Source organism: Herpailurus yagouaroundi, unplaced genomic scaffold, assembly GCF_014898765.1.
Source record: "Herpailurus yagouaroundi ecotype Mexico unplaced genomic scaffold, PumYag 485, whole genome shotgun sequence".
In the NCBI taxonomy this organism is placed as follows: Eukaryota; Metazoa; Chordata; class Mammalia; order Carnivora; family Felidae; genus Herpailurus; species Herpailurus yagouaroundi.
In genome coordinates this window covers 67,667-135,897 of record NW_024412702.1, presented here as the reverse complement: position 1 = coordinate 135,897, position 68,231 = coordinate 67,667, and the positions used below count along the sequence as shown (strand labels likewise).

Genomic DNA, 68,231 nt, shown 5'->3' with positions numbered 1-68,231 from the left:
ATTGCAATCAACTTTGTTGTGACTGTCACTGGTGCCCATAGCATTCTGTTTCAGGGGTCGTGTGGATGCAACAATCCCATCTGAGCAGGCCCTAGGTTCCCATTAATGGGCTGAAATTTCCTGAGGGGCACAGTAGGAAGACAGTGGCCTCCACCTGGGCCACGATCCACACTTGAAAGTATTCACTGCCTGATTCCCCGGGAGGCTGTCACTCTCTTGATGAGTCCTGACATCCTCACACCCTAAGTTTGGAAGGATGGCTGGGGGTTCTGAGTGCCTTCCCTTTGGACCCTGAACTAGACTACCAAGGCTCCAAAACCAAAATCCAGAGGTTTGAGTGCATAGAACCAAAGCTAAGACTTGCTGAAGGCTGGAATGAGATAACAATCTCACCCCCAAACCTTCCTGGCTGAAGAGAAAACAGCCCCCCCACCCCCCGTGTCCACCTCTGATTGGTGTGTCCTGCCCCTTAGGCCTGTGCTTCCTGCCCCTCCCCCACCTGCATCCTCCATCCTGGGATAACTCCTGTTGAGCCCATCAGAGACTTTCCTGGTTATTGGATACTGAAAGTTTTGCAGAACACTCCTTGCTAACATTTTCATTTCGATTTTTAAACCCAGTGAACCTGGCCCTGCCATGATTCCACCCTAGAACCCTAAAATGATGATGCTTATAGGGTTTAAAGGCTGAAGAGAAAGGAGACTAGTCCGGGGAATGACAGGAGAATGTTGGCACAGCAGAGGCAGGCAAGATCTCTGCTTCCCAATCCTGGGATTTGAGTCTGAGGAATTATGGAGCCAACGGTTTTCCTATCTGAAAAATAGGGGATGTGTTGAATGTTTCCCATGATCCCCTTGAACTCTAAATACTACAGGGAGGTATTCTGTGGTATTAGAGTCATGAGATCCTAGAACTTTTTCAAGCTAAGGTGCTATGGGCAAGGAATTGGAAAATTGAGATGGGTGGCCTCTTGATTCCACTGAGCCTGAGATGAATAAGTCATGGAGCACCTGGGTGGCTCAGTTAGTTAAGCTTCCCACTTCAGGTCACGATCTTGTTGTTTGTGAGTTTGAGCCCTGTTTCAGGCTCTGTGCTGATAGCTCAGAGCCTGGAGCCTGCTTTGGATTCTGTCTCCCTCTCTCTCTGTCCCTCCCCCTGCTCATGCTCTCTCTCTCACAAAAATAAATATTTAAAACAATTTTTTAAATGAATAAATTGTCTTCCAACAATGTGTCTTTCAACAAGAATGACCACAGGACCACATTTCTGGAGAGCTTTTTCTTTACTTTTCTTTTTTTTTTTTTTTTGACGACCCTTTCCCCCTGCAACTTTTTCTTTAGTCTCTGCCTGCCTGGCCTTTCTTCAGGCTATTTTAGTACTACCCAGTGGTTACTTAAGGCTACTATCCTCTGCTCTAAGGAATTAAGTATCCAGGATCATATCTAGAAAGCAGAGCTAAAGGAAAAGGAACCAACTGCTTACACAAATCAGGGACGGACAACTGAAAAAGAACAGAATAGCCAGGAAGACCAGCAAACCAACTTAGTCTTTATTAAAGTGTCAGGGTAGGGTAACACCATGAAATGCCAGAGCCTGAGCACTTGAAGAACACAGAGGAAGGATTTAAGGGCTTCTTATGGATGTAGGCCTGGGTTTCCAGGCTAGAGAGAAGGCAGTGGGTGATTCAGATGTTCACAAGGACTTCAGGAAGGCCCTATATTTGGCCAGGAAAGGGGCAGACAGAGTATTTAGCTCTTGCCAAAGTTCCTGTAGAGCCCTTTCCTGCTCTTGCTGCTCCCCCACCACCTGTGTCCTGTAATAGTTGATGTAGAAGTTCACCCAGTCATCCACTATAGTCACCATGGCTTCTTCAGGGATAGAAGGATTAGGAAAGACCTGCAGGATGAGGGGGTGGCAAGGGAGAATGTGTTCAGCAGTGCAATTCAGGAATAACTCACAAACTCTGACATCTTCCTGTCTCTGAATTGCATCCCCTGTTTCTAACTGTTCCCATTAACTGCACCATTACTCTCCCAGCTCCAAATTATCCTCCTTTGTCTGCCCACACCCACCCACAAAGAGTCAGGCCTGTTCTTTTGAAACAGTACCTGGGCTTACCTGCTGATCCAACAGAATATTAAATTCCTTCATTCCTTTGGAAATGAGATCCTTATTGGCTTGAAGAAGGGCCATCTGCCTGGGTTAGAGAAAGAGACTGAATTTAAGTATGCTTTTTCCTCATTCCTGGGTATTTCCCCGAATTCTCTCATCCCCCTTAAAGATATCTGGTGCCTTGCAGGACCACTTCTCCAACACTTTTCAAGTCTGCCCTGCTCTGAGATCACATTTGTCCCAGGTTGGCTCACCTTCAGGTCCAACAGTGCTATGTACGTCTCACCCACACTTTCCAGGATATGTATGTCCCTCTCTGAGCTAAATGTAGACAAGGAGTCAAGTGTCAGCCTAAGAGGGAAACGCCCTGCATCTAGGTTCTGAAGGAGGGTGATAGGTCAATCAGGAGATGGGAAGGTGGGGAGAGGTTTCCCTGAAGTTAAAAGATAGCAAGGCCAAGAACAGCAGATAAGTGAGGAGACCTAGAAAACCAAACGAGGACAGGTCCTTGTCATCTGCCCCACATCTTGGTATCCATGCTCCAAAATTAAAATTTAGGCCAACAAAACTAATATTAATTGACTCCCTGTTAACATGACAGACACCTTTTTTTCATTTTATTTTAATTCCAGTATAGTTAACATACAGTGTTATTTTGGTTTCAGACCTATGATACAGTGATTCAACAATTCCATACATCACCCTGTGCTCATCATGACAAATGCATTCCTTAATCCCTATCATCCATTTTACCCATGTCCCCATCCACTTCCCCTCTGGTAACTTTTCTCTCTGCCCCCCCCTCTCTCTCTGTCTCTCTCTCTCTTCCTTGCTTGTTTGTTTTGTTTCTTAAATTCCTCTTATAAGCAAAATCATGCAGTGTTTGTCTTTCTCTGCCTGACTTACTTTGCTTAGTTCCACTTATATTCTCAAGCTCCATCCATGTTGTCACAAATGGGAAGATTGTATTCTTTTCTATAGCTGAATAAGATTCTAATATTTATATACTATATATACATAGGTATATACATATATATACATAGGTATATACATATATGTGTGTGTGTGTATATATATATATATATATATATATATATATGCCACATCCATCTATTGATGGACACTTGGGCTGCTTCCATAATTTGGCAATTATAAATAATGCTGCTATAAAAATAGGGGTGCATGTATCCCTTTGAATTAGTGTTTTTCTATTTTGGGGATAATGAGATACTTTTAAATCATCACAACAATGTGATGGTAATTATTCTCCAATTCATTGATGATATATTAATAGCAGCTACATTAATCATTTGTGTCAGAAATGGTTTCAAGCATGTATTGAGGTATTTCTCCTTATAAAACATCCTATTAGACAGGGACTAATAGTAGTCACATTTTGCAGATGAACCACCTATAAGATGTGGGGAATTGTACTCTACAGGGCCGTGCTCCATAAGAATGGAGACACATCTGTCTTGTTCTCAACCATATCATTAAGTATTCAACAAAGCAGAAATGCTTTTCTTCTTTTTAAATATTTTCCTAATGTTTTCCATTTTCAGTAGATGTTTTTCAAATTTCAAAATCAGCACATGCTAATTGAAGTATTTTGAAACAATACAAAAATGTACACTGAAAAAGTTGGTAGTTTTGTTTCCTCCCCCCAACAAAGTAACCAGCATTAAAGATGTATTTATTTCCTGTCACATCTTTCTTCATTCAAAAACCAACATTTATAGGTACATATATATTCATAAAGGCTTTGCTGATTTACTTTTTTGTTTATAGTATGTTCTTAATTAACAGACAGCAAAATTGATTTCCCTTTGGTGTACAATTTATGACTTTTATTACATAGATTCATACTCTCACAATCAGGACACAGAACATTTCCATCACCACATAAAGCTCCTTCATGCTACCCCTTTGTAGTCACCCCCACTCCCCTCCCTAAACCTTGCCAACCACCGATCTGTTCTCCATCCCAACAATTTGGTGTTTGTGAGGATGACTTATAATGGAATTCCACAGTATGTAACCTTTGAGTGTGGCTTCTTTCACCCAGAATAATGCCTTTAGCATTCAGGCAAATTGTTGCAAGTAGCAATAAGTTGTTCCTTCTCATTGCTGGGTATGCATCACATGGATGCACTATAGTTTGTTTATTCATTTACCCACTGAAGGACATATGGATTATTTGCATTTGGGGCAAGTATGAATAGAGCTGCTATAAATATTTTTATACGGATTTTTGTGTGAACATGTTTTCATTTATCTAGGGTAAAAAAATATTTGTTACCACTGAGGGAAATGATTGCAATACAACCTGGCTAGGAACACGTTTACAGAATTTATGACAAACTCTTATAGTTTGATAATGAAACAGTCTGGTTTTTTAAGTTGCCAAAAGACTAGAACAGATATTTCACAAAGAAGATACACAAATAGCCAATAAGCATATGAAAGGACATTCAACATTATTACTCAGCAGGGAAATACAAATTAGTGCTACAAAGTGATACCACTGCATGCCCACTACAATGACTAAAAATTTAAAAGCCAGATTAAGTGTTGGTGAGGATATGGGATGACTAGAATTGTCATACATTGCTAGTGGGAGTATAAATGTTACAACCACTTTGGAAAACAATTTGGCAATTTCTTATAAAGTTCAACATACACTTACCACATGACCCAGCAATTTCACTCCTAGGTGGAGTTCATGAGAAATGAACATACATGTCTATAAAAACACTTACATGCAAATGCAAATGTTCACAGCAGCTTTATTCATGAAAAAAAAAAAAAAAGGAAACAACCCAAAAGTCCAATAACCACTGAATAGATATACAAATTGTGGTATATTCACACAATTAAATACTACTCAGCAATGAAAAGTAACAAATTAATGGTACTCATGACAAATGGATGAATCTGAGAATAATTCTGCTGAGCTAAAGAAGCCAGACATAAAAGATTATATACAGTATAATTCCATATCTATGAAATTCTCGAAAGGGTAAAAATGATCTATAGTGAAAAAAGCAGATCAGAACACAAGAGTAGAGGGGCACCTGGGTGGCTCAATTGCTTAAGTGTCCAACTTCATTCAGCTCAGGTCATGGTCTTGTCTTGCGGTTTGTGAGTTTGAACCCCACATTGGACTCTCTGCTGTGAGCACAGAGCCTGCTTCAGAGCCTCTGTTCCCCTCTCTTTTCCCCTTTCCTGCTCACTCTCTCTCTCTCTCTGTCTCTCTCTCTCAAAATAAATAAATAAACTTAAATATATTTTTTTAATTAAAAAAAGAACACAAGAGTGGAGATTAAAATGCAAAGCTGCCCAAGGGAAATTTTTTGGACAATAGAAATATATATAAATTGATTATGACAAGCATTTTCATGCACTGTTAGTAGGAATATAAATTGGTAAAGCTTTTTAAAGGGATGACTTGACAAAACTTGTTTCAGTTAAAATACACATACGATTCAACCCAATGATTCTGCCTTGAACTCTATTTTAAAGAAAAGAATGAAATTATTTGCAATAATGAAAAGGTAGACAAACCCAAATGCCCATTACTATGAGGAATTATTAAAGAAATTATGGCACATTCATAGTATGGAATGACATGCAGCTATTAAAATAAATGAAGTCGATATATATGTGCTGATATGAAAAGATCTCTATTATAATGTTAAATGAATCATAATTAGAGCAGGCTACCCCAGGCTGCAAGTATGGGAGTATGGGAGTAAGGATTAAATGTAAAACTATATATTTCTGTGTGTGTGTGTGTGTGTGTGTGTGTGGTAAACATTGTGTACTATTCTACACAAACGCGCGCATTCGCGCGTTGTTTGTGTAGAATAGTACACAATGTTTACTTCTGGGGATTGACTAATATTTGTTGGGAAATGGGAAAAGAGATAAATGTCGAGGGAGAACTTGATCTTATCTATTTATATTATTGTTTGAATTATTTCACAGAAAGAATGCATCCTTCTATTATTTTTTTAATTCTTACAAAAAATACAAAATTAAAAAGATGGTGTATTTCTAAAATCATTAGCCTCAAATATGAGTCCTGCCTCAGTGCCTAGAAGAGTAGCAGCTGCTCACTAAATATTTGTTAAATGAATAAATGAATGATTTTGTCACTTTTCAGCTCTGTAACCTCAGTGAAGTCACTCCACATATATCTTAGTTTCCTTGTTTGTGAAGAAGGAATAAAATAATAACTACTTTACAAGGGCTACTGAGAGAATAAATTTATTCATTCTACTATTTGGTATTTGGCACCCACCCACCTTGTGCCAGGCACTGGATATATATTCAGTGCCAAAGACAAAGTTCCTGTCCTCCTGGAGTTTATGTTCTAGTGGCATGAATAGAGGATGAATTAATTATAAGGAAAACATTTGAGAAATAGGGCAGGACCCAATCTACGGAGCTTTGTGGGTCAAGACAAGAAGTTTGTGTTTTTATTTCCAAGTGTGAAGAAAAACCACTGAAAGATTTGAAGGAGAGTGTTTCTTCCATAAAAGTAATTGGAAGTCACTAAGAGGTTTTAAGCAGAGGAACTTTAAACTTCGTGGACAGTGGACTGTAAGGAGGCAGCAGTGGAAGTGTGGGGATCAATGAGGGTAAAGTCAAGGAGATAAGCAGTTTGTAATATTCTGCTCAGTGTTTGGTATACTGTTGAATGCAGGCTGCCAAGAGGTTTCATGGGGTAGGAAAAGGGGAACAATCACTCATCTCTTTGTTAAGTCACTGATCTGGACACTTCTCAAAGAAGTGTATGATGAGTCCTTGTCTTCAGACACTTACAGTCCATTTGGAAAGACAAGACATAGATACCTAACAAATGCAAACACAAACTGGCTCCAAAAAGCACATGCTGAGAGTTAAATAAGTGCTACAGTTAAATAAGGGCTGCCATGGTATCTGAGCAGGGGGAGGTTAATGTGGACAATAGTGGTCAGTAAAGCTGAGGGGCCCATAATTACTGTGATACTATATAGCAATTTGCCCAGAACAACTCCAGTCTGTTTTCCCAATTAATAAATGCAATTATTAATAGTGCCTCCTTTAATGACACTCTCAAAAATTCTGATTTGGATAATGAATTATATGGTGATGCTAATCATGAGGGCCATTTGAACTGCCTCATATGGAGGAAAAAGCCCTACATTTGAATACTTGACATTAACTCCAAATAATGGTCAACACGTAAATAGCATATTCTGTGTGCCAAACGTAGTTTGAAAAGCTGTACATATATAACGCATTTGATATTCATCCCAACCCTATTGTCTTATTAGTAGTATTCCCATTTTACAGATGAAGAAACTGAAAAACAGTGAGTTAAGAAACTTGCCCAAGATCTCATAGATACTAAGTTACAGAACCTAGACTCAAACTAAGGCCCTCTGAGGGAATTCACTCATAGCAGTTGGCTTCAGAGTTCAGTGCACTCACAGAGGCTAACACTTAAAATATTACACATTTGTCAGTGTGGAGGTTCCTCAAAAAGTTAAAAATAGAACTACCCTATGATCCAGCAATTGCACTACTAGGTATTTACCCAAAGAATACAAAAATACTAATTCAAAGGGATGCGTGCACCCCAATGTTTATAGCAGCAATATATATAGTAGTTTATAACAGCCACACTGTGGAAACAGCCCAAGTGTCCATTGACTGATGAATGGATAAAGAAGATATTACACACACACACACACACACACACACACACACACACACACACTGGAATATTACTCAACCATTAAAAAGAATGAAATTTTGCCATCTGCAATGACACGAATGGAGCTAGAGAGGATTAGGCTAAGCAAAATAAATCAGTCAGAGAAAGACAAATACCATACGATGTCACTCGTGGAATTTCAGAAACAAAACAAATGAGCATAGAGGAAAAAAGAGAGAGAAAGGCAAACCAACAAAATGGACCCAACTATAGAGAACAAACTGATGGTTACCAGAGTGGAGGTGGGTGGAGAGATGGGTTAAATAGGTGATGGGCATTAAGCAGAACACTTGTGATGAGCACTGGGTATTGTATGGAAGTGTTGAATCACCGAATTGTACACCTGAAACCAATATGACACTTTGTTAACTAACTGGAATTAAAATAAAAACATAAATACATACATACATACATACATACATACATATGTAAAATATTATATGTTTGTAACCCTTCAATTTTTCACTCTACCAAGAAACTAAAATTAAAAAAAATAATAATGATAATAATGAAGTGCCCCAGGTCTATCTTAGCAGCAAGGAGACTCTGTGTAGGTCTCAGATAAGGTGAAGCGGGGTAGAAGGGCTTCCAGGTTGAGGTCCAAGAGGATAGTCTGATGTGGTTTTGGAGTGGTGGTGGGTCCAAACTAATGGCCAAGAAAGAATTCTTGAGACATCTTTGGTGCAAAAAGGTGATTTTATTAAAGCACAGGGACAGGACCTGTGAGCAGAAAGAGCTGCACTAGGGCTGTGATGAGTGACCAATTATATACTATGGATTTGGGGGAGGTAAAGGCAAAAGGGAGACCTCCAAAAGACTTTCATATGCTAAAGAGGACTCCTATCATACTGGAGGCATTGCTATTGTCAAGTTAAAGTTGTTTTCCCTCTAGTAAGATATTAACATTTTGACAAGACAGTTGGGAGTTTATTGGAGGAATGTTTTACTCTGCCTATCTCAAATATTTGTCAATGGGCTGCAGGTTATAAATTTAATTTTATTTGTATTTTCATCTTGCCTTTATTCTCCACATCACCATGGAGGGGAGGGTAGTGTTAGGGCTCCAGGAAATTGAGTCTATGGGTTTCTGGAGGTTAGGCTATTGATAAGATGGCCTTTTTCTTATAATTTACTAAGACATTTATAAACTTACGGAGACTCATGTCCTGAATGACTGTGCTCTGTATCAATTATCCATTGGTTTTCCCCTTTCCTTTGTTCTTGGGCAACTGTGAGTGCCTGAGGAAGGTCACATATATCCCACCTGGGGTGGGTGTAGGGGGTTGCTGGCTTGTGCTTTGCCCTCACTTGCCTTATGCTTCCTTATCAGTTCGGAAAAATCAGAAGTTTCAACCAGGGAGTCAGACTATGGGAGTCCAAGAATGCCAGACTAAGAAACCCAGATGTTTTATTTTCTGCTTTCAAAAAAAAAAAAAAAAAAAAAAGAGAGAGGGGGGCACTTTTAGCAAATTTCAACTTTGGAATCAGTACATTGCACTAGATGGAAGGAGAAAGGGAGAGAGGGAAAGAGAAAAAGGGGTGAGTCGGGAGACAGAAACACTGTCTTTAGACTCTCCCCTCAATTTCATGGATAAGAACAATAAACACACAATAAACACCCCAGTAAACACACAAGAACTTCTTGCCTATTTCTCATTTTCTGAGACTATTAATCAGAACCCCTTGATTTTCTCATTCCTCGGGTGTCCTAAAGATCCTTTCAGAAATAATACTCTTCCAGTCATGAGTAAGGCCCAGGATCTCAGGGATCATTTGCTCCAACTTCTCATGCATTAGTTCATTCTTTCATCCATGCATGCATTCATAGTATCTTTTAAGCACCTACTGTGTGTTAGGTTCTGGGAATAAAATAAGGAGTAATATATAGTCCCTGCCTTCACAACAACAACAACAACAACAACAACAACAAAAGTACCTGAGGCCCAGAGAGGGACACTGACTTTCCCAAAATCACACAGCTAAAAATTCTGTGGCCGCACTGGTTCTCAAACACAACGGTTCCCCAGGGATGCCTCTTTCCTTCTCCCCAAAACTGAGAGTTGCGGGTTACAGGAAAGCAGGTATCTCCAGGACTTGGCAGGTTAAACCGTTCCCACTGTTCGGGCGGCCCAGCTACAAAAGGGCGGTGACCAGCCCTGGGGTGTCCTCAGAGAAGCCAGCAGGTAAGAGAGGAAATGTGGGTTCCCAGGCTGCACAAAGCAGGACGCGAATGCCCGCGACCTTTTGGCGAGGAAAGATTGCACCTCTACAGCCGCCGTAGCCAAGCCGGAAATGTAGTCCCGCCACGTTTCCTGTCTAGCGGGCCTGAAGGAAGAGCTGCGAGATGGCTGACGCCACGAATCTTAATCGCCCACTGTGCTGTGAACAGTTCGGTTCCGGGGCGGCGCGGGGCTGTTTCGCCGCCGCCGACGGGAGTCTGCAGTGGGAAGCTTGGGGGTGGCGCTGGTGGGATTTCTCCGGGGCGTTTACAGTGAAACCCCAAAGACTGGCTGGCGGCGCAGGGGGTGCTCTCGGCACTGCTTCACCACCTCTCTCCAGCCTCATAGCCGTTTTCCTGCCGCAGGGCTTCCCCGATAGCGTCAGCCCGGACTATCTGCCCTACCAGTTATGGGATTCCGTGCAGGTCAGCCCGGCCGACTGGGGTCGGGGGGAGCCTATATCCACGGGTGAGGGAGGCAATGCGGCCCACCTCTGTTTCCCCATTTAGAGATTGGAGACTGAGGCCGAGAGCGGGACTGTGACAAGTTCCAGTTCACACATCTGGAAGAGATGATAAATAGAATTTAGGCCATCGTGCTCCTGCGCACACTCCTCACCGCACCTTTTTTTCTTCTCCAGGCCTTTGCTTCCAGCCTCTCAGGCTCCCTCGCCACCCACGCAGTCTTGCTGGGCATAGGGGTGGGGAACGCAAAAGCTTCTGTTTCAGCTGCCACTGCCACCTGGTTGGTGAAAGGTGAGCTGGGCCCCTGGGGCCTCGCCTGTCACTGCTGTCAGCCTTGCCACCTCTCTGGCCTCTTTTTGCCCTGACTGGGAAGCCCAGCCCCTCCCTTCCCCCATCCCAGTGGTCTGGCCTCTAGTACTGGGCTGTGATGTGTATATTTCCGGACTCGTGCCTGATTGGATCTGGGAGCCAACTCTCCCCAGTTCCTAGAACAGTGCCTTGTGCCCTGTTAAAAAACAAAATTCAGCTGGGTTAATTATAAATATTTTTATTGCTTTATTCAACGATAATTAGTCGCCCACCACCAGAATGCTCTCATCCTGAGCACCAGCTTTGCAGCCACACTCAGTTCCCTATACATATTGTTCAGAGTCCGTAAATCACCTGGAGCTTGAATCGCTAAATTAATCTTTCCCCTCCTTTACCCCTAGTCTTTGTGTAGAGCTGCATAAGACTATGGTTATTGAATAAAACCAACAGCTTCCAGAAGTGTGGGAAATTTGTTCTAGAAAAAAAACAATTTTGTAATAGTCCTGAGTAGGAAAGAGGAGGTTATGGGAAGAATGAAAGGCATTTTGGAAACTCTTGGAATACTAGATGATGGTATAATTATTATAACTATCTGTTGGATGTATACAGCATTTTTAAAAACCATTAATGAAAAGTAAAGCATATGGTTTGGTACCATGCCACCTAGAGAGTGAAGTAGAGAAGAAAAGGATTTGTGGCTGTCTCCACTGTCCCTTGTCTTTTATTACTATTCCCAGTGGGAACTTAAATCAGACCCAAGGGAAGGCCCTTTTTCAGCATGAGCCTGGCCACATCTCTGGTGAGCCTCCATGGATCTTTTAGAGGATCAGGAAGCCCATGCTTGCATCCTTACCATTAAGACTGAGCAAACTGGCCAAATGTGAGTCACCTCTTGAAAGAAGCCCTTTCTCTGATAGTGGAGAAGTGGTGATCTGTGGCTTGTTGTAGCTACCTCTTCTTTTAATAATAATAGTTGACACAGTGTTTATTATTTGCCAGTCATTAAGTGTACTGACTTTGCAGTAGCTCTGAGATAGGTATTGTCATTATCCCCATTTTACAGATAAACTAAGGCACGAAAAAAGTAACTTGGCTAGGTTCACAGCCAGTAACTTATAGGATGTGGATTTGAACCAGAGTGTGTCCTTATTTTGGACCTTTTCTGTTGCTCTGCTATAGGCTGGGTGTTTGGAATTCAGTAGTTGATGTTTTCATGTCATTTCTAAGTACCCTACTCTTTTCGCCAACATGTTGCCTATGTATGTCTTAAAGTTACTAAAAAAAAAAAAAAAAAAAAAAAAGAGATCACTTTAAGATATGCAGAAATATCCACTTTTTAAAGCCTGCTGTTGGTATCAAAACAAGCTTTCATTAAACTGAAGCACAGAGAGGTTTAGCCACTTGGCCTAAGTTAATGTAGGGCCAGGATTTGGACCCACACCAATGGACTCCTGTGTCCCACTCTTAACTACCACTGACTTTTGCCAGTGGGATTGAGAGTGGAGCCTTGTACAATTTGTAGACAGCTGATCCCTTACTGCTGCTCAAAAATTTCTAGATCATACAGCTCAACTAATTGTAACTGAGGCAAGTAGGAATTAAGTTTCCTAGTCTAGTGGACAGTGTTGACTTTGAGATAATAGGAAGGTATGTGTCATTATTACATCCTAGTGCCAACTTCCAGATTCTGACAAGGGCCCTGCAGACTGTTGATGAAAGGTAGAATACGCCCCCTTTCTACCTAGTGGCCCTTGTATGCAGGACATACACCTTATTGGGATGTGAGTGTGCAGTCAGAAGGAAGAAAAAGAGAGTCTGGCCCAGTGAGCTCCCTCAACAAGTAAAAATAATCTGAGCATGTTCAAAGTCACTAAGTTGATCCAATACAAGAATCTTAAGTAGAACAATAAAAATTTTGTGGAGAATAAAATATACTTGAAAGGAAGAGGGTAAGATAAGTGATAGAGGGAGGAAGCCTGTAAAGCCACCTGGTGGGTATTATTTCCAGGGACACACAGGGGACAGAAATGTAGGAGCAGAGCAGGCCTGATGAGAAATGTGTTGTACACATGCCTCCTCTGAGGTAGCCACTGCTTAGCCCCAGCCAGTTGCAGTAGTAAGGGAAGGCAGGCTCAGTATTGCCATGTCTTCAGGTTCTTCCAAAAAAAGCAGGAAATGCAGATTTTCTTATAAAATGTCCCGTTTTTATTGACTATCTTCCTGGAGCTTCAGTTGCTTCATCTGTGAAAGGGAGTGCTCTCTTGGAAGTTCATAGGATTGTTGTGAAGGTTGAAAGCAGTAGGGATTTCAGGTGCCCACCAGAGTGTTTAGTGGTGTTCCTCAAGCCCAGGGTTGGATAAAGATGTCTAGATAGAAGGCCTCACTGCCAAAGGATAGAGGTTGTGGCAAGAGGTGAGTATGTCTTTTCCAGTGGAGAATGGGGAAGGCCATCTTATGGTCCCCACCTTTATATGTTGTAGGAGACTTCCAACCCTCCTCACAGCTTAGTTTCTCTTCTCCTTGCATTTGCCACTTAAGGGTCCATGCCTTCAATTTCAAACAAGGTAAGAGTCCTCTGTCCACTGTATGAGGCCTTCCCAATTGTTTGGTTCTAAAACAGTCCTTTGTGATCCCCCTCCTGAACTTACTGAGTGCTACTCTCAGTATAAAGGGTGTAAATCAGGGGTCGGCAAACGCTGTAAAGGATGTGATGATAAATATTTTACACATTGTAAGTTCTATAGTTTCAGTCACAGCAAATAATTCTGCTACATGTCACAAAAACAGCCATAGACGGTCTGTAAATGAGTGGTCACAGCTATGTTCCAATAAAATTTTATTTATAAAACAGGGAGTAGAAGACTACAGACCACAGTTAACTGATCCTTGGTCTAAATCAATGTTTTTCATACTGATTGTTTTCCTTTTACACTGGATTTTGAGTCCAGAACCATGACACCTTCTGAGTCACTGGTATTCCCCTTACCTCACATAGTGTCTGGCAGCAAGTAAGTAGCTAGTAAGCATTTATTGTTCAAATGAAGGTCTGGCTGATTCTAGAGACTTCTCTGACTCTCTTTAGCCTGAGGAAGCCTCTCCCTCTACCCCATGCCCCCAGCTCTTTGTCATCAACCTGCAGTTCAAGTCCCTTTTTTAAAATTTATACTCTAATGAGTATCAATTAAAATTTAAATTAAAACTCACCTGTGAACCTATTGTCCAACCTAAGAACTAGAATATCAACAATAACCTCTCAACTTTCCACACAGGATTTCTTGCTTTTCCTTTTTTTTTATTTTAATAGGTGTTCCATATAGATATATATATCAAAATACTGTATTGCTCAGTTTTAAAGCCTTATGAAAAGTGTATTTTGTTCTATGTAGTTTTCATGGCTTACTTTTTCATTCAAGATTATATTACTGGGATTCCTCCATTTTGATATGAGTAGTTGTGCATTAGATTTTCCCTGCTGTCTACTGTGCCACTGAGGGAATGTACTAGAATCTGTGTATTCTGCTGTCAGTGAGCATTTGTGTTATTCCCAGTTTTTTGCCGTTTATGCAAAGAATGTTTCTGGTCCGTGTCTTGGCATGCATGGGTGCATAGTTCTCTTGGGTACATACTCAGGAACTACTAAGTCTAGACACTTCTGACCCCATCATACAGCTCTTGTCTATCCAATATTTATTGTACCAAACTGAGCTCCTAGAGCAGTGACCCAAGGTGAATCATCTGTTTCAGTGCCAGGGTCTGCCAGGCTCAACAGCCCCCAAGGCTCTCCCTTGCTCCTTACCAGTGCTTCTCTCCCCCAGATTCAACTGGCATGTTGGGCCGCATCATCTTTGCCTGGTGGAAAGGGTGAGTTTGTCTTCCTGGTCTGGCCACTCTCCCCAGGCAGGGGTCATGTCTGTCTCATCCCTGGCTGTATTTTCAGCTCCGCCTTTCTCCTGCCAGTCTCAAGGGGAGGGGAGATTTAGGAATTACTTTATCAGAGCAAAGGAGTCCTTCATGAGTATCCAGTCCAGGGGAATCACCCTAGCAGTGAAGCCACAGAGCCATTGCTATGATCAGATCTGCCTTCAAGAGCACTGGTATGCCACTCTGCTGCCCATCATGGAAAAATACAGCCACAAGGCTCTAAATGTCCTCTGCTTGTTGAAAGAGAAGCCTGAACAGGATAGTGCTTAATTCAAAAGGAATGATTTTACTCCAGAAGCTACTTTGGTGGCTCAGATACCTGATTGGACTTTGTTGAGCCTGGTAGGGAGTGGACTTGGGCAAGTAATCAAGATCCTTGTCCCACATCGAGTCAGACTTCCCATTTATCTAGAAGAGTTTAAGGATCTTATGCTGCCTGCTTCCTCCTCAAGCCAGTATTGGGCAACCTTAGTTAGGAGTGATTTATTATCTGCCAATAATCATAGGCAGACAATACCTACAATTTGTTCAGTGAGATAACTTATGCAAAGTGCATACCATATTGTGGCACATAGTAAGTGCTCAGAAAACACTAGCTGCTGTTAACAGCTCCATGCCTCACAAGCTCTGTATATATCATCTCTAATCCTTAGAACAGCTTTGTAGAGAGGATTGAATATGTACATTTTACAGATGCAAAGCAGACCTAAAAAGGGAAGTCACTTGCCCAAGTCGCACAGCTTATAACTAATAGCATCAAGCTGCTTTATTGGGCAGAGCCATAGACCAGGCCCACGGTTTTAGTCCTGCCTTTGCCATTTATTCCCTCAGGAGTTCCTCTTGTGTGTCCCATACCCCACCTAGGAGTGTTCCCTTTCCTTCCAGATTTCAAAGTAAGAACAGGGCTAAATTCTGAGCTGGTCTGAGGGCTGCAACATCCCCTGCCACTGGACTCTTGGAGAAGAGTGTTTGTGCACGGGCCAGGAGTCCCTCTGCCTGGCAGAAGAGGTATCCATCCTCTCATGTGATAGAAATGTCCTAGGCCTGGATGTCAGAGCCTGCCTCTTTCTCTTGGCCTTTTTCTTTTTCTTTTTTCTCTTGGATCCCGCTTTCCATGTGATCTGAGGGAAGTCATGTCCCTTCTCTGAGCAGGAGTTACACTAAATGTAGTTGTTTACCAGTCCAAACTATGTGGACTTCTTGCTGGGTACCCTTGACCATGTGGGAAGAAGATGGGGTGGGGTGGAGGGGGGGGGCGGGGAGATGGCAGAGGGACCCAGGGATGACCTCTTACAGGAGGGACAGAGGGTGAGGAGCAACCACAAGACAAATCAGTTTTTTTTCCTAGATGTATCATGTGTTAGTAAAGGGGCAACACTAAGTGACCACTGAAGGTCCTCCCAGCTAATGGTATTTCAAGCAGCAGTGATAGGGTGTTGGGATAGATGTCTGCCTGGGGTGTGGATTTTGCTGAGCCTTCAGACCTTACCTCAGACTAAGGATGGCCTGCATTGCCCACAGGATGTGTTTTCTCCTTATATCCAAATTGCAAACCAACCTCTCCTCCCCAACAGGAGTAAACTGGACTGCAATGCCAAGCAATGGAGGTAAGGAGGGGCTGAGACCGAAGGGAGGGAAGTCTTCTATTGTGAAGGTCTCTTACCTCTGATCTCTAACCTCTGATCCCTTCCCCCCAGGCTTTTTGCTGATATCCTCAACGATGTAGCTATGTTCCTCGAGATTATGGCTCCCATTTATCCAATCTTTTTCACCGTTACCATCTGTACCAGCAACCTGGCCAAGGTACCCACCTCTGGGGCACCCGTATACCTCCCTTGGTGGTGATGTGTGGGCTTACTGTGGGCCCACAGGTGAGCCCAGCCTGGGCCCTGTGTTCAAAACACTTGTGGAAAAGTGGGAAAGTTCAGAGTTTTCTACTCGGACTCAACCACATTTTCTGATACTCCAGCCAGGTAGCTTCTAGTGCCTCACATATTCTAAGACAGTGTCTGAAGTCACAGGATTGGTGAGGGAGCTCTGAGCTGAAAGATAGAAAGTGTGGTCCAGTGTCAACATCTTTATTGAGTATGTACTGCATGTTTGGCATGGAATATAGGACCTCCCCCCCTTTTTTTTTTTAATTTTTATTTATTTTTGAGAGAGACAGCCCGAACAGGGGAGGGGAAGCAGACTCCAGGCTCCGCGCTGTCAGCACAGAGCCCAACCTGGGGCTTGAACTCACAAACTGCAAGATCATGACCTGAGCCGAAGTCAGACGCTTAACTGACTGAGCCACCCTGGCGCCCCAGGGCCCTCCCATATCTTCTTTGAAGAAAGCTGCACAGAATTAAACAACTGTTTATAGAATTATAGCTACAGGTATTCCAGATGAGAAGTGTAGGGGGCTGCAAGAGGGTTGAGCAGAAGTTCTGGCCTAGTCAAGAGATGCAGGAAGACCTTTCCTGGGCCTGGGTCCTGAAGAATGGGTTTAAGGTAAACAGTGGATGTTTTTGAGCAGAAGGAATAGTGTGGGTCATGGTTCAGTGGCAAGACAAAACACAAAGTGAATGGTAAGGCTGGAGGGTGACATGGGGTGAATGTGAGCTCTTCCTCTGCCAAGCTGCTCACCCTTACAATTCCTTCAGGTTGGCTGCATCCAAATGAGAAAACTGGAGCATAGCAAAATTCAGTAAGAGCTTAGCCTGTCTTCACCAAAGGTTAAGTACCTGGCACAGAGCAGTGACTCAAGAAGACATGTTAAGATCCATCTCAAAAGCGTACCTATCTGTTCACAATCACTTTAGAGCAGTGCTTCTCCATGGTGACATTTCAGATACAACAGTTCTTTGTGTGGAGTACATTTAGCCCAGGTACCAGTAACTGGCCCAGGCATGCTGCCCTGAGCACCCCCTCCAACCCCAGAACAGGAAACACCAGAGAAAACCATTGCTTGCAGCTGTGAACCAACGATTGCAAGCTCTGCCATCTGTTTCAAGTTAGGTATTATATTCTGCCCTTAGGGCCTCAGTCTCTTCATCTGTCAAATAAAGGAGTAGAATAGGGCCATGAACTTTCCCTGACCACCCCCACCCTTTCTAGAGTTCTGGTCTCCGTGACTAATACCTCTGTCCCTCAGGTACACCATCCAGAAGGCTGGTTGTCATCCATGCCTGTCTTCCTGGCCCACTGTCCCCCTCAGCTAAACCTCTATTTAGTTCTGTTATTTTTCCTTCCTAAATCTCTCTAACCCATTCACTCCACCTGTGCATCACCTGGTGGTTCCTTATTGCTGGAAAAGCATGGTTGCTTCCTAGGTAGTCTCCCTGCTTCCATTCTGCGTCTCTTCAGTTACTTCTCAGAGCAGCCCATAATCCTTTTAAGAATGGAAATCCAATAAGTTCACTTCCCTGACTGGTGGGTCCTAGGATAAAGACTTTAACAAGGTTTGCAAGATTCCACGTGATCAGGTCACTCCAGCCTCAATTTGTACCACATTCCTCTTACCTTTGAACATTTCTTCTGCCTGCACGACAACTTATTTATTGTCTATTGATTTGTAGATTTCATGAGAACAAGGGTTATATCTAAGTTATGTCACAGCACTAAATCTGTGTCTCGCATCTAAAAGAGATTTGATAAATAATGAGATGGATGACAGTGATCAGTGACCCTCATTGATGAGTTCTACCATCTTAGATCTCAGGGATTGAGGTCCAGGTACACTGGGAGGTCAAGACCATCACTGTGGGTTTTGAACTGGCCTGGAAGACTTGACTAGTCCTCCTCTGGGACAGGAGGAGAGGAATTTGGTATAGGCAGAATGTAAGCACAAAGTTGGAAACCAGACTGGGCCTGGGAGCTTAGCAGAGGGGTAGGTGCAGCCAAAGTAGGAGTTGCAGGCTGGGGAAGTTCTGAGCTAAGAACAGTCTGTGGGCCTCCACCTTGGGGAACGAAATGGAGTTCCTTGGGACTGGGTCACAGGGAGATATGGCAGGCAGAGCTTTAGTTTTCTCCAGGAATAAGAGGGGAGGGGGACCTAGTGGAAGTATGGGGATGAGAACAAGACACTAAGGACAGCATTCAGAATTTTGCTGTTTGGTCACCTGGTGCCTGGTTTTCTCAAACTGGTTTGGGTCATTTACTCAGCTCAGCCATAGAGGTGCCTATGTTGCCATAACACATGTCCATTCTGACCTTCACTCTCCCTTTTCCCACCTAGTGCATTGTGAGTGTGGCTGGTGGGGCCACTCGGGCTGCCCTGACCATGCACCAGGCCCGGAGAAACAACATGGCTGATGTGTCAGCCAAGGATAGCAGTCAGGTGAGCAGCTGGAATTGGGGTTGGGGGGAGTTGGAGCGGGGAGGCAGGTTAGGCCATTATTTGGGAATATGGAGAGATGTACCTAAGTGCTCCTGAGGGTAGATAGGGGAGACACAGGAAGAAGTCCCTGCTCTTGACTCAAATTGATGGCATGAGTTCTAGTGGCAAAAAGCCCAAGCTGATCATCTCAGCCTCTCCTTTCTCCCTGTGTGGCCAAGAGTGGGCCCTTGCCCTGACCTTCACCCTCTCTAGGCCATAGTCCCAAACTGAGAGGAAGATGTCTGGTCATGTGTCCCATATGTTAAAGCACTTGGCAAGTGAAAAAGTGCTCAGCATATGAGATGGCTGGGGTCATTGGCCAGGGGTCTCCACTTGACAGTATTGTAGGCCTTTCTGATCCGGTCCCTCATCAGACAAGAGCACCCTCAAGTAGAGGTGGGGACACCCCTAAGGCTGAATTCAACAGGTATTGGATCCCCCCAAACCCCTGTGCTAAGTGCTTATGTGCATTGCACTGTTTAATTCTCACACAACCCCATGAGGCAGATACTATTATTATCTCTGTTTTACAGAAGAGGAAAGTGAGGCCCAGGTTAGAAGTGTGACACAGTGTTCTTTGACAGTGAAGCAATTTAGAAATCTCTGTTCTGTCCAGTACTACTTTCTGTCCTTCTCTTAAATTGTTTTGCTCAGTTTCTAAATAGAAAATTTTTAAATTTAAAACTAACTCCTTTCAATAATATTAACACAACTAAAAATATTAACACAAGCTAATATTTATTGAGCACTAACCATGTGCCAAGTATGTCATTTATATGAACTCATTAAATACTTACGGTGGCCTCATACAGGAGGTACTCATTGGCTTCTAAAGAGGAAATAAGTCAGAGGTTCAGTGACCCTGGGTACCTTTGGGCACATCCCTTCTCTCAGGAAATGGTTGAACCAATTCTTCCCTGCTGTCTCTTCCATAGGTTGTTAGGAAGAGAGAAATAAGTATAACCCGTGTCCTGCACTTTAGGATCTCCCAGCTTCATGTCTGCTCTCACCTGCTCTCTTTCTAACCCCCAGCTCTCCCCATGTCCCCAAGCTGTATTTTCCAAGTCCCAGGGCTTCCTCAGTATGCAGAGGCAGGAACACATCTCAGGGGCAACTCAGGACATGTGCTCAGCCCTGTAGCAGGCCCCTGCTTTCTGCTGATGTTGCTTTATTGCCACCTGATGTGGCCACTGGAAATGACTGTTCCCACCTGATGGAGAAGAGGTCTTCCTGCTCCTGTGCAACCAAGGTCTCATCTCTTATTTACCATGACAACCACTGCCTTATTTCCACAGCCTGCCCCCTTGCCAGGAGACCTGGGTAAGAAGAGCTCTCCCAGCTTCAAGACCAACTCTCCCTTGGACCCCACTAGTCAGGGCCACCAAACCAGACTCTTCCTCCCTCATGATGACTTAAGGGTAGATGTTTGTCACCCTTGGGTGAGCTCAGTCAGACTATCTCAAGCCAGCAGAGGGTTCTAGTAACATTGATTCTCAAGAGAAGAGGTTTGGATCTTGAGCCTTCCTGGATGGTTCCTTGACCCTTTTGCAGATGTGCCTCCCGGTTTTTGCATACCAAGGGTCTAAGGGGGATCAATCTTTTTAAGCCACCAAATAAAAGTACTTCCCTATTCTATGGACATTCAGTTGCCTAAGCGTAGGACTACTCTGGTGACTCTTGCAAAACAAAGAAGACATGTTCCAAGGATATTGTATGTACCTGGACAGAGAAGCATCTCGTATCTTAAATGACAACCCACTCAACAAAACATTAAAAACTTACTAAGGCACCCTCATCAGTGTAGGGAGCCCTGGGATGTTCTGGAGCAGGGAGGAATGTGATGAAAGGCACTCAAGGATATGCAGCCTGGCCTGGAAGGAAGACATCTAATTTCCAACCCCTCTGCCTTTTTCTAGGAGACACTGGTAAACCTGGCAGGGCTCCTGGTCAGTCTCTTGATGCTTCCCCTCGTGTCAGATTGCCCTGGGTAAGCCGGGATCAAGGGCAGGGAAGAGGTGCCCAGCTGGGTCTCTGCCCCTGTTGACCACCTCTCTCTCACCCCAGCTTCAGCCTTGGTTGTTTCTTCTTCCTCACTGCCCTTCACATCTACGCCAATTACCGGGCAGTCCGAGCCCTTGTCATAGAGACCTTGAATGAAGGCCGACTCCGGCTGGTCCTGAAGCACTTCCTTCAGAGGGGAGAGGTACTTGGCCCCACTTCAGCTAATCAGATGGAGCCACTGTGGACAGGTGATCCACCCCCTTAGTCTCAAGTACTGTCTCCCAGTCTCTCCCCCTGTCTGGGCCTCCTGACTCCTGACATCCAGCTTCCCACAGGTTTTTGGCCATCTCAGTCTCTATCCCTGGGGGTCCCCCTACACCGCTTGACCTCCAGGTAAGTGGCTCAGTGTCTCCCACCCATCAGTACTGCCCTCCCACCCTCCCCGCACATGCTCTTTATTACAGTTACGCTCTGGCCTCCCCTGATTGGGCCTCACCTCTCTATTCTAGTTTCTTTATTTCTACTGAGCAGACTTGGGGTCAGCATGGATGCTTGAGGGGAGCAGGGTTGTAACAGCAAATACAAGGGATATATTTGTTAGATGCAGGAAGAAAAAGATAGATATGGGGTACGTGGGTAACGGCTGAGAGATGGGAAGTAGGTGAAGGACAGATGAGGTAAGGACAGTTCAGTTGACTGGATGGTTACTCCTGCTTTTCTTTCTCCTCCTCCCACCCTTCACTCTCTTCTTTCCCTCAGTGTTTTTGACCTGCAACAGCTGGTTGAGGGACACCAAGAGCCCTACCTCCTTCGCTGGGACCTGTCACAAAGTAAGTGTGCCGTGCTCTTCCAGAATTAGATTCACCCTTCTGAGGTCAACTTCTCATTCCACCAGCTCCAGAGCCTCAAGCCCTGAACAGTTTAGAGGCTGCCTGGTATCCTGGAGGGAGCTCTAGACTAAAACTTAGTGAATTCAAACTATAGCTGCAAGCCTCAATGAAATGCACTTTGTCCCTGTGTACTTGCCTTACTTGCCTGTGTGTTTTTATGAGAAAGGCAATTAAGTAAAGCACTTTGTAGATTGCAACATACTCAAATAAGATTATGACCTTTGGTTACCCCTGGAGAACTATTCTCTCCCATCCGGAGTCACCTGTTGAGGAAACAAGTATTGGAGTTTACTGGTCAGCTGGTTGTGTGCTAAAAGATGCTTCTTGTTGGACATGCAAAATAAACCCACCTCGTGAGCTGCTATAAAGTTGTATTTGGAAATTGGGCATTTCAGTTTGGCCAGACATTGGGAACAACAGGAGAGAAGTTGGAAGAGAAAAGGGTGAAAGATAGCCTCCATCCATGCAGGCCAAGGCCTCAGGGCAGACAAGGATGAAGCAAGGTGGTTAGTTTGAGAATGTTTTGGGAGGTGGCCCTTCCCTAGCACCAGTCTGTCTTGGGTTTCTCCAGACCAGGTGCAAGTCGTTTTGAGCCAGATGGCAGGCCCTGAAACCATCCTAAGGGCTGCTACACACGGGCTGGTGCTTGAAGCCCTGCAGGGAGATGGGCCCCTCCCAAGAGGGCTGGAGGAACTGAGGAACCAATTACGGGCAGGTAAGCACCTCACAGTGTAGACTGTTGATGGCTCAAAGAGGCATAGAGAGAGGAAGGACTCTTCCACTTGGGGACCTGAGAACTTCTGGGTCTGCACCCCCCTCCAGGTCCTGAGAAAGACAACTGGGTCATCGTCAGGGACACACACCAAGTGTTGGACAAGCTATTCCCAAAGTTCTTGAAAGGTAACATTTTTAAGCCCCATGGCTCCTTGGCTTCTGAGGCCTCCTCCCCAGAGGCTCTGCCTAACGCTATCCCCACACCTCTAGCTTTGAGGTGGAGGACCTGGATTCTCTCTGTGATCTTAAGTCTGGACCTCATTTCCCCGTCAATAGGATAGGGAGGTAGAATGGTCCCAGAGGCTGTGTCATGTTAGCAATTTGTGTAATCCCAATTGGCATTGAAGAACTGGGGGGAGGCTCACAAATGATGATGATCTTTCATTTAGCACCTACTCCATTCCAGCATTTTTCCATATACTAACTCAGTGACTTCATGCTGCAGCCAGATGAGGTTTTAGCCCCGTTTTGTGCCAGAAACTACCCCACAGAGGCTGGTAGAGCCTGGGCAGTGCACAGAGCATGTACCTGGCTTGTGCCACTCCTTACCACTCTCCCCCGGGTCAGCCTGGAGTTTTCTCTCCAGCAGTCCCAGCAGCACCCTTATGACCTCTCCCCAGGACTGCAGGATGCAGGCTGGAAGACTGAGAAGCACCAGCTAGAGGTGGATGAGTGGAGAGCCACATGGCTTCTGTCTCCAGAAAAGAAGGTCTTGTGAGGTGGAGGCCCACCCAGGTCTCAGGACAGGAGCCTGAAGCAAGCACACTTTGGCCACAGCACAATGTGGGAACAGCAGCTTTATTTTTGCTTAGGGGAACTGCTGTGGCAGTTTGGCCAAGGCCTCATGGGCTATGACTGCCAGTCAGGTAGACTGGGCCCCTGGCAGTGGAGAGAAAGGGAACCAGGGCCTTCCCCCTCCCTCTCCCTGCCCTACTCCCTTCTCACCACTGCAGGCTTCCCACTCCCATTCATTGTGAAGCTGAGCCCTGCCCTGGCAGTGGCTCATGGTGTCCAACACGGTTGGCCTCAGGCATAAAAGCCCCAGAGGAACGTGGCCACGGCCATCATTAGCAGGGCATTGAAGTTGACCACACGGGCCCAACTCGAGTCCTCACTGATGTCCTCCAGCCGCCTGGCTGCTGCAGCCACTTCCTCCTGGGTAGGGGCTGGGGGACTACCTGCCCCACTCCTGCTCATTCCACAGAACCAGAGCAGGCACCGGCGGAACATGCCCGGTGTTGGGGACTGGGGCTCTAGGGAAAATTGACACCCTACAGTTAGTTTGAGGAAAGCTGGCTCCCCTAGTCCTTAGCCCCACCTCCTGAAGCAGTGCCTTACCCTCCATCTCCACTGCATGTTCAGGACATCCATTCTGTACAGGGGGTGAAGTTGAACCTTCTAGCTCATCGGCATCCAGGTCCTCCCGCTGCTCCTTGCTGTGCCGTAGACTGAAAACCAGGCGGTGGAGCTGGGGAAGGGAGTGGGGACCAAGTGAAAGTGCTGTTCCCCCACCCCAGACCCTGAAGTCTCTTGTCCACCTGGTACCCCCTTAGCACCCTCGGTCCAGCCTGTATACTTAATCCAGACTCCGTTCACTCAAACCCAACTTTCCATGGCTGCCTTTTGCCCTCATACTAAACCTAGGCCTTTCAGCTGTGTGTTTAAAGTTCTTGGCCCTGCTCACCCCCTGCTTCATCAACCCAGGTCCCTCTACATTCAAATTGTAGTACTTTAGACCCTGGTCTTCTAGTCCTGCTAACAGTGTACCTTCCTGTGGATATTTGTCCACATAGTTTCCTCCTGCTGCCTTTCCCCCCTTCTCTACCGGCCTATCCTTCTGCCCAGCTCTTTTGTCCTGGCCCCCAATCAACCCTACCCTGGGGCATCTGCCCTGCAACAGCATAAGACCAAACTCTTTGTGGGCCTTCAAAATGGTACTCTGCCCCTCTCAGCCACCAGTCAGATCCTGTGTTTTGAGTTCCACAGGCCATGCCAGGGACTTTGTCAGACAGTCTTCAAGCCACCTCCCCCCAGACCACCTCAAATAAATGTCATTTAAATAAAACATTGTTCTTGCTTTACAAATGCAACTTCCAACTGGACTCCCAGCCTACCCTTAATGAACCCTCAGCATAGAAATTCAGGTCTTCCCCACTGGGCATTCCTGGAAGTGGACTGGCAGACTAGGGGTAGAGAGGGCTACACTCACACACAGGGTGCATGTTTGGTACCCATCCAGAAGCTGGTACTTACATGCTTGTGTGGGATAGGTGCTGTGCACAGTGATACTACAAGGATGAGGAGGCCAGAGCAGACGAAGAGCACAATGGCAAAGTAGAGGTAGTGCACACGGCAGAAGAGTGCTGGGCATGTGGAGGGTCGTACACAGCTGCCCGAGCCAAAGGAGAACTCGGGGATAAGGCGTGCCAGACCCATAAACAGGCCCCCAATCAGTCCCCAGAAGGCACCCTGCCAGGGGAGAGAATGTCAGCCTCTTCCAGGTGTCCCCAGTTCTGACCCAAGCTAACAACCTACACATAGGCTTACCTTCTCATTGACACGGGGCACAAAGAGCGCCAGCACAAAGACAGCAGACACAGGTGGCGCCAGGTAGCTGGACACTGCCTGGATGTAATCAAAGAGCTGCCCTCCCTGCGCTGCCTGCACCACGGGTAGCCAGGCCACTGACACAGCCACAATAAACACCACCCAGAGCCTGCAGTGGGTGGCCATCAGCAGATTACACCCAGGACCCCCATCTCCCCCAATCCTCCGAGTGTTCTCTGCCCCCACCCCAAGGCTGATTTGTGGGGCAGGACCTGGGGGAAACCCAGGCCGCACCGTCCTACTAGCAGCAGCTCACGGTCCCCTGCGTGGGGCCGCAGGCGCATGTAGATATCCATGGTGAAAAGCGTGCTGCTGCTGTTAAAGATGGAGGCCAGTGAGGACATGAGCGCAGCCAGCATGACCGCCAGCATGAGTCCACGCAAACCTGCAGGCCGATTGTAACTGTGAGTCCAGGGCCACCAACGTGTCCCCAGGAGGGTGCGGGCTTGGCAAGGGGTCACTCCTCCCAGTGGCAATCGCCGCAGTGCGCTTGCCCTCACCATTGGGCATGAGTTTCACGACCAGCCGCGGGTAGGCAATGTTGGAGCAGCCCACCTCAGTACCGCACACACGCTTACACACCTCGGGCACCACGCACGCCACCTCATCTGCAGGCAAGAGAGCATGACATGGCTAGAACGGGACCTTGTCTGGGAACTCGGATCCCTGAAGTGGGGATGGGAGATCCTAGTGGAAGAGAGATGGGACCCCTCGTGGGAGGTGGGACTGGGTGACTGGATTCCCAAATCAAAGGACAGTAACAGAAATGGAAAACAGGCACTTGAATGCATGCAACAAGAAAGGGGCTTGATGGGGCACAGGACACTTGATGGGGGTGGGGTTGCAGACGTTACCCGGATAAAGAATGCGGCTGATCATGCCTGGCATGACCATGAGGAACATGGGCATCAGCTTCAAGTAGCCGCACAGTATGCAGCCCGCCTTGATGTGAGTCAGGTTCTTCCCGGCCAGACAGCGCTGCACAATGACCTGGGGCAAGGTCAGTTCAACAATCTGTGACCAGTCCTGGATTCCCTGCCCCTCAGGCTTTGCCTTAACTGGTTGCCCTAATTCAGGCCTGCCTCTGGCTCAGCAATTCACTTGCTGGCAATTCGCTTTCACTTACAGACCCAAATTCTTTGGATCCCAGTGGCACTGGTTTAACTCCACCCTGGCCAAGTTCCCGACCCCTCAGACCATGCAGTGGGGCTCCCACAGATGTGTTCTGGCTCCACCCATCTCAGCCCTGCTCATAGCGGTTCTGGTTCTGCCCCGGCCTAGCTCCCGGCTAAAGCCCTGACCCCGCACCTGGTCACTGCACCAGTACCAGCCTGAGACGATGGTAAGACCCAGGAGCAGTGCAGGCCACGGCAAGTCCCCTGTCACAGCGTCCCGGAGCAGGTGGTAGGAGTCGGGCCGGGGTCGATAGCAGGAACTCGAGATGTTGCCCACAGCCGGATCCTCAGAAACCGTCAGCGACGTCATTGCCCCCAAGTATTTGTCGAAAAGCCCCGAATACCCGCCCACCTCGTGGAAGGCTGTGAGGGCAAGGCTGTCAGGGGACCTGGGGCCCACGCCAAGGCCCTCCCTAGGACCCACATGCGCTGCCTCTGCTCCCAGGTGGAGAACTCTGCAACTTGCAACCTCCGTGCCCCTCCCCCACTGGTTGAGCTCCGTACCGTAACCCATGAGGACGAAGGCCCCGCCAAGAATGACGAAAGTCTGCAGAGTATCCGTGTACATCAGCGCTGCCAGCCCTCCTGCAAAGGGTCTGGGTTAGTGGAGACAGCCCAAATAGGCTGCCCCGCGTACATATGGTGTCTTTGTGCAAATTTGAAAACTGTGCCCCTTCCTGGAGAGCAAATTTCAAAGAAATAGCCCATTCTTCAGGCTCATGTACCCGGGCATCAGGAGGCAGGGCTTAGTGAGCCGAATGTGCTTCAGTGACGCTCCCAGCACATCTCCCCAGCCCATTCCTTCCCTAAGCCCCTGCCACAGCAACCTGTCACAGTGTAGATCATGGTGATGCCCAGAAGGGCAATGACGGAGGCATAGATGTTCCAGCCCAGAGCCTGTTGAATGAATACTGCCCCGGAGAACATGTCCACCTTGGGGGAAGGAGTGATTGCACAGGTCAGGACCGGGAACCAGGGCAAGGGACCCAGGTCTATCTCCTTTCCAGACCATGACCCTATGTGGCCACGCTTCAGAGGTTCTCTCATTTTTCGAAGGTCTGGCCTCCCAGGTCCCACCTATTGTGGCCCCAGCCCCAAAGCCTACTCCTTCCAGACCCTACCTCCATCATGGTTCTTACAGTGATTTTTCCTTGGTCCCGCCCCTTCCAGGGCTTTCTAGAGACCTCCACTCCGTGAATCCCGCCCTTCCAGGGCCCCTCCATGAGTGCGCACCGAAATCTTGGTGAAGATGTACAGAAAAAGCGAGAGCACTGACAGGTAGAGGCGAATACGATGGCCTCCGAAGCGCTTGCGCAGGTACTGTGGCATGGTAATAACACCCGCAGTCAGGTACACGGGCGCGAAGAGCCAGCCGAGCAATAGCACCACGAACAGCGCCTGCGGGCACAGCATGACAGCTGAGAATGACTGAGATCCTTCCTTGAGTTAGCCCTCCCCTTAGAGTCTAAGAGACCTCTTCCTGAATGTGCTACATCAAGGAAAGGTCCAAATCGGGGCTCAGAGGATACAACTGCAGAGGATGGCCCTGGGCCCTGGGCCCTGGACATTAAGGGACAGGGTCTTGACACCTTCTTGGGCCTTTAACTAGAGCCCTGCCAATCCTCCCAGGCCAGTTCTTCCTAAGATGGGTCCTATCCCCCCACCCCCCAGCACATGAATACAACCATAGACTCCTCAGCCTGATCTCAGCCTCTGCCAGGAAGGGCGACTTCTCCTCTTCTCTTCACCCACCCAAACTTTCTGTCCCTCAAGACTCTGCTTAGAGGCCTCCTCCTCCAGGAAGCCCTGGTCTCCCCAACCCTCAAAGACAAGCCTCAGTCCCAGAGCTTTGTCTCCTTCCCACTTCTGCAGGGGGCTTTAATTTGGTCCAGAGATCCTCACAGGCCACAGATTCAAGAGAGCATCAGAGTAAGGACTTCACTATCTTTAAGGCTCTTCACCCCACTTCAGAGAGGAGTAACTCAAGGCCACAGAGGGTAGTAGCTGGTTGAGGCTTAGACAGCAAGTCAGGAGCAAGACCTACCCCTGCCCTGAAAGTGGTCATCTCCAACGTTCCCCTGCCTCCAAGCAAGATGTGCGACCCTCACTCAAAGCCCAACCACACCCCACTACTGGGAAGTCCCACATCCAGTCTTATATGCCCCCTGCTTGGAGCAGATGTGACAGTTCCAGGGGCTCCCACTGGGGTGGGGGTTATTGGCAAAAAAAAGGGGGGGGGGTCTCACATTCCACTCAAATCCAGCCACAGCCAAGCCGCTTGCAGCACCGGTCCCTGCGAGGCCCACAAAGTGGCCACTGCCGATGTTGCTGGCAAAGAGAGAGGCCCCGACCTAGATGGCCAGAGGTGGGGGTGAACTAGGCTGCTTCTCTAGGCCTCCTCCCACTCCATGGCACAGCCTCTCTCACCGGCCACCACACCATGCTTCGTCCCGCGAGGAAGTAGCCGCCAACGGTGCCTCTGTTGGTTCTGCACATGGACTGAGGGACAGGAGTGGGAGGAGACTTGGGTTCAGGGCACATCTTTGGACCTCATTAGCCTTCTCAACACATTCCTCAGCCTTGTTTCAGGCTGAAGATTAACCAGTCCTGGGCTCTTTTGATGGTTCCCACCCAACCCCCTGCCCCAACCTCCTCCAAGGCACCCAGAGTAACCCAGGCCCCAACCTAGTGCCCAAACACCCACATTTAAGTGTGGCTGGATTTGACCTGACTTTTCCTGAGACCTTGAGTCATGAATAGGCTTCTGGTCAGATATGTAGACAGGGGAACAGAGACCTCATTTAGAATGCTGTCCCTGATGGAAATCCACTGACCCCTTCAAATAGCCCAATCCAAAGGTGGGAAGACAAGGAATGAGTGTTGGCTGCGCCTTCCTGAGGCTATCAAAAGACTTGCTTGCCCCTCAGCCCCAGGTGTCTCCCTCAAAGATCCAGGCATCCTGCCCCTGCTGAACATAGGGTCTGCCTGAGACTTTTCCCCCAGGCCCAGAATCCTGACCCCCAGAAGCACCCTAATTTCTCACCCACAAGCCGACACCAATGACCAGCAGGAAATAAGCAGCAATGACCAGGATGTCAGCAAGGTTGTTAATTAGGACCCTCTGGTTTCCCAGTCCTGGTGCGGAGCCTGCCTCCATGTGTTCCTCCATTCTGCCTAGGATCTGTCCCTCTAGGGACCAGCCCCTGGATTTCCCCAGGAGAGGGATTAATGGTTACCTCAGGAGCAGTGAGCCGACAACTCCCCCAGGTCTTTTCTCCCCTCCCCAGCTTCATTTAGCTGAGTCAGGTCACATCAAGGCCGAAAGCTCATCTAGTGGAGTTGGTCACTTTCAAGTTCAGGAGCACTCTTTCCTGGGCCTTAGCTCCCATCCCTGCCCCAGTGCCCCAAACGCAAAATCTCTCCTTTCATCCCCTAAAATTGCTCACCCTTCAGCCTTGATCTAGGGAGTAGGGCTGAGCCAATCTCCTGATTCTGACTAATCCAGAGGGATCACTTTCAAACCCAAATCTGACAGTGTCACTCCCCTGCTTAGAAACCCTTCCCAGTTCCCCATCATACTAGGAAGGAAGTAGGAACTCTTTAGCCTGATGTTCAAGGCCTGTCACACCCTGACTCCTGCCCACCCCTCCCCTTGGTCCTCTATACCAAACATAGAGTGAAATCATATTTCCCTCCACCTCTCTTGCCCTGCCCAGCCCATGTATTTTCACACACCCAAACTTTTGCCTAAGCTGTGCTTTCTGCTTACAGTGCCTTCTTGCCTCCCAAAGGGCTCACTCCTAACTCTCAAGTGGTAGCCTTCAGTATCCAGCCCATGTCAACTCTTCAGGAAAGAATTCTCTGACTTTTCTGATACAGTTCTGAGCACATTGTGTTGTCCTCATATGGGTCCAGGTCTGTCTTCCCAGCAGACTAGAGACTACTCACAAGCAGGAAATGATCAGATTCATCCCTAGAGTCCCATTGCTCAGCACAAGGCTGACTATAAGAAGGGAGGATGTTGATAAATATCAGTATCTCTACCTTTCTAGAAGAATTGACCAGATTTGGATGTCTGATTATGACAGTTGGGTTCATGCCTGAGATAGAGAACAGAAAACAATATTTTAGGGGGATATGAGTTATATTTAAGGAATGCTTTAGTTTAGGTGCCTTCAAAAGCAGACCCTAAGATGAGAATTTAGGGCAAGGGTTTTCCTGAGGAGGTGACCCCAGGAAGGACTATGAAGGAGTAGGGAAGTGAGACAAAGAAAAAGAAAAACCAATAAAGGGAATGATGACTAAAAGGCTACCACTGTGAACAATCCCAGTGAGGACTCTTTGAGATACACACCTCAGAACTGACCCCTCAGAGCCAGGGAGCTAGAGTATTTATCAATTCCTGTCTCTAAGTTTACAGAACCTCCCCCTCCTACTTCAGGCCTGCTGGGTGCAGGAGCACACTTGTTATCCCAGAGAGCACCCTCAGAGAGAAACTCAGGGAGCAGCTGGGGAGACTAGGTGTCTGGGAACTGTGTACATAGTGGTCCAAGTGGATATGGGCAGGGCATCCACAGTGTCTGCCTCAAGGGGTGATGAATTTGAAGTGCCTGAGAGAAATCCAGGTGCAAGTGTTGGGCATATTGGGATTATAGGCAGTTAAAATCTATCTGCTGTCCTGTGGCCCACAAGACCCTTCATGATATGGTTCCTATTTCCTATTTGATCTCACCTTCTACTACTCTCCCCCTTCCTCTCTCTAATCCAGCCATATGGCCTTCTTTCCTTTCTTTCAATATGCCAAACTCTTTCCTACCTCCTGGTCCTACTGTTTCCTCTGCCCTAAATGCTCTCCTTAAGCTCTTTGCCTGACCGTTTTCTTTTGTCAACCTTCCAAGTCTCAACTTACACATTACATATTCACAGGGACTGACTATCTGGTTAAAGTAATCCCTTCCCCAACTTAGTTCTGTTTTTTTCCCCTTTTCACCTTCCCTCCTTTCCTTTCTTACTCATTCTTTCCTTCATTAACAAACATTTATTAAGCACCTACCACATGCTAGATAGCATTCTAGAAACTGGAGAGATAATGGTAAGCAAAACAAATGTGTAATCTGACAGATAGCTCTCAGGAGCTTGTATTCAAGTTTCAGAAACAGACATAAACAAGCAACAAATAAACACCTATTTGCATTAGATAAGCACTATGAGGGACTAGGGAGGTGCTGCGGATGGAAACAAGGGGGAAGAGTGAACTTCACTTAAACCATCAGGAAAGTCTCCATTAGTTCATTACACATGTCACTTGTGTACTTGTTTGTCATCTGTCTCCTCTACTAGACTTCAGCTCCAAGAGGTCAAGAAGCATGTTTGCTTGGTTCCCTATGGTCTCCTTGCACTTGGTATAGAACCTGCCACAGTACGTACTCAAAGAACACTTGATGAATGAATGAATTGAGACAAGAGCTGGCCAATTTGAGCATTCTCAAGACAGAGAGGTAGTTAGCATCCAGGAAATAGACAGCATTCCCCAGGGAGAATATATGGAAGGAGAAGAGCAGGAGGCCTGGGAAGACCTAGGAAAGGATATGGGGGTGGTGAGCTCGAAGCAAGGACAGAGAACATCTCACCTTTGTCTCTTACCCACACATGCTCTCCTTGGCTACCAGGTCTTCCTTAAGTAGGAAGGACCTCTGAGAATCAATCCATCATTTTCAGCCTCAAAGGCTATTGTTTAGATCTAGATTTATAGTTTAGATCCAGGAATCCAGGCCCCCTCACTAGGGAATTGCAGAGTTCAAAGTGAAGGTTCAGGGGCTCAGAAAGGGATTTGGGGAATCAGAGCCTAAACTCCACACCTAAAAATCCCTGGCCCCACCCCTTTCTGCTGTGGCTTAGCTCCTTGACCCCTGATCTGAGTTAAAAGCCTTCTTCTGGCTCCTACAGCCCCTAGTGCTTCCTTCAGTCACTGTCCTGACCATCCCACATGTCATTCTCTGCCTAGGGGAGATGTAATGAGTCAATATAAATAAGAGGGAAGCTGTGCCTTAGTGCCCAGATCCAAAGGGTGGGCATAAACTGGCACTTCTGGATGGAACCCCTCTCTGAGGGTCTTAAAAATCTGGAAATTAGACAAGGTGGTGAGGGTGGAGACAGATTAATTGCTTATTTCAAGAATACATGGAGCTAAAGAAGTGGGGAATGAGGGTGGGAAGGTTCCACGGGGCCCAGCTTGAGCTCCTGTCCTGGCTGGCCACTATCTGTACAATCCTGCGCAGGCTCATTTGATATGTGAAGGACAGCATGCAACGGCTGAGGCTGTAGGTCCACTGCGGCCACAGGGTGATGACCTAGAACCTGCTGCAGCCAGAGACACCAGAGGCAGGGCTTCACCATGCAAGGCTTCCCCACTTCGCGCCCCCACCCCAGGGCAGTCAGAGACACAGCACCAGTGTGATGTGGAACATGTTTTTATGCAGGTAGAAAAAAAAGTGCTCAGAATAGTGAGGGAGCAGGGAGCAGGGATGTCTTGTCCTGTCCTCTGATTATTAGGAATTGCCCCATAAGGGGGCTCCCTCAAGGTTGGGGATAAAGTGAAGAGTTCACGCAGGGTGGCTCTACTTGTGAGACCCACTTTGGGGCAGTGTGGCTTTGAAACTGGCCAGATCTTCTCTGACCACAGAGAACTTAAGAGTACAGCACCTTGGGGGTGGGGGGTCTCTCTAGCGGGTGGGGCCTCACAGGATGGGGTGGGGAGAGCCCCAAGCTCAAAGAGCAAGGCCTTTGGGTCAGGAGAGCACGTCTTTTGGGGAAGAGTGGGGGTCTCTGGGGCCTTGGTCTCCTGGGTGGGGGCATCAGGGGTGGGTGGAGAGCCCCACAAGCCATTAGCCGAAGAGCTTGATGAAGCAGGGCTGGCAGTAGGGCTTGCCTGCACGCTCTTGAAAGGAGCCCTTGGTGAGAGGGCGCAGGCAGAAGGTGCAGGTGAAGTGGTCTGGGTGGAAGCGGCGGCCCAGGGCTGACACACAGCGGCCGGTCACCGGGAGGCCACACGTAGCGCACAATGAACCACGCCGCGCGTGGAAGTGGTTCTCACACAGAGGGCGTCCCTCGTGCTCGAAAAAGCTGCCTCCCGAGAAGGGCGCGAAGCATTCCTGGGGGAGGGTGGCCGTGAAAGGATGGGTCAGCCAACAATCCCCTGACCAGATAACTCACTTTAGGAGCTTAATAACCCACTGTGACAACCCCACCCTCCACAGCCCCACCCCAGATGTGACACACCCTGTCTTGGGCCTAGGCTCCTAGTTGGGCTCCCCTTTTGGCCCAGCTCCCCATCCACCGCTCCCCGCCACCCCCCCAACACCTCCCCCCATAGGAGCGCACCCTGCAGACGAAACAGTCCGGGTGCCAGAGGGCGCTGAGCGCGGATATGTAGTTATCCAGAATGGGGCCTTGACAGCCCTGGCAGCGCGGGGCGAACAGCTGCAGGAAGTCCCGGCGACAGTAGGGGCGGCCCTCACGCTCATGAAAACCTAGAGGCAGGAGCAGGGCCGAAAGAAAAGGGTGCAGGCTGCACCCAAGACTTGCAAGATCTGAGACTGGAAGGCCAGATGAGGGGTGGTCAGATTGAGCAGCAGAGAGGGAGGGATGGGGTCTAGAGTGGGGGCCTAGGGGGAGGAGATAGGATGGGGACTCGCAAGTGGGAGAGGGTGGGGCCAGAAGACTTGGAAGGTCTTAGCAGGCTGGACCAAAGTGGGTTAGGCGGGATGTTGAGCAGACCGGTGGCTTTCAAGACTGGAGCCAAGCTCTCACCCTCATCTCCGAAGGGCTCCCCACAACTGACGCAGCAGAAATGCTCTGGGTGCCAATGGGTGCCCAAGGCAGTGACCATCTTCTGTGGGGCATGAACGAGGACACTCAGTATGGCCTTCCATCCCTTCTTCCCTTCCTCTCCCACCCTGAACCTATGCAATTGGGTTTAAGTAGGAGTTTGAGGCACAAGAGACCTAACAAGGAACTTGGAAGTCAAAGAGAGTGGGTGGAGTCCAAAGGGCCTTGGACACGGCCAAGGGGCTTAGCATGGGTGGGCGGGGGCTGTGATTTGAATGGGGCCCACCCCACAGGGACCCTGGGTGAGGTGGGGTTTGTGGGACAGGTGCAGCTCACATGTCGGATGGGTTGATTGCAGAGGCCACAACGTGGGGAGAAGCGCTCAAAGTAGCACTCAGGGCAGAAGGGGGCTCCATCCTTCTCGAAGAAGCTGCTGCCTCCCAGGGACATGGAACAGCCACCGCAAATGAAGTGCTCAGGGTGCCAAGTACGGCCCAGCGCAGTCACCACCTGTGAGTTGAGGGTGAGGCCTGGATCAGAGTGGTCCTTGAGCTGCCATGCGCCCAATGAGCTAAGATTTACATGGCACATTTCAAGTTTTCTTTTCTTTTTTTCTTTTTCTTTTTACCATTTGACTCCCTTCACTCATTTCTCTCCACTCACCCTAAGAGATTAGGATGAAGAACCTAATGTTCAAGTCAGTCTGTAAGTGACAGAGATTCAACCCAGGTCTTCCAGCACAGTACTTAGGACTGTGAAGCTCATGAAAATGTTGTAATTACTTTAAAAATCAGAAGAAAAAAATGAGCTGGAAGAAAATTATTTAATATATAATATTAAGAAATTCTTCTTCATACCAACGCAGTCATAAAACACAATTTTAATTTTTAATTTAATGGAGGGAGGGACCCATGAAGGTGAAAGTGACTAGGGCCCAAAAAAGTCACAATGCCACCCTGCTTTGCTAAGATTGAAAATTCTGGGATGGAAGCAGGGCACTAAATCTAGCAAGAGGATCTAGGTCAACCACTGGGCACAGCTGTTGTCAACAACATTTACTCAGTCAATTAGCCAAGAACCAGAGTTCACACACCGGATGCTGGTGGAGCAGAAACATCTTTTGTGGATGACTGAGAAATGGTAGGTGGCCCCAATAAGACTTTTGTGAAGACTAAGAGATGGAGGTTTGTAAGAGAGCAAGAATAGTGCCTGCACAAAGTAGAACCACAATAAATGGTAACTGAGTTGGAATTCTCATTCTCATCCTACCACTTACGTGCAGTGTGACTCGGAGCTTTAGTTTCCTCATCTGTAAAATATGAACAACAGTAATACCCACTTCCCAGAGTCATTTACTAAAAGAAAACAACACAAAATCTGGCTCTCAGGATGGGTCCATGGGGCTCTATCTCCCTACTCACAGTTCTCCACTTACCTGCCCAGCAATAGGTTTATTGCAGGAGCCACAGAGACCCTTGGTCTGGGTGGGAACACCACGGCGGCTGAGATCAGACTGCAGCAGTCCCAACATGGTGTCTAGGCTGCCCTTGCTAATTGGCCCTGGTGAGGATGGGGAGCCCTCATTCACAGAGCTTGGCACTGGTGGCTGAGTTGACCCAGAGGTTGGAAGCTGCAGCAAGAAGGACATCAGAGTTGAGTCAACAAGGCAGAAGAAGTGGATGGTTCTAAAAGGGGTTGGGGAGCCACAAATCCACACTGGCCCACCTCCTACCTGACTCACGTGGTTCTGGACACGGAAGTCAGACAGTGAAGCCATCAGCCTATCCAATTCCAGGGTGGCCGAGGTTGCTGAAGGCTTTGGGAGAACAGGGGATGGGCTGGGAGGGCTGTGAAGAACACAACTTGTGTTAGCTCAGAGCCCCCCAGAATAATGAATGCTATCCTCCAGTAATTTAGGCATCTATCACCTCTCTCCCAGCTCTACCAGCCATGTCAAACTCACAGGCTGGGCCTTTTCTTGTCCTCAGATTGGTCCTCCTTCTGTTCCCCTGCAGTCTCCTTGCTAGATGGGAACTGAGACATTATTTCATCTGCAGAGAGGAGAGAAGGGCACTGGATATGGGGTCATACTCTATCCCCTTCCAGTTAAGACTTGTGTCCCGTTAGCTGCTACTCTGGAAGAGTATACCCCTCAGTCTTTTCCCTTCTCCACCGTGTCCCCATCCCATCAAGGCCTATCTCTGTGACCTGGTACCTGTGATGTTGAACTGGGTAGCATTAAGTTCCTGAAGCAATCGGTCTAGTTCACAGAGGCCTGTGCCCAAGACACCACTGGATGAGGAGAATGGAGGGGCCGCAGGAGCTGCAGGTTTTGGGGACCGAGGCTTGCACACCGTACTGGAAAACAGGGTGGAAGCCTGGGTTCAGGGGTGGGGAATCCAAGCCTCTTCACCTGAGTCTTAATTGGCTTCCACCTCCTGCAGTTCCCAGAACCCTCACCTGTACAGATGGTCCTTGTCCCCAGAAGCTCCTGAAGACTCCCCAGATCCTGTCTACAGAGAGAAAGATGCATGTGTGGGATGATAGATCTATACTTTGCCCCACTCAAGCTCAGATTCTCCTAGCCGTGGCCAAACTTGGCCCTAGTGTCACCCCAGTCCCCCACATTTGATCTCACCTGTGACTGGTGGCCATAGGGCAGGGGAGATGTGAAAGGCTCCGGAGACCTCTCTTTTGGAGCCCCTGACCTTGGCATGTGTGAGGTGGTGGTCTCCAGGTCAGACAGCAGGGCATCTGCAGGGGAGAGTCCGTCAGGATGAGAAGTTGAGAGGTTAAGGTTAGAGCAGAGACAGGGACTTAAGAGATTAGAAGATAAGAGTTCCAAGTAGGCAGTAGTTGAGGAGGACAGAAGCCAGTATTAAGAGCAGAAGTTAAGAATCAGATGGAAACACAGACCAGACCAAGGCAGAGAAGTAGAAGTGCAGCAGGGAATATTTATGACCAAAAACATCCCAAATGGCTCATCTTGGGAGTCATGCACAAAAACCACCTGATTCTTTTATTTTCTGCATCTTCCCTGATGCAGTCAAAATTGACGATTTACGCAAGCCAAATTTGGCTTCACCCCAAATTGCTCAGTTGGCTGTATGCCTGGCACCCAGTTTTCTGGTTGGATGCTCTTTCTGCCCAGTAATTCCTGCTCCCCTCCCCCACCTAAACAGACTCGCCCAGCTGTGGCACAACTCCAGGTACTGGGTCCCACCCTATGCTCCTCATTGGCAGGTCTCCTGGGACCTGCTTTCTGATTGGCTTATTTTCCATACAAGCCGGTTGCCCCTACTGAGCAGCACCCCCTACTGAAGGGTGCCTGAACTCCTTCTCTCCCATGGAGAGTACAGCCTTTCCAACAGACCAGGAGGAGGAGATGCCGGTCCTCCTTCTTCCTCCAAGACAACCCCCCACCCCCACCCATCCTCAGATCTAGATCCTTTGAATCCTTTCCTTTCCAGAACCTAGAAGTCCCTACTCCTTTATTCACCTCTGAGTACCACAGTGGAACCTTTAACCTCTTCCTGGCATCTTGGCACTCATCTGTTCTCTTTCTAGGCGGAAAGACCCGACCCCTACCATACTTAAGGTCCCTTAACTCTTTTCTTCTCCTAAACTCTGAGGCAGGCCCATTTTCTTCTCGAGAATTCGATTTCATATTCTCCCTTCCCATCTACTTTCCCAGGCCTGGACCCCAAGACCCCTTTAACCCTTCCCTTCCCAGAGCCCCTGAGCCCAGGCGCCCACTGGCAGGCGCTGCACCTCCCTGCCCATCCGTCAGCAGCCTGTGATGGAGGGAGCTGAGCGAGGGAAGAAGGGAGGGAGCTGAGCGAGGGAAGAAGGGAGGGAGCGGCCAGTCCGGGGAAAGGCAGGAAGGGAGAGGCAGGAAGGGGGACGTGGTGTCGGAAAGGAGGCGCGGGCAAAGACCAGAATCAAGAAGACAGAAGGCAGGGATGGGGCGATTTGGGGAGTGCAAGGGGGCTCCAGGATGAGGAAGCGGGTCTAGATGGTGGTGAGGAGCTGGGGATAAGGGGACCCAAGCCCCACTCACCCAGGTTCTCCATGGCGGGGCACGGGCGCACCGCACCGCGCGGGGCGAGCAGGGCGGGGGCTGTGTCCGGTGGGGGCGGGGGGTGGGGGACGTCCGGGAGTTGGAGGCCCGGCCGTGACCATGTAAGGAAGCCGGGACCTGCTGGGATGGAGCTGGTGGGGGGCGGGGGGGGGGGGGTTGGGTAGCGAGGGTGCAAAGAACCGGAGAACCCAGGATGGGGGCGTGTAAAGGAAGGAGGGCCAAGGCCCACCCAGGCCCAGCCCGCCTGTCTGCCGCGGAGGCAGCCACACCCCAGCCTTGGCCTCAGCTACAGGGAGCCCCAGGCTGCCTGAGCCAAAGTCAGAGAAGAGGCTCTCCCAGACCAAGCTGGAGATCCTCTGCTCAATGAGACTCTTAGACCAGACTGAGGCCCCCAAGGCTAGCACCCTGAGCCCCTGTCCACTCAGGCCATTCCAGAGAGACTTGCCCCAGACAGAATTGTTGGGTTGGGGGCAGAAGTGATCGTTCTAAGGATCAGTTAGACAGCAGGTTCAGGGACATTCCCTTAGAGACCCTGATAGCAATGACATGAACAGATCCCAAATGGCACATATACTAGACACAAATCTCTCAGAAATGGAGACAGATAGACACAACGAACTCTCCCATCCTCTAAGCCAGGACCTTCTCTCCAAAAATTGGAACCAAACATACAGACACAGGTAAACTGAACCCAGGCCCAAGCCCCATGCAGACTCAGGGAAAACACTTTCAGGCAACCAGACCATAGCCAGCCTTCAAGACAAAGCCTTTCCCCAACACTGAGGCGACCCTTGGGAAAGAGCCCTTTCCCAAGATACTGGTGAACACAGAGAAGACACAGACCCCATCCACAAAGGAACAGAGGCCTTCCCTGGACTGAGACCCCCGGAAATCAAGGTGGAAGTGAACACTTAGAGCGGAGTTTGGACAGACACGACAGTGTTGCAGTCCCTGGACTGTGGGTCTCAACCCAGCAGCAAATTAAAACAACCTGGGAAGCTTTTTAAAAATACTGATGCCCAGAGCATCCTTCCCTCAGTCCAATTCAATGAGAAGCCTAGGCATCAGTATTTTTAAAAAGCTCTCTGGGTAGTTCTTTTTTTTTTTTTTTTTTTAATTTTTTTTTCAACGTTTATTTATTTTTTGGGACAGAGAGAGACAGAGCATGAATGGGGGAGGGGCAGAGAGAGAGGGAGACACAGAATCGGAAACAGGCTCCAGGCTCTGAGCCATCAGCCCAGAGCCCGACGCGGGGCTCGAACTCACGGACCGCGAGATCGTGACCTGGCTGAAGTCGGACGCTTAACCGACTGCGCCACCCAGGCGCCCCACTCTCTGGGTAGTTCTAATGCACAGCCCAAGAACAGAGACCTGGACACTCACAGAAGCACAGAGATAGCAAGTGTCAACCTTAGCTCCCCAGAAGCTAACTGGCAGCCAGTCTGGGCACCCTCCTTGAAGTCAGGCTGCCACCTGAGTGGTTTAGTGATCTGGGATCCTGGTGATGTAGATCCTGCCTTGAGAGATCATACACAGCACAACATAAGCTGAATACAACCTGGAGCTCTGGCCCTCTCTGAGCAAAACTAAGGCAGGGCTTTGGGGACTCTAGGAACATAGAGGTCTTCCTTCAGGCTAATAGCAGAAGGACACTTCGTCCAGGAGATGAAGACAGACACAGAGACTGAAGACCCAAGATGAGCAAAGGTCACTCGGGAAACGGTAATGCCAAGGCCTTGGACATACATCCCCACACTCACATTTCCTCAGCCCCGCCCCTTCAAAACACACTAACCAAAGTCTGTGTGTCTAGCTGGATACCTGAGCAATGAAGTTGCATAAGCAGAAAGCAGGCTTCTCCCAGTACTCTACTCTATCCCAGGACTCCAGGAACCACTGCATAATTATTAAACTCCTACATGCCAAAGGTGGCCTGTGTTGAGACACATCAACTTGGACAAGACCCTGTTTGATGGGTGAAGGGAGTGGGGGGACTCCCACTGGAAAGTAAGCAGAGACACCACACAATAGGGGTATCCAATTCCAAAGTTTTTAATCTCAACTCTGGAAGGCTGGCCCAGGCCAGGTGCCTGGAGCCCTGGGCTGTTCTTCATCTGTGGGTCCCACACTCGGACCCTGGCGTCTTCAGACCATCATCCTGGGGTACAGTTCCATTCTCTCATCGGTCCTCAATGGTGACTTCTGCTCAGCTTCCTCTTATGCTGCTCTGAGGGAGTCCTCCTTCATAGCCAACTCATCCTTGGATCCCCTCCCAGGGGACATCAACAGTCTAAGCTGGAACCCTTGCCCCCGAATTCAACCCCCATTACCACAGCCAGTAAAGCCTCAGTCAGGGGCCCTGTCTCCTCGCCTGCTGCCTCCACAAGCCCCACTAAGGCCAAGGCCCGTTTCCGAGGGCACTGCCCTGGCCCCAGAGCCCAGCGGGCACAATGCGCAACCAGTCGGGGCCGGCCCAGGCGGAATACTTCACCCACTGACTCTGGGCCACCATGGGGTCCCAGGTGGATGTGGCTCACAGCCTCTTCCAGCTCCTCCTCTAGCCCAGGGAGCAAAAAACGGCCAGCAGCCTCCAGTGCCTCCTCAGCCTCTGACCCCAGCAGGGGCTGGCCTGGTGGGGGAACAGGCCCCAGTGCAGCGCCACAGCCCCGGCAGCCATGCAAGTGATGCAGGATAGGCCAGGCTGCACTGGGTGACAGGCCTCGAAGTGGCACCAGGTCCATCTGGGCTTCGGCAAAGCTGCCAGCTAGCAGGGCCCGGAAGAAAGGGGAGGCAGTAGCTGAGGCAGCTCGCTGGGCAGGGAGCCGTAGGCCTGAGTCCAGTAGGAAATGCAGGTCAGGGGCTGGGATGGGGGCTGGGCCCAGCAGACGTTCATAAAGGCAAGGGGAGGGGGCATCTAGATCCAAAGGGATTGTAGGTGGGAGGGCTGGGCTCACAGTGGGAGACACCAGGCCTTGGAGGCAGGAAAGGGAGTCTGCAGCAAAGAAGAGGAAGAGTGGATGTGGAGCTGGCCGAGTTAGTGCTGAGAGGAGGAGCCGGAGGCCGCCCTGGTCCAGAAGTAGCCGGCGCCACAGAGAGGGCTTCCTTTGGGAAGAAAGGGAATCTTTCAGAAGGTGAAAAACGGTGGCATTAGGGAATAGCAACCTTGCTCCCCTGATCCCTGTGAGGTACCCACATCCCCCTCACCGACAGATGAAGGGCAGGGTCAGTGCACAGGCCACGCGGTCCTCAGGGCTTCCAGAGAGCAGCAGATGAGTGAGGGCGCCCACTCCAAAGGGTGATTCAGCCTGCACAGTCAGGTTCTGCAGCAGCATCTCACCTGCAGAGATGGTCAGAGCAAGTCAGGTTGGGAGTTGATGTCCCAACTCTGGGTCCTTCAAAGGAATGAGGCTAAAATCTCACGGCATGGAAGGGGGTAGGACTGCAGGCCCTAGAGGGAAAGGGTCCAGATGCTAGGAACTGAAGATCAAGGGCAAGAACAAAGTGTGATAGTCAGGGCATACATCTGGGTTCTAAAGGACTCAGAACCTGCAGTCAGGACACAGAAGACAGGGAAGTCCCTGGCAATGTTGGGATTGGTGGGGGGCCTAGGAGGATATGGTGCCTGAGCCAGAGTTTTCTAACTCAGTGTGCCCAGTGGGAAGGCAATCAGGATAGTGCAGAACCAAGAGCATATTGGGTAATGAAATACAGACAAACATGATTCTAAGTTGTTAGGACCAAGCCTGGTGTTGGGGTACACAGGCCCCAAGACTTGGGCAGAGGATGGAGCAGAACTTTGCATGCTGGGAGTCCCTCCCTCTTCCCACCTGGTGACTGAGGTTGGAATGGTGGGCTGGGCAGGGCAGTGAGAAAGGTATGAACAGCAGAGTGAGGTTCTCAGTCCAGAACCAGAGGGGGATGGGGCCTCTTATGGGGGACACACCCAGCTCCCGGTGCTGGCGTCGAACTGGGCGGGCACGCAGCATGGGCCAATCTTCCGGGGCAACACCTAACACAAGCCAGGAACGCAGCAGTGCAGCACCATAGCTGCGCACAAAGGCCTCGAGACAGGCAGGGTTGCAGGTAAGGCGTGCCAGGATGCGCAGTGCACGTGGGCTCGGTGGACCCGGTGAGCCTGTCACATAGGCCAGCAGGCCACATAGGGCTGGGCTGGTCACCAATGCCCCACTTGGGTCGGGAGCCTGGGAGAAGCGCGACAGCAGCAGCAGCGCTGGCCCCTCACGGCCCCAAGGCTCCTCAGAGGTGGCGGCAGGGCTGCGGCCAGGTGTGCGCAGTGTGCGAGGCGTCCGCAGTGAAGTTGGGCCCAGGGTGGGGCTGGTTGGCTCAGCTGGCTCCGGTGGCGGTGGAGGTGGGGGACATCGCTCAGGGGACCAGTCAGGAGAGATGTCTCCTGGGCCTGCGGCGTAGCCTTCAGAGATCAGCCATGACCTGTAGAGGGGAAAATGGGGAGACTGAACCCAGAACCACAACAAAGGAGCAGAGCCAAAGAGCTGTCATGTAAAACTAAGTGACTGAAGCCAGGGAGAGGAAATGAGGCCAGGGGGGATAGGAGAGAAAGGGAAATGGGGAAAAATACCCCAACTCAGTCAGCAATTACTGATACCTATTATGTACGAAGTCCAGTATTAGGTACCGGGCATGAACAGTAAGAAAACTAAAGTCCCCATCCTACCACAGTTTATATTCTATTAAGGGGTGAACAGACAACAAAGTAAAAATGGTCCAGTGAACCTGTCTGGGTCCCAAAGTTCAGAGGTGCTGGCGTAGAGCCAAGGCCAAAGATGGACTCAGGAAAAAGAATTTTTTTTTTTTTCAACGTTTATTTATTTTTGGGAAGAGCATGAACGGGGAAGGGTCAGAGAGAGAGGGAGACACAGAATCGGACACGGGCTCCAGGCTCCGAGCTGTCAGCCCAGAACCCGACGCGGGGCTCGAACTCACTGACCGTGAGATCGTGACCTGGCTGAAGTCGGACGCTTAACCGACTGCGCCACCCAGGCGCCCCAGGAAAAAGAATGTTTAATGATGACTAGAAAGTGGTCATGTCCGGGGAGAATGAGGAATCAGGAATCAGAGTCAACAAGAGTTGACTGAGATAGAATGGGGTAGTGAAGACAGCCAGAGTCCTCAATCCACAGCAATCAGGTGGGGATTCACCTTAGGCTTCGGAAGCTTCCAGCTTCTGCCCGCTCAGGGGTCCGCTCCTCAGGAAAGTCCCAAGAAGCAGCTTCTCTTCCCTCTTCTTCCTCATCACCAGCATCACCACACAGCTGCCCAGCCAAGAGAGGTACAAGTCCCAGAGCCTGTAGCCGGCCCAGGGCTCCAGTATCATACAGGAAGCCCACGAGGGCAGCCACGACACGAAGGTGCCAGGCACTGGCACGAGGGTCCCGTAGCAGGCCCATCAACAGCTCCAAACCACCAGCATCCCGCAGCCGGGCCCGGTTGATGGCCTCCCGGCACAGCAGGCACACGGCTCGTACCAGGGGCTGCTGAGAGGCTGGGCCAGCCCCATTAGGTCCCCTGCGCCGCCGGAGTTCACCCAGTAGTACTTCCACACCACCAGCATTGCCCAATGCAGGCCGTACAAGGCCCTGGGCACACAGGTTGGCAAGGATCAAGATAGTTGCCTCCCGTACTGCCTTTTTGGGGTGGGAGGCCAAACTGACCAGTGGGCCTAATCCTCCACCCAGACTTAGCTGCTCAGCACAGGCCCGGGAGCAGCCTCGACTCAGCTCTAAGAGGGCACGGACTAGGGCCAAGGTCAGTGCAGGGTCTGGGGCAGCGGCCAGAAGCTCAGCCAGAGGGCGTACTGCTCCCTGCTGTGCCAGGGCCAGGCGGTGCTGGGGTGAGTCGGCCAGGTTGCGGAGGGCACGCACCACACTCTGCAGGCACTGGGAGTCCTGGCAGGCTGTCAGGCTCTCAACCAGCAAGGGAACAGCACCTGGAGAGGGAAAAGGAGTACAAAGAGTGAGCAAGGAGATACCTACGCTCCTTCTCCCACGCCAAGCCCTAGCTAACTCCACACTAATAGCTTTCTCACCAGCAGAATGGATGTCCCCACAGCTCTCAGGTTCCATGGCTAAATTCCCCAGAGCACGGGCTGTTCTGTTCTGGATGCTGTCTGTCTTCACGCACTGAAGAATAGTCACTGCAAGATAATTTGGTCTCTTGAGGGTCCTGCCCCTTCTTGTCTCTCTCATTAATGACCTTAAGAATGTGGCCTGAGAGGGTCAGGGAAGGCCTCCAGAAGAGGCTGACACTTACTGGATCTGAAAGGTTAAACAGGTAGGTATTTGTTAGAAAGATAGTGGATGGGGGTGCTACAGAGCATTTCAAGTTTGGAAGCAGCCTTTGCAAAGGCCCAGAAGTGAGATCCAATGTCTGTGCTATGCCCTCATGAAGGGCCTCAAATGCCAGCCCAAGGGATCAGGCAGGACTTGAATATGAGGGCACTGGGAACCACAAAGGGTTTTAAGAATAGAAGTGAAGTGATACAATCTGGTAGCCATGGGGAGAATGGATTATAGGGAAAAAGAGTAAGGCAGGGAGAGAGGCAAGGAGACTCTTGTTAAGGTGAGAAAGGACAGTGGCTTAAAGCAAGTCAGCTACCACCACAGCCCAGCACATGGGCACCAGCCTCTGGGCACATGAAAGAAGGAGGAATAAATGTGGACGGACATAGGAGTTATTTAAAATGCAGAAAAGAGGGGCGCCTGGGTGGCGCAGTCGGTTAAGCGTCCGACTTCAGCCAGGTCACGATCTCGCGGTCCGTGAGTTCGAGCCCCGTGTCAGGCTCTGGGCTGATGGCTCAGAGCCTGGAGCCTGTTTCCGATTCTGTGTCTCCCTCTCTCTCTGCCCCTCCCCCATTCATGCTCTGTCTCTCTCTGTCCCAAAAATAAATAAAACGTTGAAAAAAAATAAATAAAAATAAATAAAATGCAGAAAAGGGGCGCCTGGGTGGCTCAGTCGGTTAAGCGTCTGACCTTGGCTCAGGTCATGATCTCACAGTTCATGGGTTCGCAACTTAAAAATATGTTAAATTTTCGTTTTGTACAAAAAAATTAAGATTTCATCAAAACTGGCATAATTTCAGGGGCGCCTGGGTGGCTCAGTCGGTTGGGTGTCTGACTTCAGCTCAGGTCATGATCTCACTGTCCATGAGTTCAAGCCCTGTGTCAGGTTCTGTGCTGACAGCTCAGAGCCTGGAACTTGCTTTGGATTCTGTGTCTCCCTCTCTCTGCTCCTCCCCCACTCATGCTCTGTCTCTCTCTCTGTCAAAAATAAATAAACATTAAAAAAAAAAAGCTGGCATAATTTCATAACCGGTAGGCACTCTGTAAACTGTGTTCACATTGCCACAAGGTGGCGCCAACTTAGCTGGTAAACAAACGCTTGCGATCTTTTGTTAGGATTTGTTCTTATTGTGCTGGTTTTTAATACCTGAAAGTACCCGGTCTTAGAATATCTGCGTTCAATGTTTATACTCGGCTTCTCACTACTTCAATTTTGTAAGGTAGCTATTATTATTCAATTTTACAACAAGGAATTCTAGCCTCGGTTCTCTCGGTCTAGCTCACTGCAGAAAACCACAACTTCTGACCTAAAGTTCACCAAATGGGAGCTCTGCACAGGGCCACTCAGTAGGCATGTAGTGTCTGCTATAAACAGCATAAATGGAGGGTAAGAATTACCCAAAAGTCACCAAATAATCCTTTGGTCTCCAGTAGCTCGGATTCGAGGGATGTGCCCAACAACCAACACGCAGGTAATGGCTGTAATTATCTCATCTGGTCAGGATTGGGTATCATCTATAAGGAAGGCTTGAAGGTTTGAGAGCGGGGGTGGGGAGGTTACACGGTCTGAAGGCGTGTTCTTCCAGGACACAACACAAAGAACTCAAGACTCCGCCCAAGGCCAGAGAAGGAGGGATTTGTGAGTGGAATCCTTCTAGGAAATGAGGGCGGAGCACTTACCCAAAGAGAGAATGCCTCCGAGCCTGCGCACTTCAGCCCGGCACGCCCCTTCCGTACAGCAGTTGGCTAGGATGCTGAGCGCCAAGTCCAGGGTCTTGCGCAGGCGCGCTGGCGGCGAGGGCGACGACGACGACGCAGAGGAGGGGGCAGGGCCCGAGGAGGGGGCGGGGCCATCATAAATCGCTGACTCGACCGACGAGGGGGCGGAGCCTGAGCCAGCCTGGGACGGGGTGGGACCCGCTGCCGCCGCTCGCCGCAGCAGCGCGAGAAGGGGGCGGAGCCCGCCGCGCGCCCGGAAGCGCTCGATTCCCCCTGCTGCCTTGACGTGGCGTGTGCGGAGGGCTAAGAGCGCACGGCCCAAGGGTGTCTCGTTGGTAGCTGTGTCCTTTCCCCCACCTAGACCCTCCCCGGCCGCCGCTGTGAGCTGCGCGAGGCAGAACGAGAGCGAGTCCGTGAGAGTCGGTTTCGCAGCCGCCATCTTGGCTCAGGCCTAAGGCTCCGCCCCCCGCCTCGCCGTCCGTCCGAGGGAGCGGAACTGGAGGAGGGGCGTGGCCACGCACCTCCTCTCTGACGCTTTTTAAGTAGCGCCGCCGCAGTTATTTTGCAAGTTGGAAGTTGTAGTTCTCGATCCCGGCCCTCTGGACAGTCGCTGAAGGCACGTAGAGTAATGGTTATCTAATCGTGCGAACCCAAGAATCGTGTGCGGTGCATGTTGGGATATGTAGTCCGCGCCTTGCTTAGCACGCTTAGGTTATAGGACGGAGGGGAAACTCTCAGGCGGCTCGCAGTGGGCTGGTTCTTTTGGAGAACCCAGACATCCGACCATGGAGTCTCAGTACCGTGCTGCCCCAAGTGACGTGGCTATTCCGTCCCCCGCGTGTCCACCACAGCGACCCTCCCTTTTCCTTCCGGCTCGCTTCGCTGCCCACAGTGATGGCCAGGGCACCGAAGTCCGTGCTGACGGACTCAGGACCGCGAGCAAGGCCAAAAGGGTCAATTTGCTGTTAGTGGCCGCAGATTGGGAGCTCTTGCTCAGTCAAGTGAATGAGAGGGTTAAACCTACCGAGACCGTTTCCTGTCACTTCCTAGAGCGGCACGGGCTATTGGGCATTTCCGCTTCCGGTGCTGGATTCCCTGGGTCCCGAATGTCTTGCCGCTGTGCTTGTGAACTGAATGGGTGGTTTTTAGGAAACGGGGCTTTATTCACGGCGATGCAGTCAACGTCGCCAGAAGTGGCAAGGGAGAACTAAGACGGGGTGGAGCGGCAGGGAACTGGACATCAGGATCCCAAGGAAACCCCGAGGTTCACCCTCTTTGGCGGAGTTGTTCCACCAGAGCTGCCCTCCCTAGTGTGGCTGCGATAGCCGGCCGCCTGGGAAATGCTGCTGGACTTGGAATGCCTATGTAGGTCGAGCTCTGGCCCAGGGAAGAAGCTTCTGACAGGACAAACTGTCCTGCACTCCCCAAAGCCTTCGGGTGCCGGGCGTGTGGACTGATCGCAGCGTACCTCCCTGACCTTCACCACCAAAGCAGCCATGTGGGTGGCAATCCCTGTACTGTTGTTCGGAGTGTGTCAAAAGCTTCCAACGTGGCTTAGATTTAGTTAAGCACTACCAGATACACACTGACGAGAAACCATGCCTCTGCCATGCGTGTGGCTGTTGCTTCAGTCTGAGCTCCAATCTCTTGCCACACCGTAGTTTCCCACTCAGGGTTCTGGCCCCACAAATTCCCAGAGTGTGGGGAGGCTTTTGGCCGCAGATCTGACTTGGTTAAACACCAACGGCAGCATACCAGTGAGAAGTCCTGTAAATGCTGAATGTACTAAGACTCGGCGTTAGTTCCAATCTAATCCACCGCCAGAGCGCCCACACAGGCAAGAAACCCTACTGTTGTGGGGACTGCAGGAAGAGCTTCAGCTTTAGCTCCAACCTGTTACAGTACCAGCGCTTACACGGGTGTGAAGCTCTTACTGCTTTGCCTGGTGCAGTGACAGCTTTGGGCACAGCTCTTATCTGCTCAAGCCCCAATGTTCACACACTGGGGAGAAGCCTTATAATTGCTGTGAGTGTGGCAAGAACTTCACAAACAGTTTGGACTGCCTATGACACAAACATACACACATAATGAAGAATGATCCTTCAAGTGTTCTGAGTGTGGCTGTGGCTTTAGTGAGTGCATCCAATGCACTGAACACCAGCACATCCGCTTGGGTGAATGACCCTTTGCCTGTTCAGAATGTGACAAAATCTTCTCCCACAGCCCCAAGCTCCTTAAACACCAATGCTACCATATAGGCAAGAAGCCCTATAAGTACTCCAGTTGCAGGAAGAGTTTTGTAGACAGTTCAAGTTTGCTGCAGCACCAACATACTCAGGTCAGAAGCCTTACACTTGCAAGTGAGTGTGGCAAGAGCTTCACCCAGAGCTCCTACCTGCTCATCCATCAGGTGGCCCAGAGGGTGAAAAGCCCTATGTCTGCCTGCAGTGTGGCAAGGCATTTGCCCACAGCTCCAACCTAGGCCAACACCAACAGATGCACCAGGGTGGCAGCCCCTGCCAATATCCCTGGGTTCAGTTTCAGCCCAAACTTCAGTTCTAACTTTGCTCCAGTCCTCAAGGAGCCTGAGCGGACCAGCATCTCTAACCAAACCTTCTTTCTGCTCTTCTAGGGCTGTAGCTTCATGGACTGAATCAGAGAACCCCAGGCTGGAAGAATTATAACCAGTAGACCTGGGATTACTGTTTTCAAAGAGCCTTCCAAGAAAAGAAAGCTTAGCCCTGTTTTTTGAGGCCTCAGAGACAAAATGCCAGCTGGAGGGAGAGTTTTTGGCTGGTAGGAGCTATCCAGTACTGGCGCAGCTACTTCTAGATGTAGGACATCCTTGGCAGCTGCTGATCCCTTCATGGGCCTAGGGAATGATGGGATTAATCATTTCAAGAGCAACAACTGCCTCATCCCAGAGGAATGGGACAAGATTCCAGGCACCCCTTGAGGAACATAATTGGTGGGGGGGGCACTTAACCTCCAAAGGGGACCATAAGGAGGGCTGTATTCTAACAGAAAGACCAGAAAAATTGTACTTGGGACCATTATGTGAGCTCTGGGATATATGACCCCTGTGAAAGATAATTGTCTTTACAGAGTGAAGCTAGGGCTGGTGGGGCCCAGGGCCAAAGCAAAGGACCAGGAGCCCTATCTGTTGAGTTTGTGCTTTGTGACATTTCTAGGCAGGAGCAAAAGGCCCAAGGTTTGTCATAGGCCCCTTTCCCTTCTTTCACCCCTTCCCTTGCAGGTTCCCCAAATCCTTTGTCCGATCCATCAACAGAGGAAAAAATGGTAAAGATTCACTTGTGCCTGGACACTGAGGACTGAACATGGCCCTTTTGCCTAGGCATGGGACAGAGCTGCCCAAATAAATGCACTTCTATTACAGAAGTTAGAAGGAGGCTTCCCAAAGCCCTACATAATCTGTGCCCAAGCCCTTCCCATAGCTGTCTGTGTTCCTCGGAGAGACACAGGCTAGTCTTTTTGAGGTCAGAGGAGATTTAATGCCCACATCTGTGGGACCATCTTTCCATCATTAGCTCCATGCATGTAACACCCTGTCCCCAAATTTTGCCTTCTTTTATCAGGCTTGCTATGTATAGAGTTGTACTCATAGAGAATAGGGGTAAAAGGAAGGAATGTGAAGAAATCACTGTCTCAGTTTCTAGCAGCATGTCCAGGCCTATCTCCTCCTAGCTATGTGATCTTGGACAGGTCTACCTCTTCTGATCTTCAGTTTCTTTATCTGTAAAACAGAAATGATGATGGCTACCTCACTAAGTACTATTGAGGATTCCATGGGATCACCTACATGAAACACCTGGGTCAAGGGACTGACTATAAACCTCAGTTCTCCTATCTCCTTAAAGTCTAGAGCCCTTTCTCTGGTGGTGTCATTCAATAAGTATTATGCCAGCTGATGTGCTAGCTCCTCCCTAAAATTACAGAAATGAGCAAGACAGCCTCTGTCCTGGGGTAGCTTGGTGTCATGAAGGAGATGGACTCAGGACCAGTAACAGCACAGAGTGCAAAATCCTGGTGGTGGAGAAAGAGCCTAACCTGAACCAAGTCTGAGAGCCTTCAATGAGGTGACATCTGATTAATACTACTTCACTTCTCAAACCGGGAGCAACAAATGCTCCTGGCCTGGGGTTAGTGATGAAGGGAAGGATTCTTGCCATGTTTCCCATCAGTGGCACTTCAAAGAGCACAAGCTAGGGTCTGAATTGGAGGCCTGAACCCAGTGTGCACATGGTTGGCACTAAGTAAATAGTTGTTATGATCGGGTCCTGTTTATACTGCTTACCTGTGTTGGGATTCACCTTCCTCAGAGCCATTTTGTAATCTATAAAATCTATAACTTTATATGAATATTAGGTATGTGGTAGAGTTGGGCATGGGACAAGACTGATTTGCAAAATCCCTTCAGAGAACTGCAGGTTAATTTCTCAGATTAAGGCAAGTATCCATGGCCTCCATCTTCTCTAAAATTGTTATGTGCTGCTCATAAGTATCTTCTTCTCTCCTTTAGGTAATATTTAATTTTTCAAAGTGTTCCCTGTAGTGTAAGGACTTTTTCCCCCTTGCTGCTTCCAGGATTCTTTCATTGTCTGTGTATTTTGTGAATTTGACTGATATGCCTTGGTGATGGTTAATTTTGTTTAATTTAATGGGAGTTCTCTGTGCTTTTTGGATTTTGATGTCTGTGTCCATCCCCAGATTAGGAAAGTTTTCAGCTATAGTTTGCTCACATAAACCTTCTGTCTGTTTTTCTCTCTCTTCATCTTCTGGAACTCCTATGACTCAGATGTTATTCCTCTTTAATAAATCACTGAGTTTTCTAAGTGTTGTATCCCTCTTCTTATCAGCTTCATTATTTTCCATAATTTTATCTTCTATATTTCTGATTTGCTGCTCTGCTTCATTCATCATTGCATTCATGGCATCCATTCGAGATTGCATGTTGGTTATAGCATTTTTAATTTTGGCCTGACTAGATTTTAGCTTTTATTTTTTATCTCAGCAATATGGATTCTCTAACGTCTTCTATGCTTTTTCAAGCCCAGCTAGATAGAGTACTTATAATTGTTTTTTTAAATTCTAATTCAGACATCTTACTTATATCTGTATTGATTAAATCCCTGGCCATCATGTTTTCCTGGTCTTTCTTTTGGGGTGAATTCCTCCATCTTGTCATTTGGGGGGAAATAATAATAATAAAATTTAAAAATTTTAAATCAAATAAATGAAGCTAGATTCTAGGTGTCTTTTTGTCTGCTTGTTAAGAGAAACTTTACAGGAAAAAGAAAAAAGAGAAGAAAAAACATAAAAATTAAAAAATAATAAAACAAAAAATAAAATAAAAATTGGCTTTCTGTATCCAAGGGGGGGAAAAAAATAGAAGCAACACAAACAGACAAACAAACAAACAAACAACCTAAATGAAGCTAGATCTAGTTTCCTGTGGAGCTGAAACCTTGCAGAGCTCTATGATCAGTAGACTTAGTGCATAGAAGGGATTTGTGCTGGTCTTCTGGGGGAGGATCCTGTTGTTCTGATTCTCAGGGTGATTGCCCTAGTGGAGATGTGCCTGGAAGGCACAGAGGGCAGGGCTTGGTATAATGGCTCCATTCTCCACTTGGTGGCACTGTTTAGCTCACTGAGGTTGATCAGTGCTGGTGGGCTGTGAAAGTGGCTTCACCATGCTCTCTAATCTCCAGAATGGAAAGTTCAATCACCCCTTTTGTGCCTCTGGTTCTGTAAGCTCCTCGCCTTCACCCTGTCTGTTTCTGAGCTGTCTGTCTGCAGGCGGCACTACCCTCCTATGTTTTTTCTCAGAACACCACATGGCTGGGACCTGTGCTGATCCTTTGGGGGAGGGTCTTGCCATGCTGTGGCCAGTACTGGCTTGTTCCAGAAAATGGTCGAGTGACTGCATAGTGGCAGTGGCTTGGAGTCTATGGTAAACAGCAACACACAGCTGGCACTAGGTTTTGCTGCTCTCAGCAGGAGTTCCTATACCTGTGAACGGGGTAGTTTTGTGACACCTATGGTGGTTTTTTTTGTTTTTTGTTTTTTTGTTATTTTGTTTTGTTTTGTTTTGTTTTGTTTTTGTTTTTCTTTCTTGCCTGCGGAGAGGCCTTATCCTGCTCCAAGCAGGGAAACTGCTTCTCCCCATGCAACCCAGGGGATCCTCAGACCCTGCTGCCAGCTCCAAGGGTTTTGTCCTGCTTCCTCACTGGAGCACCTCCAGGCGCTGAGCTCATAAACTTCAGACTCAGAACTTCACTGCTTATAAAAAACTGGCAGTTGGGGCACCTAGGTGGCTCAGTCAGATAAGTAGTCAAATTTGGCTTAGGTTATGATCTCTTGGCTTGTGAGTTGGAGCCCTATGTTGGGGTCCATGCTGACAGCATGGAGCCTGCTTGGGATTCTCTTTCTCTCTCTCCCTTTCTCTCTCCCTCTCTTTCTCTGCCTCTCCCCGACTTGTGTGCTTGCTCTCTCTCTCTCTCCAAAATAAATAAACTTAAAAAAAAAACCTGGCAGTGTTGAAACTCTCCTTTGTGCCCATCAATTGTTTAGGGGACCAGTTTTTTTGTGCAGTCCCTGCACCTGTTTTTACTCTTTCTCTATGTCTCTAGCTACTTTCAGAGGGAGTGCTTTTTTTTCCAGGAACCAGATGTGCTGGTCTCTCTCCCCTTCTATCTTTGTCCTCTCCATGAAAAGGGCTCCCTCCCCTATGTGGCACCATGGCTCTCCTCTCCCCCAATTCACCTCTCCACACCATGTACCTGCTATATTCTCTCCCTCAAAATATGCAGATTGTTACCTTAATGCTCACATTGATTTCCTAGGTGTTCGAAATGATTTGATGTTGGTCTAGCTGTGTTGGAAGCATGAGACAGGCCCAGGGTCCCCTTACTACCCCAACCAACTTATCTATACCCAGGAATTTTTAAAATTTAGTTTTCTAGTTTTTATTTTTAATGGTTTTTACAACAAGAAGAATAAAACTATCATAGCTCAGTTGTGTGAACACACAGTGAAGTTCAAAACACACAGTGAAGTTTACTATCTCTGGCATAAGCACTGTGTGTGTGTGTGTGTGTGTGTGTGTGTGTGTTTACACAATTGAACCAACATTGAAATCAGGAGATTTCACACCACAATCTAGATTTCCAATTTGATGTTTGGAGGAGAGGAGTGGAGGGGAAGGAGGATCAGAAAATACCCCAGTCCAGCTGCAGGATTGAAGTGGCTAGGGATGTTAACTTCAGGGCATGGGGGTGGGTGAACCCTTGGGCAGGGGCAGAGACTAGGGGATCATTTGAAAGAAAGTTGGAGGGAGTAGCTAGCCAGATCCAAGACCTGCAAAGGGAGAGGCTCAGGGATTCCCTGATCCCAGTTATTCATGGAGGGTGGGAGAGGGAGAAGGGACAAAGAAGTACAGGAATATGACAGCTCCCTCTCTAGGACACTCCCATCTCCACCTTACTCCTGTCTGATTTTATCTCAGTGGTGTGAAGATCTCTGGGAATGTCTGAGTAGTTCCTGGTTAAGGGCTAAGAGCTCATGGCTTAAGAATCTGATTCCTGGGACATGCCCTTAGAGCCTAACTTCCCCCACAAACTGTTATAGGTCATGGACATGCTGTGTCTCACCTCCCCTGAACTCAGATCTACTTGAGCCCTTGTGCTGCAGTTGTGCTGAGTTGGAAGGGAGGAGGGGAGAGACCAAGCCTCCATCTGGGGCCATGACTGTGAAGGACTTGGGGATGGAGAAGTTTCATGAGCTATGCAAGAGAAGTAACCCCTACTCCTGTTACCATCTCTGAGCAAAGCTCTGACCTAGAGGGACCCAGAGGGCTCACAGTTTATCCCCAGGATCAACTGGAAGAAGCCAGGATTTGAATTCTATCATCTGTGTCTCAGGACACCTGCCACCAGAGTATCCCACATTTCTCCTCTTCTGGACCTCAGGGGTCCCACTCACAACTCTTCTACCTCTCTCCACCAGTGTCAGCTCTCTGAGCCAACCACAGACTCTAAGATCCTAGGTGTTCCTTAAGTGATACAGAGCACATCCATGTGTGACCTCTCCCAGGTCTGCCAACCTCCCCTATGCAGAATCCAGCTGAAGTCCAGGAGTGAAGCAAAGGGGGCCTCTGGAAGTTCAAATGTCTCCAAGTCCATGTCTCCAAGCTCAAGCAGTCAACCCCCAGGAAAGACCACACTCAGAACCTAGGGCCTCTCAGTTTATGCAGTATAAAAAAATTTTACAAAGAAAGAGTGAGTGAATGAATTAGTGAATCTGGTTTCTAACCCAGTGACTTACTAGAAATAGCAAATTAGAAAAAGAAAAGAATGTTAGAATTAGGCAGATGAAAGGACACACAAAAAGAAAAAGAGGAAAGAAAAGAAAAAGAAAAATTCTTCAAAAGAGATCTGCTCTTCCTCCTTCTGCCTTCCCCTTCCCTTCCCTGCCCTTCCTGAAAAATTGGGCTTTAAATCCTTTAAAGGGCAGAGAAAGACAGTCACCTACTTAGGGTGGGGTGAGACACAGTGGGCCAGTACTGTGTGTAAGCCCTGGCAGGGTAAAGAGAGTTTCCACAAGAGACAGTGGCCTAGCATGGGGTGTCAGAGCCTGACAGGGTTAGGAGGGCATCATGGAAGAGAAAGAAATGGTAGGGGAGACAGAAGTCTGGTTAAATTGGGTATTGATCAAATAATTACATATATTAGTGTCAGAAAAGGAAGACACAAATAGGGAAAGGGAGAAAACTCAGGCAGCCCTTCTGGTTCTAGGTTGGACCTGGAGGCATCAGTGGCTTTGATTTTCAGCAAACGTATAGATACAGAAATAAATATAGATATAAATGCATATGCATGTATATACACACGTATATGTTAATATATTCCCTAGTTCTGAAGGGTCTTGGAGCAATGCCATTCCAATAACAAAAAATTTTGACATGATCAACATCAAGAGAAGGCTGAAGTGCTATTGTAGAATAATGGAAACTAAGGAGACATGACAAGTAAATGCAATATATGATTTTGAAATCGATCTTTTTGATGTAAAGGACATTTTGGGTTAACTGATAAAACTCAAGCAGTGTCTGAGGTCCTGATAGCAATTTCCTGATTTTGATTATTGTATTGTGGTTATATAGGAGAATGGCCTTGTTTATAAGAAATACATGCTGAAGTGTTCAGAGATGATAATACATCAGGGCATCAATTTATTCTCAAATGGTTCAGGGGGAAAAGTTCCTTGTACTAGATTTGCAACTTTTCTGTAAGTTTTTTGTTTCAAAAAGAATTTTAGGAAAATAATTGAAGTACTTAGTTTGAGTGCTTAGACCTACACCAGAAAAAATACCACTGTAGTAAAGGTTGAAAGAAAACTGATGTCCTTAATGGTGGCCTAGAATCATCAAAAATTTTACACTATACTAAGTAACTTCATTCATTAATTCATTCATTCATTCATAATCCTTTACTGAATGCTTGCCAAGTGCTAGATTCTGTGCTGTGTTCTGAGAATACATCAGTGAACAAAGTAGATGTGGTCTCAGTTCTCAAGGCTTTTTCAGTCTGAGGAATAAGTTATCATCTCTTCCCTCAAAGAACTCACAGTCTTCTTGATTCAGGCCTTAAGAACACAGAGGATGGAGTAGCTCCAGAAGACAGGTAGGCTTCCCAGAGGAGATGGGCTTCACCAGAAAGGCCCTAAGGCTTTGTTTTTTCTGTTTTCTTTCTGTTTTTTTGTTTTCCATTTAAGAAAACAAGGAAATCAGTATTTCAAATAATGACACTGCATACAGATTTCGATCTGATAAGGGCAAACCCTTTCTGCAAACAATTCAGTTTCCCAAAACACGCCCGAGTTTTTGTTGCAGTATATTAACGTGGGATTACTCTGTATTCCCTCTTTCCACTCACTTCATCTTGAGCTATGTGGGCATACTTGGAAATGAGAGCCCCAGAGCCAGTGTAATAGTTGCAAGAGTCTAGAGTGGATTCCCCCAGTGGAAATCTGAGGGCTGGAGTTTGGAAACCCAGAACCCACTCTTCTGCACATAGTTTTTTATTGATGCTTATTGGGCAGAACAAGGGGCTAGAGTTAAGGGTCTTGGTGATGTCAGAAAGATGGCGGTGGGAAATAGGGACTGGGACTGGGTATCAAAGGGAAAGGGTAGGAGATGCATAGGAAAGGCTAGCTTCACAAGAGGAGCCCACATGCTTTTGAGAATCTCAGTTTAGTCCAACTCCAGATAGCTTGCCAACTTCAGCTTGGTGAGGCCTTAACATTGAAGGAAAACCATGGTTCAGTTACATATAAGAAATGAATAGATTATTTTCTTCCTTTTTTGATTATCTATCACTACAACATTGCCATAGGAAATCCCCATGTCTCTATCTTACTGGCCATCAGAAAACACTCAACAGTTGTCAGTAAATGACTCCTGTATCATTTCCCTAAGAGAGTTAAAACAACAAATCTTTATCATCTCCATTTCTGTGGGTCAAGAATTTTGTCTCAGATTCACTGGGTGCCATTGGCATCAAGGTGCCAGCCAGGACTGCAGTCATATCAAGCCTTGACAGGAGGAGTATCCACTCCTAAGATCATTCTCATAACTATTGAAGTTCTCAACAGGCCTCAGGTTCTCACAGCTATTAGCCAGAGACATAAGTTCTTTGACATGTGGGTCAATCTTTAGGGTAGCTTACAACATGGCAGCTGGCTTCCAGAGACCAAGCAACCAAGATAGAGAGGACACCCAAGCAGAAGCCAATCTCTTTGTAACCTAATCTTGGAAGTGACATCCCATCATTTCTGCCACATTCTATTTGCTAAAAGGAAGTCTACTAAATCCAGTCCACATTCAAGGAGAGGGGATTATAGGAAGGCATGAGTATTAGGAGGTAGAAATAATTGGGCCTATCTTCAAGGTCGTTTTCCATACTCCTAGTTGAACTAGGAGTTCATTGACCACACACATGCCTTGTAAAATGTTTCTGTCTGTCAAATGTAACATTCTCCCTAGATCCCACCCTAATTTTGATGATAGCAATTTTCTAAGCTAAAAACCCCAAATGGTTTGGAAGGAAGACCTTGGCAAGGGTGAGGACATGGAGGTGTAGAACAAGTCATAGAGACACAAGGGCAAAGTACAGAGAACTACTTCCATCACCTTCGTTGTGCATGACACTGATGCTCTGTTCAGCAGTTGATCACATTTTCTAAGTAATTAGGCACAAGTCACTATATTCTCACATATAAGCAGATGTGAAAGTGTTTGCAACCTGGAGATTTTGAGCTTTGTCAGCACCCTGTGCAGATTTTTCTTTTTTGGAAGTAAAAATATCATTGTACTTATTCTCCTATATGTAATTTTTCTATTGCTTCAACATTTTCCCCCTTAAAATTAGAACAACAACAAAAAAATCCTAAAGCTTAGAATTGGATCACATGGACCTTTTTATTCTTATCTTCTCCCAGTTCAAAATGCTTGCATCTATTAATGACCAGCATCCCATTGGATCTGAATTAGAATCAACACATGCAATCTTTGTAAAGTCAGAAACTCTTTGGACACCTAGAAGTTTCCTGAAAATTCTTCTCTCAGTCAATCCATGCCAACCATTTTATGCCACTTTTTTTTTTAACAACCCCCCATCACTTCCTCTATCTAGGCCTCAGTTTCTTCATCTGCAAAATGAGCAACAGGATTAAATGGTCTTCAAGGCCCTTTCCAGAGATATCCTGAAATGAGTTAATGATTCTATTATATGTAGGGTGCATGCTTATAAGCAGGTGTTCTTAGTTGCATTAAACTTGGCTTTCCCAGGAGGAGCCAAGATGGCAGAGCAGCATTGTGTCTCACATCCATGAAATAAAGCCAGATCAACACTAACCCATCATGCAAACCTAGAAAACTGATTTGAGGACTAACACAACAATCTGCACAACCTGAACCACAGAACTCAGCAGGTATGTGGCACGGAAAGGTGAACTGTGGGAGAGAGAAGCTGTGGAGGGCAGGGAGGTGTTTTTGCTTGTGGAGAGAGGACAGAGATGGAGTGGGGGGAGAATATAAGAAAAGCACCTACCCCCAAAAGCAGCTGGAAATAAAGTGGAAAAGTGGAAACAGCCACAGGGACTGAACTAAAAAGAGAGAAAGGAGAAAAGAGGGGGTTTAATTTCCATTAAGACTCTATAAATAGGGGGAGTACAGAGTCTGAAACTCCACAGCTTGATACCCAGCAGTGCTCTGGTGGGAAGAGTGAATCCCCAGGAGCAGAGTGAAGTCTGGGGGTCTTTGGGCCACATGGGGAGAGGTGGTTCCCCTGCTAGGAGGACATCTGGTAGAGGCTGTGTGGATCCCCCAAAGATAAAGGCCCCAGTGGACCTGGGAGAACAACCACATTTGCTGCTCCTGGAACAAGGTCATTGGGAGTGAAGCCTGGTTCCAGATGCATGTTGTGATTTGCCATAATCCCTGAAACACTGCTGCCACATAGTCACATTAACTTTTTCTGTGACTGAAATCCAGTCACAGTCTCTGGGCATCAGCAGCAGCACAGTCCCATGAATGTTCCTGAGTGTGGCTGGCACCCAGCCATTGTGCACTGAGACCCCCCTGCAGAGGGTCAGAACAGGTCAAAGCTGAAGTCCTTCAGAACTAAGGGGTCAGGAAACACAGCCGCATCTGAGGTAAAACTCAGGAGGGAGGTGCTGCCTGGGGCTTGGTCACGGACAGTGTAAAAGCAGGGAGCTGATGGAAGCCAAAGACAAAGGATGGGTGCGTGACTGCTGATCGGGGAGAAGAGTTCCAACACTAGAGACTGGGTAGCTGGGTGACGCCATTTTCACCACTCCCAGCATGAGCATACACACCTACAAGTGCCACAACAATCCACCACAGTAAGCTAAGCAACACCATCTAGTGGAGAACAAAGCCATTACACTAAGCCCAGCCCAAATGGGCCAAACTTGCTCTTCAGGAACACAAGTCTCTCCGCCTGCTTGGTTTACAGACTATAAAGCACTTCATAGTTTGACATCTTGGGAAAATGAAGTAATTTCAATCGTATTTCAGTCTGTTTGCTGGTCCATCTATTCAATTATCTTCTTTTCCTCTTTTTCATTTATTTTCTTTTTCTTGAATACAGAAAGAGAAACAGTTTATTTTTATTTTCAATTTTTATTGAAAATATTTTTCTTTAACTTTTTTCTACTATATATTTTTCTTTTGTGTAAATTTTTTCAAATTCTATTTTACTTCCATCATTTCATTTTATTCTATTTCAGTGTATTCATTTTTTCAAAATTTTAAATCATTTGCTTTCTTTTCTTTCCCATTTTTTCTCTAATCTATGAAGCCCATTTCAACACCCAGCCCAAAACACACCTAGGATATAGCATCATTTATTTGATTTTTTGTGTGTTTGTTGTTTTTAATTTTTTAATGTTAATTTTTTTAATTTTAATTAAAAATTTTTTTATCTCATTAATTCCTTTTCTCCATTTGAAATGATGAAACAAAAGAATTCACCCCAAAAGAAAGAGAAGGAAGAAACAACAGCCAGGGACGTAACTAACACAGATACAAGCAAGATGTCTGAACAGAATTTAGAGTCACGGTAATAAGAATACTAGCTGGAGTTGAAAATAGATTAGAATCCCCTTCTGTGGAGATAAAAGAAGTAAAAGCTGGTCAGAATGAAATAAAAAATGCTATAACAGCTGCAATCTTGAATGGATGCCACAGCAGCAAGGATGGATAAGGCAGAGCAGACAATCAGTGATATAGAGGACACACTTATGGAAAATAATGAAGCCAAAAAAAAAAAGGGGGGGAAACTAAGGCAAAAGAGCACGATTTAAGAATTAGAGACATCAGTAACTCATTAAAAAGGAACAATATCAGAATCATAGGGTCCCAGAAGAAGAAGAGAGAGAAACAGAGGTAGAAGACTTATGTGAGCAAATCATAGCGGAAAAGTTTCCTAACCTGGGGGAAGACACAGACATCAAAATCCAGGAAGCACAGAGGACTCCCATTAGATTCAACAAAAACCAACCATCAACAAGGCATAGGATAGTCAAATTCACAAAATACTCAGGCAAGGAAAGAATCAAAAAGCAGCAAGGGAAAAAAGTCTGTAACCTACAAGGGAAGACAGATCAGGTTTGCAGCAGACCTATCCACCGAAACTTGGCAGGCCAGAAAGGAATGGCAAGATATACTCAATGTGCTGAATCAGAAAAATATGTAGCCAAGAATTCTTTATCCAGCAAGGCTGTCATTCAAAATATAAGGAGAGATTAAAAGTTTCCCAGACAAACAAAAATTAAAGGAGTTCATGACCACTAAACCAGCCCTGCAAGAAATTTTAAGGGGGACTCTCTGAGGGAAGAAAAGATGAAAAAATATGTACATAAATACATACATACAAACATACATACAATACCAAAAGCAACAAAGACTATAAAGGACCAGAGAACACCACCAGAAACTCCAACTCTACAAGTAACATAATGGCAATAAATTCATATCTTTCAGTACTCACTCTAAATGTCAGTGGACTCAATGCTCCAATCAAAAGACATAGGGTAACAGAATGGATAAGAAAACAAGATCCATCTATATGCTGTTTACAAGACACCCACTTTAGACCTAAAGACATCCTCAGATTGAAAATAAGGAGATAGAGAACCATCTATCATGCTAATGGTCAACAAAAGAAAGCCGGAGTAGCCATACTTATATCAGACAATCTAGACTTTAAAATAAAGACTGTAACAAGAGGTGAAAAAGGGCATTATATTATAATTAAGGATTCTATCCACCAAGAAGACCTAACAATTGTAAACATTTATGCGCCAAATGTGGTGTACCCAAATATATAAATCAATGAATCACAAACATAAAGAAACTCATTGATAATAATACCATAATAGTAGGGCACTTCAACACCTCACTCACAGCAATGGACAGATCATCTAATCTGAAAATCAATGAGGAAACAATGGCTTTGAATGACACACTGGACCAGATGGACTTAACAGATATATTCAGAACATTTCATCCTAAAGCAGCAGAATATACATTCTTCTCCAGTGCACATGGAACATTCTCCAGAATAGACCACATACTGGGACACAAATCAGCCCTAAATAAGTACAAAAAGATCGAGATTATACCGTGCATATTTTCAGACCACAACACTATGAAACTCGGAATCAACCACAAGAAAAAATTTGGAAAGGTAACAAATACTTGGAGACTAAAGTACATCCTATTAAAGAACGAATGGGCTAACCGAGAAGTTAAAGTGGAAATTAAAAAGTACATGAAGGCCAATGAAAATGATAACACCATAACCCAAAACCTCCAGGACGCAGCATAGGTGGTCATAAGAGGAAAGTATACAGCAATCTAGGCCTTCCTAAAGATGGAAGAAAGATCTCAGATACACAACCTAACCTTACGCCTTAAGGAGCTGGAAAAAGAACAGCAAATATAACCCCAAACCAGCAGAATACAGAAAGTAATAAAGATTAGAACAGAAATCAATGCTATCAAAACCAACCAATCAACCAACCAACAAACAAAAAACAGTAGAACAGATCGGTGAAATCAGAAGCTGTTTCTTTGAAAGAATTAACAAAATTGATAAACCACTAGCCAGTTTGATCAAAAAGAAAAAGGAAAGGACCCAAATAAATAAAATCAAGAATGAAAGAGGAGAGATCACAACCAATACAGCAGAAATACAGTAATAAGAGAATATTATGAGCAATTATATGCAAATAAAATGGGCAATCTGGAAGAAATGGACAAATTCCTAGAAACATATACACTACCAAAACTGAAACAGGAAGAAATAGAAAATTTGAACAGACCCATAGCCAGTAAAGAAATCGAATTAGTAATCAAAAATCTCCCAGAAAACAAGAGTCCAGGGCCATATGGTTTTCCAGGGGAATTATACCAAACATTTAAGGAAGAGTTAACACCTATTCTCTTGAAGCTGTTCCAAAAAATAGAAATATAAGGAACACTTCCAAACTCTTTTTATGAAGCCAGCATTACCTTGATTCCAAAACCAAAGACCCCACTAAAAAGGAGAACTATAGACCATTTTACCTGATGAACATGGATGCAAAAATCCTCAACAAGATATTAGCCAACCTGATTCAACAATACATTAAAAAAATTATTCACCAAAACCAAGTGGGATTTATATCTGGGATTCAGGGCTGGTTCATTATCCGCAAAACAATTAAAGTGATTCATCACATCAATAAAAGAAAGGACAAGAACCACATGATCCTCTGAATAGATGCAGAGAAAGCATTTAACAAAATACAGCATCCTTTCTTGATAATAACCCTCAAGAAAGTAGGGATAGAAGGATCATACCTGGGGATCATAAAGGCCATATATGAATGACCCAAAGCTAATATCATCCTCAATGGGGAAAAACTGAGAGCTTTCCCCCTAAGGTCAGGAACAAGACAGGGATGTCCACTCTCGCCACTGTGATCCAACATAATATTGGAAGTCTTAGCCTCAGCAATCAGACAACACAAAGAAATAAAAGGCATCCAAATCAGCTAGGAGAAGGTCAAACTTTCACTCTTCACAGATGACATGATATTCTATATGGAAAACCCTAAAATTCCACCAAAAAACTGCTAGAACTGAACCATGAATTCAGCAAGGTTGCAGGATATAAAATCAATGCACAGAAATCGGTTGCATTCCTATACACCAACAATGAAGCGACAGAAAGAGAAATCAAGGAATCGATCCCATTTACAACTGCACAAAAAACCATAAAATACCTAGGAATAAATCTAACCAAAGAGGTGAAAAATCTATACTCTGAAAACTATAGAAAGCTTATTAAAGAAATTGAAGAAGACACAAAAAAATGGAAAAAGATTCCATGCTCCTGGATAGGAAGAACAAATATTGTTAAAATGTCAATACTACCCAAAGAAATCTACATATTCAATGCAATCCTTATAAAAATAACACCAGCATTCTTCACAGAGCTATAACAAACAACCCTAAAATTTGTATGGAATAAGAAAAGACCCTGAATAGCCAAAGCAATCTTGAAAAAGAAAGCCAAAGCAGGAGGCATCACAATCCTGAACTTCAAGCTGTATTACAAAGTTGTAATCATCAAGACAGTATGGTACTGGCATAAGAATAGACACTCAAATCAATGGAACAGAATGGAGAACCCAGAAATGGACCCACAAACGTATGGCCAACTAATCTTTGACAAAGCAGGAAAGAATATTCAGTGGAATAAAGAAAGTCTCTTCAGCAAGTGGTGCTGGGAAAACTGGACAGCGACATGCAGAAGAATGAATCCAGACCACTTTCTTACACCATACACAAAAATAAACTTAAAATGGATGAAAGACCTAAATGTAAGACAGGAAGCCATCAAAATCCTCGAGGAGAAAGCAGGCAAAACCTCTTTGACCCTGGCCACAGCAACTTCTCACTCAACACGTCTCCAGAGGCAAGGGAAACAAAAGCAAAAATGAACTACTGGGACATAATCAAAATAAAAGCTTTCTGCACAGCGAAGGAAACAATCAGCAAAACTAAAGGCAACCGACAGAATGGGGGAAGATACTTGCAAATGACATATCAGATAAAGGGTTACTGTCCAAAATCTATAAAGAACTTGTCAAACTCAACGCCCAAAAAACAAATAATCCAGTGAAGAAATGGGCAAAAGACATGAAGACACTTTTCCAAAGAAGACATCCAGATGGCCAACTGACACATGAAAAAATGCTCAACATCACTCATCATCAGGGAAATACAAACCAAAACCACAATGAGATACCACCTCACACCTGTCAAAATGGCTAACATTAACAACTCAGGCAACAAGAGATGTTGGCAAAGATGTGGAGAAAGAGGATCTCTTTTGTATTTCCGGTGGAATGCAAACTGGTGCAGCCACTCTGGAAAACAGTAAGGAGGTTTCTCAAAAAATTAAAAATAGAACTACCCTATGACCCAGGAATTCCACTTCTGGGTATTATTCCACAGGATAGGTATGCTGTGGAAGGGGGCACATGCACCCCAATGTTTATAGCAGCACTATCAACAATAGCCAAAGTATGGAAAGAGTCCAAATGTCCATGAATGGATGAATGGATAAAGAAGATGTGGTATATGTATATACAATTTGGTATTACTCGGCAATTAAAAAGAATGAAATCTTGCCATTTGCAACTACATGGATGGAACGAGAGGGTATTATGCTAAGCGAAATTAGTCAGAGAAAGACAAATATCATATGGCTTCACTTGTATGAAGACTTTAAGACATAAAAAAGATGAACACAAGGGAAGGGAAGTAAAAATAATATAAAAACAGGGAGGGGGACAAAACAGAAGAGACTCTTCAGAGAACAAAGAGTGTTACTGGAGGAATTATGGGGGGGGGGTGGGCTAAATGCGTAAGGGGCTTTAAGGAATCTACCCCTGAAATCATTGTTGCACTATATGCTAACTAACTTGGATGTAAATGAAAAAAAAAAATGGAAAAAAAATCTTGTCTTTCCCACTACTTTGGGTGACATTTGACACCCAGATTCTATTCTTACCTTCTAATGACCCTCTTTGGACTGTAAATGTTGGAAAACTAAATACTACATTTCCTGCATCCCTTTGCACATTAGGTTCTTCCATCTAGATGTCCTTGCATGAGATTTAGAAGGGGGAAATGAAACAGGGGCCATTTTCTTACTACTATTGGCTATTTTCTGATGACTAGTAAGGTAGAGGAGAGTAAGCATGGGAGTCTTCTGTAGCAATATTGCAGTATCCAATCTCCTGCCTTTTGGGTTTTAAGAGGCAGGTTGGAGGTAATGAAGCAACCTTTTTTAAAAATGTTTATTTGTTTATTTTGAGAAAGAGATAGAGATTATGAGTGGGGGAGAAGGAGGGAGTAGGGGAGAGGGAGGATCCCAAGAAGGTTCCCCCTGTCAGCACAAAGCTTGTCCTGGGGGCTTGATCTCACAACTGTGAGATCATGACCTGAGCTGAAATCAAGTCAGTCACTTAACCAACTTAGCCACCCAGGCACCCCTGAAGCAGCCTCTTAATCCCTGGTTTTCAGCTATAGCTGCAATAGCAGCTATAGCTATAGCTTAGATTGTAATCCAAATCTCCTCTAGCTTATATAACACCATATGAAGAAAAAGGTGCCTCCCTCGGAAGACACACACTGAGTGCATGTTGTTTAGGGAGTCAAAAATGCATTTGTGCAAAGAAAATCTAGCACCTTCCCCCTAGTAGGAGGAAGTTCCACATCAGGATACATGGCCTGGTGAGTAGAACATGGGCTTGACTTCAATTTCCATTTACCCTCCATCCAGGAATCTTTTGGTAGGGTACAATCTGCACAATTGTACACAAGTGACCTTAGTTACTGTTGTGTGGATTTTAAATTTAATACTTGAAATGCAGCCACCTGATTCCTCACTTCATGATTGTAGCAGAAGCTCCTTCAGTGAGTCAATATGGTAGTATTAACAGAGCCATCCTCATAAGTCTAGCCTAGTCAACAGTTTTGTAATCAATTAATGTACTGCTCAAAACTACTTTAGTTTTGCCCTGACACTGTCACACATAGGGTATGCTAACTTATTTAAACTTCAGTGAAATTTAAATAATGTACAATGGTTTATATAATACTTACTGTGAAAATGAGATAATTTATATAAAGTATCCAGCACATACAGGATCTCAGTGATGATATCTCTCACCATTATTATAATTCTAGGGAATATAAAGAGGTAACAGATGAAATACAAACTGACCCTGCCTTCTAGAGGTGAAAACTCACTGGAAAGATAAGACTTTGGCATGAAATAATAAGGACAATGAATGAGAGACAAAGGAGTAGGACAGAATGTCAAGGCTCTAGAAGAATTCAGGAGAGGGAACTATTTCAACTGCCTCCCAGTGGCCACCCTGTTGAGTACTTCCCTTATGTTAAGCTTTCCTTACATCCTCCTCACACCATAGGTACAATTGTCCCCCTTTCACAGGTTAGAAAACCAAGTCTCAGAAAGGGAGAGTGACTTGCTCAGTGTCACTCAACTACAAAGTGTTAGAGCTGGGATTTGAAACAGGTCCATTTGCTTCTAGCAGTGGATTGAATGGTGGCCCCGCCCCCCCCCCCAAATATATGCCCACGTTTTAATTCCTGGAACTTGTGAATGTTGCTTCATTTGGAAAAGGGGGTCCTTGCATATGTAATTTAATTAAGAGTCTTGAGATGAAATCATCCTGGATTACCCAGGAGGTCCCACATTTAATGGTAATTGTCCTTATAAAAGAAAGAAGAGACAACACACACAGAGGAGGAGATGTGAAGACAGAGTCAGAGATGGGAGTGATATGGCCACACACCAAGGAAGCCAAGGAATATTACAGCCAACAGAACCTGGAAAAGACAAGGAATGATTCTCATCTACAGCCTTCAGAAGTAGTACAGCCCTGCCAACACCTTGATTTCAGAACTCCAACCTTCAGAACTACAAGAGAATAAATTTCTATTGTTTTAAGACCCCGTATATTGGTAATTACCTAGTAGATGGTAATATATGTAGTCCTAGGAAACTACTATTCTTTCAAATCCCTGAGTTCCTGCCATGCTGGAATCCTTGATTCCCCTGCCTTCCCTGTTATACCCCTCAGCTGTACACTCGATCCTCTCTACCTGGAGGGTGAAGAGGCAGAATATGGAGTGGGATAGAAACACTGCCCTTCCAGCAAGTCTGACATCCTTTCTTTTCATAAAGGGGGAGATTGTGTAGGCAGTGATAAGAGACAGAGAGTTGTTGTCAACATTTCCCAAAACCAAACAGAAGTTATACTTCCCCCTCTACACACTCAGTAAGTGTGGTTTGGCCTGAAGTAACCATAGTAACCCCACTGATTTAACTCTTACTAAAAGCAAAGAAACTTAGCCAGGCTACTCCCTGAACTGGCTAAAGATTCTCCTCCCTGGGGAAGCAGGTATCACAGAATCACAGGATTTTAGAGATGGAAGGAACCTCAGAGTCTTGGGAAGTTTCACACATTTGTGACTGCTGTTACTACAGCTACTATATTGGTCATCTATTGCTGCATAACAAATTATCCCCAAATTTAACAGCTTAAAATGACAATATTTATTGTCTCACACAGTTTCTGAGAGCCAGAAATTCAGGAGCAGTTTAGCTGGTGATTCTGTGTGGGGAATAAGCTTAGGAATTCCCTGAGCCTGAACTGATGGGTTAACAAGGCATAAAGAATTACAAAGCCATAGGGTGCTCACACCCAAGTTTAAACAGGGATAGAGTAGGGAAGGCAAAGGTTCCCAGGATTGAGTAGGGGGGTCAAAGGACCCCAGGATACAGGTGGGGGGAAAGGCCCCAATACAAAGGTATATGAGGTAAATAAGATTAGGTTTTGAGGGCAGATATTCCCCCCAATTTAGTACTATAGCAGAAAGCTGCTTTCACAGGAAGGAATGACCAAATTAGGTAAACAGGTAAATAGGGCTATAGACCTCTGCAGGGTGAAGTTGCCCAGAGAGGAGCTAATTAACAAAAGAAAGATGCCTTGTTGACCCTGA

At 47.0% G+C, this 68,231-nt stretch overlaps 5 protein-coding genes across 20 annotated transcripts; 1 reads left to right on the top strand and 4 right to left on the bottom strand.

The window, feature by feature from the left end:
- Positions 1-1,527: 1,527 nt before the first annotated feature.
- AHSP (alpha hemoglobin stabilizing protein) lies at positions 1,528-2,472 on the bottom strand. The gene is made up of 3 exons (XM_040464609.1): positions 2,367-2,472; positions 2,119-2,197; positions 1,528-1,896 (listed from the first exon to the last, which is right to left on the bottom strand). Exons 2-3 carry the CDS (start codon positions 2,191-2,193, stop codon positions 1,693-1,695), a joined length of 279 nt encoding a protein of 92 aa, XP_040320543.1. The 5' UTR covers positions 2,194-2,197; positions 2,367-2,472; the 3' UTR covers positions 1,528-1,692.
- A 7,699-nt stretch (positions 2,473-10,171) lies between these two features.
- RUSF1 (RUS family member 1) lies at positions 10,172-24,904 on the top strand. 6 transcript variants are annotated; one of them, XM_040464622.1, is made up of 13 exons: positions 10,174-10,520; positions 10,736-10,850; positions 14,684-14,729; positions 16,364-16,396; positions 16,487-16,592; positions 19,009-19,110; positions 21,066-21,136; positions 21,214-21,398; positions 21,486-21,543; positions 21,910-21,980; positions 22,612-22,755; positions 22,863-22,940; positions 23,435-24,904. In XM_040464622.1, the coding sequence occupies exons 1-13, from the start codon at positions 10,221-10,223 to the stop codon at positions 23,530-23,532; spliced, it is 1,407 nt and encodes a 468-aa protein (XP_040320556.1). In that variant the 5' UTR covers positions 10,174-10,220; the 3' UTR covers positions 23,533-24,904. The 6 variants fall into 6 exon arrangements, with proteins under 6 accessions (XP_040320559.1, XP_040320561.1, XP_040320558.1 ...); XM_040464626.1 differs by having other exon boundaries at positions 10,397-10,520; positions 16,311-16,396; XM_040464625.1 differs by lacking the exon at positions 22,612-22,755 and having other exon boundaries at positions 10,172-10,520.
- Positions 23,597-31,009, bottom strand: SLC5A2 (solute carrier family 5 member 2). 7 transcript variants are annotated; one of them, XM_040464613.1, is made up of 14 exons: positions 29,640-30,258; positions 29,024-29,095; positions 28,843-28,947; positions 27,830-27,994; positions 27,424-27,529; positions 27,101-27,181; positions 26,730-26,959; positions 26,276-26,411; positions 25,922-26,029; positions 25,656-25,806; positions 25,362-25,530; positions 25,068-25,283; positions 24,153-24,282; positions 23,597-24,067 (listed from the first exon to the last, which is right to left on the bottom strand). In XM_040464613.1, the coding sequence occupies exons 1-14, from the start codon at positions 29,763-29,765 to the stop codon at positions 23,841-23,843; spliced, it is 2,022 nt and encodes a 673-aa protein (XP_040320547.1). In that variant the 5' UTR covers positions 29,766-30,258; the 3' UTR covers positions 23,597-23,840. The 7 variants fall into 7 exon arrangements, with proteins under 7 accessions (XP_040320547.1, XP_040320545.1, XP_040320544.1 ...); XM_040464611.1 differs by lacking the exon at positions 29,640-30,258 and adding an exon at positions 30,641-31,009 and having other exon boundaries at positions 26,730-27,181; XM_040464610.1 differs by having other exon boundaries at positions 26,730-27,181; positions 29,640-30,262.
- Positions 31,010-33,048: 2,039 nt separating this feature from the next.
- TGFB1I1 (transforming growth factor beta 1 induced transcript 1) lies at positions 33,049-38,579 on the bottom strand. 4 transcript variants are annotated; one of them, XM_040464619.1, is made up of 11 exons: positions 38,484-38,579; positions 37,062-37,177; positions 36,884-36,936; positions 36,639-36,781; positions 36,387-36,474; positions 36,156-36,270; positions 35,859-36,053; positions 34,760-34,933; positions 34,406-34,487; positions 33,977-34,125; positions 33,049-33,747 (listed from the first exon to the last, which is right to left on the bottom strand). In XM_040464619.1, the coding sequence occupies exons 1-11, from the start codon at positions 38,494-38,496 to the stop codon at positions 33,481-33,483; spliced, it is 1,395 nt and encodes a 464-aa protein (XP_040320553.1). In that variant the 5' UTR covers positions 38,497-38,579; the 3' UTR covers positions 33,049-33,480. The 4 variants fall into 4 exon arrangements, with proteins under 4 accessions (XP_040320553.1, XP_040320552.1, XP_040320554.1 ...); XM_040464618.1 differs by lacking the exon at positions 38,484-38,579 and adding an exon at positions 37,612-37,630 and having other exon boundaries at positions 36,165-36,270; XM_040464620.1 differs by lacking the exons at positions 34,406-34,487; positions 38,484-38,579 and adding an exon at positions 37,612-37,630 and having other exon boundaries at positions 33,508-33,747.
- A 1,961-nt stretch (positions 38,580-40,540) lies between these two features.
- ARMC5 (armadillo repeat containing 5) lies at positions 40,541-47,351 on the bottom strand. Of its 2 annotated transcripts, none has more exons than XM_040464599.1 (6): positions 46,502-47,351; positions 44,569-44,676; positions 43,683-44,469; positions 42,448-42,953; positions 41,709-41,841; positions 40,541-41,606 (listed from the first exon to the last, which is right to left on the bottom strand). In XM_040464599.1, exons 1-6 carry the CDS (start codon positions 46,977-46,979, stop codon positions 40,787-40,789), a joined length of 2,832 nt encoding a protein of 943 aa, XP_040320533.1. In that variant the 5' UTR covers positions 46,980-47,351; the 3' UTR covers positions 40,541-40,786. The 2 variants fall into 2 exon arrangements, with proteins under 2 accessions (XP_040320533.1, XP_040320534.1); XM_040464600.1 differs by lacking the exon at positions 46,502-47,351 and adding an exon at positions 46,220-46,444.
- Between the last annotated feature and the right edge of the window lie 20,880 nt (positions 47,352-68,231).

What these genes read in the sequence shown, in the direction of transcription:
- AHSP (XM_040464609.1), bottom strand. Translation starts at nt 2,193, where the DNA reads ATGGCCCTTCTTCAAGCCAATAAGGATCTCATTTCCAAAGGAATGAAG. An exon ending in ATATTCTGTTGGATCAGCAG is followed by an intron (nt 1,897 to 2,118) that starts GTAAGCCCAGGT and finishes CTCATCCTGCAG; the next exon opens with GTCTTTCCTAATCCTTCTAT.
- RUSF1 (XM_040464622.1), top strand. Translation starts at nt 10,221, where the DNA reads ATGGCTGACGCCACGAATCTTAATCGCCCACTGTGCTGTGAACAGTTC. An exon ending in ATCTTTGCCTGGTGGAAAGG is followed by an intron (nt 14,730 to 16,363) that starts GTGAGTTTGTCT and finishes CCTCCCCAACAG; the next exon opens with GAGTAAACTGGACTGCAATG. An exon ending in CTACACCGCTTGACCTCCAG is followed by an intron (nt 21,544 to 21,909) that starts GTAAGTGGCTCA and finishes TCTTTCCCTCAG; the next exon opens with TGTTTTTGACCTGCAACAGC.
- SLC5A2 (XM_040464610.1), bottom strand. Translation starts at nt 29,765, where the DNA reads ATGGAGGAACACATGGAGGCAGGCTCCGCACCAGGACTGGGAAACCAG. An exon ending in GAGCTGCTGCTAGTAGGACG is followed by an intron (nt 25,531 to 25,655) that starts GTGCGGCCTGGG and finishes CACCCACTGCAG; the next exon opens with GCTCTGGGTGGTGTTTATTG. An exon ending in ACATGCAGTGGAGATGGAGG is followed by an intron (nt 24,068 to 24,152) that starts GTAAGGCACTGC and finishes AATTTTCCCTAG; the next exon opens with AGCCCCAGTCCCCAACACCG.
- TGFB1I1 (XM_040464619.1), bottom strand. An exon ending in GACAAGAAAAGGCCCAGCCT is followed by an intron (nt 36,271 to 36,386) that starts GTGAGTTTGACA and finishes TGTTCTTCACAG; the next exon opens with CCCTCCCAGCCCATCCCCTG. An exon ending in ATAAACCTATTGCTGGGCAG is followed by an intron (nt 34,934 to 35,858) that starts GTAAGTGGAGAA and finishes CTCAACTCACAG; the next exon opens with GTGGTGACTGCGCTGGGCCG.
- ARMC5 (XM_040464599.1), bottom strand. Translation starts at nt 46,979, where the DNA reads ATGGCGGCTGCGAAACCGACTCTCACGGACTCGCTCTCGTTCTGCCTC. An exon ending in GGAAGCTTCCGAAGCCTAAG is followed by an intron (nt 42,954 to 43,682) that starts GTGAATCCCCAC and finishes TCCCCTCTACAG; the next exon opens with GTCATGGCTGATCTCTGAAG. An exon ending in ACGCCAGCACCGGGAGCTGG is followed by an intron (nt 41,842 to 42,447) that starts GTGTGTCCCCCA and finishes CCATCTCTGCAG; the next exon opens with GTGAGATGCTGCTGCAGAAC.